This window comes from Panthera pardus, unplaced genomic scaffold (genome assembly GCF_024362965.1).
Source record: "Panthera pardus isolate Hobbes unplaced genomic scaffold, ASM2436296v1 HiC_scaffold_17, whole genome shotgun sequence".
Lineage (NCBI taxonomy): Eukaryota > Metazoa > Chordata > Mammalia > Carnivora > Felidae > Panthera > Panthera pardus.
This window is the reverse complement of record NW_026526732.1, coordinates 46,326,149-46,392,692: the sequence shown is the minus strand read 5'-3', so window position 1 is coordinate 46,392,692 and position 66,544 is coordinate 46,326,149. Positions and strand designations below refer to the sequence as shown.

The window sequence follows — 66,544 nt, the reverse complement described above, 5'->3', positions numbered from 1 at the left end:
CTCACAGGCAGCCCACTGGAGACTTACCCCAGTGACCCACCTCGTTTTCTAGCAAGTTGCACAGGCTCCCAGTAGGGGGTATCCCAGCTAGTTTCACTGGTGCCCCAGCAGGCTTGCAGGGAGCCTTGCAGGCATCCCAGTGGGCAACTTCTCAGTGAAATGAAGTAGCCCTTGGAAGCAACTTTCTAGGGAGTTCCTCCAGCACCCCTTGAGAGCAACTTACTGGTTAGTTTTGTTGGCACCTCAGTGGACAGTTTTCTGCTTGCCAGCCTCAGCCTGAGACACCCAAAGAACTTTTCTGCCATCCAGTAATGCTACATACCAATGAGGTCCAAATCTTAGCCTTGCTGGAGGGAGACCTATTCCAAATTGATTACTTCCTTGGATACTGACTTTGCCTCAGACATAGTGGCTGTTCCCTACATATCCTGTTATTTATCAGACTTCTCTTTACCAGGAGTAGCCAATGCCTCATTACTAGTCTCTTTACATTAAATTGTCCCTGTTCAGTTTTAGGTGCTGACAGCACTCTGGCAACCATGTGAACATTCCTAAAACACACAAGTGACACAGTACAAGAAAGGCAAAGATTCTCTTTGTGCCCAGGGAAAGCAGTGTTATGACGGGAAGCAGAGTGGCTATGGTAGGTAGACTAAGCCAATTTTCTGGAAAAATTATGAAACTACAAAGAAGATTGTGCTGAGGCTTGAATGTGTTTAGCCCAACTGCAGATCTAAGAGAATGCTGGCTGTTAAGAGATGCAAACATTTTGAACTGAGAGGAGATGAGAAGAGAAAGGACCGAGCGATCTAGTTCTAAGCTTCATATTTTGCTATATTATGAAGACAATAAAATCTTGATGTAATGTTCACCTAAAAATTTTTCCTGTTCAGGTATCAAGGACATGCTATTTTCTTAAAAAAAAAAAAAAGTTTTATTTGAGATCTTCACCTACATACCATACAATGTATCCACTTAGAGTATACAATTCAGTGGTTTCTATATTCATACAGATGTGTAACTATCACCATAATCAATTGTAGAACATTTTATTTTGTGACTCACTTCTTTCACTTAGCATAAATTTTTTCAGTGTTTAGTCCATGTTGTAGCATATATTGATATTTCGTTCCTTTTTTATTACTGAATAATATTCCACTGTATGGATATAACACATTTTATTTATCCATTCATTGGTTGATGGACATTTGGGTTATTTCCACATTTTGGTTATCATGAATTGTCCCCTTTATCCAATAACCCTCTATGTTTGGTAATATTCTTCACTCTTAAATCTACTTTGATGTTAATATAGCCACTCTTACTTACTTTTGTTTTAGCATAGTATATCTTTTCCATCTTTTTACTTTTAATCAATTTCCTCCTTTATAAAGTGGGTTTCTTGTACTTATCTACCAATCCAAGATAAGGATTTTGCTTTTTTATTCTGAGAATCTCTGCATTTTCATTGGAGTGTTTATAAATCATTAACAATTATCATGATTATTGATTTAATTTAGACCTAACTATTTGCTTTTTGTCCCTTTTTTTTTTTTTTTCTGGTCTGCTTTTGCTTTTTCTACACAGTTTTGGATTAGCTAGGTATTTTTTAGTTTTCCAATTCATCTCCTTTGTTGACTTATTAGCTGTAACTCTTTAATATTTATTTTTCATTTTTTATTGGTTGCTTTATAAAGGATTTAAAATAGCCATTTTTCACTCTGGCTACTTTCAAGTAATACAGAAGCATATAACATATAACACTGTACTTTTGAGCACTTGAGATGTGGTAGTACCACTGAGAAATTGAATTTTTAATGTTATTTTATTTTAATAAAGTTAAAAATAAAAACTGATTACTTGGTTATTAGAAAACCTAAGTATATTTGGCACAACTTAGGTATGGGAATTTTTGTTTTGACTATACATTTTATGAAGTGTAAATATAGACTAACTATTTCCAATCAAAATTTAGTCTTTGAACTGAGATGTAAAATCCATGTTGGGTCTCAAAGATTTAAAAAGGAAAAAGTAATATAAAATATCTTATTATTTTTATATTATGGTTACTTGCTAAAATACTATTTTGAACATACTGAGTTAAATTCCATTAAAATTCATTTTACTGATTATTTTTACTTTTTAACATGGCTATTAGAAAATTATAAATTTCCTATGTGGTGTTATTTTTCTGTTTGACAACACTGGTATAAGCAGCTTGAGTACAGTATACTTCCCTTGTCTCCTTCTCTGCCTCTGTCCTGTTGTCATACATTTTTCTTCTCTATATGTCATAAACTCCCTAATACATTTATTGTTTAGCCATAAATTTTTGCTTTAGTCAACTATTCTTAAATTTTTTTTTTAATGTTTATTTCTTTTTGAGAGAGACAGAGACAGAATGTGAGTGGGTTAGGGGCCGAGAGAGGGAGACAGAATCCGAAGCAGGCTCCAGGCTCCGAGCCATCAGCACAGAGCCCAATGCGGGGCTCGAACTCACAGAGCTGTGAGATCATGATCTAGCCGAAGTCAGACGCTGAACTGACTGAGCCACCCAGGCACCCCTTTAGTCAACTATTCTTGAGGTTTAAAAATGTATGAAGTTTTTTATATTTGCCTGCCTAGTTACCATTCCTAGTGCTCTTCAATTCTTTGTATAGATGTAGATTTCTATCTGGTATCATTTTCCTTCCACATGAAGGACTTTAACATTTTTATATTATAAGTTTGCTAGTGGTGAATACATCAGCTTTTGTATGCCTGAGTAAGTCCTTACTTCATCTTCATTTTTGAAAGATTTTTGTTGGATGTAGAATTTTAAAAACATTTTTTTCCCTTTAAGATGTTGCTCCAGTGTCTTCTGACTTGCCTTTACCTGATAAGAATTTTGCTGTCATTCTTATCTTTGTTCCTTTGTAAGTAATGTTAACTTTTTCTTTGACTGCTTTAACATTTTTTTCTTCATCACTGATTTTAAGCAATTTGATTATGATGTGTTTTGGTTTGCCTTTTTTCATGTTTCTTGTTCTTGCAGTTAGCTGAGCTTCTTGGGTTTTTGAGTTTATAGTTTGCATCAAGTTTGGAAACATTTCAACTCATTTCTTCCAATATTTTCTCAATTCCAATTCCATTTGTATTAGGCTGCTCAAAATAGTCATACCTCTAATACTGATGCTTTGTTCATGTCTCTCTCTCTCTGTGTTTCATTTTGGATAGTTTTCATTGCTTTGTCTTTGAAGCCACTAATCTTGTCTTCTGTTGTATCTAATTTGCTCTTAATTCCATTAGTGTATTTTTCATGTCAGACTTTGTATATTTCCTCTTTAACAGTTCTACTTGGGTCTGTTTCATATCTCCCATATTTCTTCTTATGCTCAAGCTTTTCTGTACTGTGTTGAACACAGCGGGTATGATTGTAGCTGATACGTTGTACTTATCTGCTAATTCTAATGTGCTCTGTTTTTGTTTTTCTTCTTTTTCTTCATTATGGTTTATATTTTCCATTTGCGTGCATTCTTTTCATGTCTGGTAATTTTGTGCTGGAAACCAGGCATTGTGAATTTTACTTTTTTGGCTATTAGATAAGGATTTCCTGCATATATTCTTAAGCTTTGTTATTGGACGCAATGAAGTTACTTGAAGACACTTTGATCCTTTAGTCTTGCTTTTAAACTTTGTAAGGCAGGCACAGAACAGCCTTTATTTTATTCCTGAGGCAATATCATTCTGAGTACTCTGCTAGTCTGCCAAATATAAGAGTTTTTAGTTGGGCCAGTGGAACTCAAACCATTCTTGGCCATGTGTAAGCTCCAAACAAAAATTGTTTCTCCTTATTCTTTCAACTCGTTCTTTTCATGACCATGGGTAGTGGTCACTCAGCTCAGGTGTCTAGAGCTCTCTGCACAGCTTTATCATTTTGGTTCCCTGCCCTGTGAAATCTAATTGTCTTATCTTCCCTGGCTTCCTGACCCTTCTCTTCAACTCTGAGAAAATTCTAGGCTCCACCTAGGTTTCCTGTCCACACCCTGCAGTCTTGAAACTCTCTAGGCAGTAAAGTGGAACAATTACAGAGCCCAACTAACTTATTTTCTCTTTTTCATGGATTACTGCCTTTCATTGCCTGATGTCCAATGTCTGGAAACTGTTGTTTCATGTTTTTGTGCAATTTTTCAGTTGTTTCAGGCAGGAGAGTATATCTTGTTCCTATTACTCCATTTTGGCCAGATCAGAAGATGGCATACCAATTCATAATGTTCTTTTTAAAATCTCTGGCTTTAATCCCTGTTATCATTTCTAAACTGTTTTCTTGTACCTTTCATCTCTTATCTTGACGACTCTGCCAAATTCAGTTACATCAACCCTCTATATTCTATGTTTTAATTTACTTCATTAGTTTCTGCTGTTTTATAATTTCCAATCTTTTATTCCCTTTGGGTGTATTCTATATTTCTGTTTCTAATTTCTTAGGGATGTTTAACACATTTGTTATAAACCTTTCATTCCTAAGAAATGCATATTGAGGCTATTAATTTATTTTGAATTACCACTTCAGCTGCATTCCACAGTTCTGATATATAGCTTTTTCTTATTATTCAATTCTAAGCATTTTTAAACTTCTACTATGATTTATTCTTTGATCTGTGAATCATTTAGAAATGTTTTAAAATCCTCAAACTTTAAAAAAAATTGTGACAATAAATGAACAAATAAGTAAACAAAAACATTATGCCATTAATTTCTAAGTTGGGATAGGATTACTCTTATAGTTTAACAGTTGATGAAATGTGCTTTATGTTTTATTATATGCTGTTTTAGTGAATGTTTCATGCATGCTAGAAAAGAATGTATATTATTAATTGATTCACATTTTTAATATATTTACGAGTCAGTGAAATTTGTCAATTTCTAAGAAAGATATGTAAATTTCCCAAGATAATGGTGGGTTTGTCCACTTTTTCCTTATAGTTCTGGTAATTTTTTATGTATTTAGATGCTGCATTACTTTGTGCATACAAATTTATAATTGGTATAATATTTTTCAAGTTCAAATGAGAATTTGTAAATTTATGTGCCAAAAGAACAGAATAGTTATTACAAAATGTTAGTTTCAGATTATGTGATAACTGAATTTGAATAAAACAAACTAGTTGAAACTTAGCTGAAAATATTTTATTTTTCAGTTGTTGTGGGAACAATGGACCTTATTGCTGAAGGCTGAAGACACAGAAGCCCTATTATGCCTAGATGAAAATGTGATCAGATTGAAGGTTCAATCACAGCTTTTCGTGGTGAAATCTATACCAGCGCACTAGAGAATGGCCACTATCCAAAAAGGCAGCCAGTAGATAGAATAAAAGAGTACAAAACCTTTGGTCTAGGATTTACTAATGTTAAAAAGAAAAATAGATGACAGTGAACAGGTTGGTTAATAAAATGATGTAACTAAAACCAAGCAGAAAACAACAGAAAAAACCCTGTTCTCAATCCCCGTTCTAGGTAACTTCACTGTAAACATCTTTGGTGAAAGCAGTTTCCCTTCAGACATTTTCACAGCACAACCAATGGGCTGTCAGCAATTTTGCCTTAAATGGTAGAATATCTGGTTGATAGTTTGGTTTCATTCTCTATTGACCAATCAACCACGTTTGGCAAAGTTAAAGTATTGAAGCTAGATGTCCATTTGTTTTCATTTCTCCACTGACAAAATCCCCATCTTTGTATTCTATATATCTTAGTCCTCATAATGGTCTATACATATTCTGTTATTTTAGTTGTGTACTTTGTATACAGTATATTACTGCTTTCAATACATTCTGCATATCTTTGTCTTCTCTTACCAGAGTTTCTTTTCTTTATTCTGACTACTGACATATCTGGATTCATTTTGACCATGTTATTTTGTTCTGTTTCCCCTTTTTTTTCTTTCCCCTTTTCTCTTTTCTCCCCCCTTTTTACCTTTTGATTAATTTCATTCATCTATTTTTTAAAAAAATCTCTACCTGTTTGAGAGTTCGTATTTTCCTGTTACCCTAGGAATCTTAACATATATATTTAACTTAACAAAAATCTAAATAGTTTTGCATTCCTCTCAATCAATGCAAGAACCCTACTCCTCTACAATTTATAAGGTAGTTTTTTTTTTTCTGAGCCATAAGTTAGATATTTTTAGGATATAGCGTCAATTTTTACTTTAAGTATTTTTACATTTTTTTCTTTTTCATCCATTCCTTCTCGAAGCTTAGACCCTCCACTGGAGACTGCTTTCCACATTCTTGTCCTTCGGACATAGCCTCTTAGCTCACTTATTCATTTTCTGATATGGCCAGATATCCCAGGATCATCTTATATATTTCCTGTACCACATCTGGGATCAGCCATTTCCCTAAGGAGGCCTCGTTTCTGTTAGTATGAAATGATATTTGGAAATCAAGATCTGTGTGCTAGGAGCATACAACTACTTGGTTGCCCATCGCTAACTAGGCCTTTTCAATGTACAGAGCTAGGAAAAAATGTATTTTTTAATTACTTATGCTTAATCAATGTATATGAAGTTTTCTTACCAATATCAATATTATTGTTAATAATATGCTAACTGAAAACAGGGGTTTGGTTTTTGGGTGAAGGAGGAGACTTCTTTTTAAAGGTCAAATATATCCTACTAGAGATTTTTAAAAAACACTTGAAATATTTACTCTCCATGTGCCAACTTGATACACAAGTTTATTCATTTGATTTTGCTTTTAAAAGTTGATTGCCTTTTTTAAAGAACGTAATGTTTTTATCATTATGTGAGACATCCATACTGTCTAAAGTAAAATATATAAAACAAGATATATTCAGAAAAGTTTAGCTTCTATCACTGTCCTCTCCAACATATTTCCTTCCTTGTCCTATAAGTCACATTAAAAATATTTTTTTCAGTTTACCTTTCCATTTTTTTAATGTTTATTCATTTTGAGAGAGAGAAAGGGAGAAAGTGCATGCAGTGGGAGAGGGGCAGAGAGAGAAGGAGAGAAAGACTCCCAAACAGGCTTCACGCTATCAGCACAGACCCTGACGTGGGGCTTGATCCCACAACCATGAGATCATGACCTGAGCTGAAATCAAGAGTTGGATGCTTAACTGACTGAGCTACCCAGGCACCCCAATCCTTCCATCTTTTAATGTAAAAATACATTTACATATTTCCTCCCTTTATTAAACAATAGCATAGCACACATGCTTTTCTCTAATGCACTTTTTTCACTCAAGTATATTCTGTAGCTCATGACATAGCAGAATACAGAGCTCTTCATGCTCTACTGTACCAGCATAGTACTCCATTGTGTGGACATACCATTATTTGTTCAATTAACCCCTTAGACATTTAAATTGTTTTCAGTCTTTGGCACTGTAAAGAGTGTGGCAATGAATAACACTGTAAATTTCTAGTTCAATAAACATATATGCAATGTTGCTAGATATTGTCGTATTTCCTTTGTGAGGACTTCCTCTCTCACTACCTTGGAAACATAGGATGTTGTTCAAGTCACTTTTCTTAAAAGCAGCTTTATTGTGGTATAATTTCTCTACCGTAAAATTCACCCATTTAAGTGTAACGTTGCGTTTTCATAAATTTACACAGTTGTGCATTACTACAATCGGTTTTAGAACACTTTTATCACCTCAAAAGCTTCTGTTGTGTGCTATTTTAGCCAAATATTTGGTATGGGTTTATTGGTGGGTGGGCATAACACAGATGGCCTAAATTCTGACCCCAAATACATATGATAAACTTTTGGTTAGGTTTTTTTTTTTTTTAAGTTTTATTTATTTTGAGAGGGGCAAAGACGGCACATGTGGGGGAGGTGCAGAGAGAGAGATAGAGAGATTGAGAGAGAGAGAGAGAGAGAGAGAGAGAGAGATTCCCAAGCAGGCTCCATGCTGCCAGCACAGAGCCCAATGCAGGGTCTGAACTCACGAAATGGAGAGATCATGACTTGAGCCAAAATCAAGAGTTGGACACTTAACTGCCTGAGCCACCCAGGTGCCCCTTGGTCAGATATTCTTTAAGGACTTTTTTTCCTACTTTTCATTTAGATCTAAAGATAATACATAAGTTTCTCTCCTGTCTCTCATTTTCTCTTCTCCTCTCTTGGAGGCACTGTGATAGTTGGTTTTATGTGTCAGTTTGAGTAGGTTAAAGTATCTAATTATCTAATTAAACACTCATCTAAATGTTGCCGCGAAGGTATTCTGGAGAGGGGGTTAACATCTATAGCCAGTTGACTTTAAGTAAAGAAGATATCTTCAGTAGTCTGACTGGGCCTCATCCAATCAGTTGAAAGAACCGCAGAGCATAACTGAAGTCTCCTGAGGAAGAAAAAACTACTTTTGGACTATAGCCTCAGTTCCTGCCAGAGAGCTCCCAGCCTGTTGGTCTGCTCTACAAATTTCTGCTTTGCTAGTGCCACAAACCTGTAAGCCAATCCTTTAAATAAATCTCTCTCTCTCCCTCTGTGTGTGTGTGTATGTATGTATGTAAGTACGTACACACACACACACACACACACACACACACACACAGACATAATATGCAGTAAATGAAATTATACTGTTTCAACTACCTAAGTTTATGACTAAAAATTATAGATTCCAAATGAAAATTATGTGAGGAGATATATAATTTTAAAGTTGTTTTAGAGCTTACTCAAACAACTTTGAAGGCCATTGATTGACATGCAATTTTCTTCTTTAATGTCTTTGTCTCTTTAACTTACTTATACAATTACTGTTTTGGTATTTTTGTCATTTTAGAATAGATTTTGAAATTAATAGTTCTTAGTTTATAAAACTTTTCAAACTTATTTTATCTAATTGCGAGGAATAATGTGAAAAGATTAACCAGAGGTATTATCCAATTACCAAATAGAGTGGAACTTTGGTTGAAAATTCGCTTAGATTTCCAAAGAACCCTTAGTGAGCAACATACACAGAGTGCTCAGTTTAGGCTTATCTATGATGGCCAAAGACTGGACCAAATATCCAGATAAACTATGGCATATTCATACAATGGAAAACTATAACAAAATGAAAATGAATAAACTCATGGTACACAAAATTTTTGGATTGATCTCACAACATAATGTTGAATATCAGGATCCACCTTCACAAGTGCATATTGTGTAATTCTACTTATATAAAGTTCAAAACCAAGCAAAACTAATCTATGGTGATAAAACTCACAACAATGGTTACCTTGGGAGGGTAATGACTGACAGGGGGGCAGAAAGGAGGTTTCTGGGGTACTACTTGTGTTCTGCATCCTGACCTGGGCAGTGATTATGCAGGTGTGTCCATTATGTAAATATATATCAGACTGTATACACTTTTGTGCACTTTTCTGAATATAGTTATACTTCAATACAAATTTTCCTAAAGAGTAAAAATAAAAAAGACTTTGTGCTTCTTTGCACCAAATAAAACCATGGCAATTATCTTCTTAAATATTCTGTTTTATCTATGTTTTATTGTTTTTGATAATAGCAATGATATTCTGATTAACACTTTGTTACTTCGAGTTTCATTTAGCCTTAGCCTGTTCAGCCAATGCAGCTTCTTTACGCCACTTAGCTTTCTTTGCCAGATTCCAACTTGTTAAGGACTCGTGTCGTTCTGCAGCCTAAAAAATACACAACAACAAGAAAAATTAAATAAATAAATAAATAAATAAATAAATAACAAAGCAATGTGACTCTCTGGAAAAATTTGTGTTTTAGATAGACATACACAGGAGATACTACTCTGTGAAAAGGAGAAGAGTGACTTACAACGTCTGTCACAAATAGTATCCAAGAAAAATGATCCTCTGGTATAGAAAAAAAAATTATTTAAGTTGCTGGACTTCTACTCAACAGGACAGCTGATGTCAGAAACCTGCCCTGACCCTCTCTTGGCACACAAAGACATATTTTGGGGCAAAAAATAACAAAAATACTTTCAAATGCTTACACTCAAAAATCAATAAAGGTAAATCCTCAGGTACCAGGAATGGAAAAAACTAAAAAGGCATGAACTGGTGGGAAATAAGAAGGATTGAAGCCAGGATGGGAAGGAATGGTTTCAGGAAGGGGACATTAGGGAAAAATATTGGTTTTAACAACTGTGAGCTGGAAGTTTAATCTCTACACCAACAGGTGAGTCTAGAGTTTGGATCTGGAGTTGGAAGTATCAGGTACACCAATGAAGTGACTAAAATTCCTCTCACTAGCCCAAGGAACTAGCAAGGAAACTAAGCATTTATCTGGGGCAGTGGCGGAGGTGGGGGGGGGGGGGGGGCGGGGATCACCTGTGAAAAGAAAAGCTGATCAGCATCATAATTAGGAGGCAAGAACTCTAGCTAGAAAATGGATCTGAGAAAATAATCTAAGTGCAGTACAGAGACACAGATAACAAAAAAGTAGAAAAGACGGTTAAGAGACTTGGAAAATAGAATTAGAAGTTCCAACACACATTCATGATAGGTAGAGAGAATAGACAGAATGGGTGAAGGGTCTGTATTTGAAGTTATAACAGCTTAGACTTTTTCAGAATTGAGGCCAGCTATAGGTCCTCAGCCTGAAGAGCACACGAAGTCCTTAGCAGAATAATAAAAAAAAATAATAGATATTGATGAATGCCTAATTTGCACCTTACATTTAATATACCCAAAGTACACGACTTGGTGTATTTTGCCTCTTGTGCCTACCAGTTCTTTCCCCAGCCATCACCCATCTCCAGCGGCACCATCCATCTAGTTGCTTAAGTCAAAAACCCAGGCTTTTTGACTTCTTTCTTCCCTTTCTTGTCTTTTCCCATATCAAATTTACCACAAAGTTCTATCCTTCCTATTCCCACAAATATTATTTCAAATTGCTAACCTTTTCTTCACCTCCAACTATCACAATCTCATTTAAGATATATGCATTAGTTATTTAATCAGATCAGGGTGATATCAGGATAGATGGTGAGGAGTGGTCCAATGGCAGGTATATTTTATTTTTAATTTTTTTAATGTTTATTTTTGAGAGAGAAAGAGACAGGGCATGAGCTGAAGAGGGGCAGAGAGAGAGGGAGACACAGACTCCAAAGCAGGCTCCAGTCTCTGAGCTATCAGCACACAGCCCGATGCAGAGCTGGAACTCATGAACCATGAGATCATGACCTGAGCTGAAGTTGGACGCTTAACCAACTGAGCGCCCCCGGTAGCTATATTTTAAAGTGGAGTCAATAAGATTGCTGATGTATAATGGCTTATTCATGAACAGCTAGAAAGATGACAAAATAGTGAGCACCTGGGCAAGGCCATTTTGGAGGGGGTGGTCACAGAAGGTCTCTGATGAGAATGAGAATAAGCTAGCTATGGCAAGGCCAGGGGAAGGAAGGAAAGCCTAGTGAAGAGAAAGGGCTTGGTATATTAAAAAAATAGAAACGAACTACTGTAGATGGGGCATAACAAAGAGAAGACGTTATGAAACAAGGAGGGTCCAGACAGTATCAGCCTCCAGTCTGTCATTAAGGAGCTAGAGAATCATCAACTTGGTGACAGTCATTTTATCTAGAGTAGGTTATAAAGAAGAGATGACCAAATTTCTTCATTTCCGTGTTTGAATACTTAAGAAATATTTAAGAAATTTGCCATTTGATGAGAATAATTTCAAAGCACAAGTTCTCTGCCAAGCTAATAGAAATGAAAGGGTATGTATATAACATCAGTAAGCTAACAGTCCTCAGGCCCTATGTGAATTACTGGGCTCCGATAGTCTCAAAAACCTGAAAAGTAATGATAGGCAGAATCACAGGAATAGGCACAATGGTAATTGGCTACACACTCCCAGAGAGTGAAGAAGTATAGATCCAAGCAAACTCTTCCGTGTGACGAAGTTGTCAAAATCTAGTTCCAACTCTGGCGGCACTATTAGAACATGGTTCATGATCAAAGAAGTTGCAGTCATGCTCTAGTGCATTCAGTTGCAAATGCCCAGTGAAGAGCGACTCTGATAAACTGGAGTGTGTTCAGAGAGCTCAAAATAGAGAAATTAAGACTGGAGAAGAGAAGACTCATGGGGATGTGTTAGTTGTCTCCCAGTATTGGGGGGCTGCTCTTCATGGTAAAAAGTGCCCAGCAGATGGATTTGGGGAAGCAAGAAACAAAATTAGAGAGCAGTCAGCTCTTAATTTCTCTCTAGAAACCACATACTGAAGACGGCAAAGAGAGGGCTCACATACAGGATACTGACAAGCCGGCCTTGAACACTTCCAACGTTTGCATTTCCATTTCAAGATTTTATGCGATAACTATGATTGAGTTCATGACTTAAGGAATGATCTAGTCTGGAAACTTTCATGCAGCAAACTTCTTGTGCAGATTTTAACCAGGCTATTAACTGTCCTGTTTTTGTTTTCATCTTTTAATTGGAAATTAGCTTTTGTTCCTCCTACCCATGTATTTTGCATTTGTGGACTCAAAAAATTTGTTTCCTGTAGAATAGATATATATGGGCAGCTCAAGGTGTCTAAGATGCAATCGTGCTTACATTAAAAGCACAGCAATAATCCCCAAACTGAGAACAAAGCTCATAATATTGCTTAAAATTCACTAGTCCAGCTTTATTTTAAAGAGATACTCACCCTTTTGGCTGATGCTATCACTGCAAAACAGGCGATAATTGTGAGTCCAATCATTATGTAACAAGCTTTCACCCGAGCTTTGTTTCTTGCAGCATCTATCATTTCTGGCCTAAACCAAGATGTGCATTCTGTTAATCATATTGAAATAATATTATTTTCTGACTGACATGATAGACGATCATTTGTTATGTAAATGTTCCAAAGATGTCTCTGAATGCAAACTGCAGATGTGGAAGACATCCAAATGCTAGCCCATTATGTTACCAATTTCAAATTAACAGGTACATTTTCATCTTAATTAATGTTAGTCACCATGAAACCACAGTGTAGTATATTTAGTTTCTTTTCTTTTATAATGTTTTTTTTAACGTTTATTTTTATTTATTTGGAGGGAAAGATAGAGAGTGAGCAGGGAAGGGCAGAGAGAGAGAGGGAGACAGAATCCCAAGTAGGCTCCACATTGTCAGTGCAGAGCCCGATGTAGGGCTCTAACCCATGAACCATGAGATCATGACCTGAGCCAAAATCAAGAGTCAGATGCTGAACTGACTGATCCACCCACTCTCCCCAGTGTATTTAGTTTCTAATTGCTCAAAATATAACTACTAGAGATTATGGCCTGACTTCCTTTTTTTTTTTTTTTTTTCCACAGATCAGGGTAAAGGTAAGAATTTAACCTTATACATGTCTCGAATGACTTGTGTTCATTCGGCCCCTCTGTTATTAAGCGGGCTTCACTTTTAATTTTAAACAGGTGTTTTTTAAAACTCATTTTCATCATTTTGCTTCCTCTCTAGCCTCCAGATCTCATCTTGCTCCCTCCCATCCTATCCTGATTAAAGAGACTATTACACATTTTGTGAAGATGATTATTAAAGGAAAGGTGTTTCCTTCGTGGCTTTTGCATGAAGTTTTCAAAAGAAGTGATCAAAATTACAAAGATTTGTTGAAGAAAAAGATAAACCATCTTCTTTTTCCTATTATTATTCTGAAATTTTAAATACTTACTTGAATATTAGGTCGTCTTATTAATAAAGTTATAGGCAAGTTGTTTAAGATTTTAGCAGTGCTATTTAACAAAGCAGTGTTATGAAAGTAATCATGCCTGTGGGCTTTTTATACTGAAATAAACTTTAACAATTTGGAATAATATGAAGTGGAAGTTTACAGATATACATAATTAAAGAATAATTCTTGAGAATGTGTTCAGCAGTATTCTTTATTATCTAATGTCAAGTTTAAATAGAATGTAGTTGCACTGAAAACAAAATTTAGAAAGACAGGTCGCAATTTCGCTTACAAATGAAAAAAATTTTTTTAACTTTTCTACCATTTTAAAGAGCACAGAAAACCAATATCTAACTCTTTTCCTTAGATTTTTGACAGATTAATGTACGTTTTAAGATGCTAGTTGTAAACAGGTGAACATATGAAAACATTATTAGATTATATTTGTTGCTGACTTTTGTTCCAGATGGAACCTAAAAGATATGATCTTTTTTACCCATCCATCTGGCTTTGATCTGCTATACCAAATTAGTTTAGCTCTGAAAAAAGAAGAAAAACACAGTTATTAAATATCATTAGGGTATGGTATGACGATTATAGTTCACTAATTAATTATATGCCCATTAAGAGCATGCACAGTGAAAGCTGTTTACATTGTAAGTCTAACAGTTTAGGAGGCACAGCCCTCCTAAAACAGCAGTGCCTTGAAATATATATATATATATATATATATATATATATATATATACACACACACACACATATATATATATATATATAACAGCAAAATGAAAAATATTCAAGTATTTTCATGTTTCTGACCCAAAACTACAATTCCTTTCTTAGGCATCTTATTCAAAGTTAAATTCTCCTGTTTATAACAAGTATTTTGACTATGATCCTGGGGCAATTAAATTATTTCTGTAAAATGGGTCTCTTCACACGTAGAGCTATATTAATGCAATACTGGGTCTACTGTGTTTTGACAAGTATTAGTTTACACTACTGCAAGTTCTTTACATTTTTTTTTCTTTTTTTAGTTACCAGTTTATTTGTTTCTATTTACTACTGAAGTATTGATTGCTCTGTTGTAGCACTAAAACCCAAAATTCCAAAAAATCAAGCATGGTGTTTTAGCTTCTCTGAGGATAATTTCGGCTTTGGGCTAAGTCTGTAGTTTGGAGTCTATAGATTTCAAGGAAAACAATATTTTTTTATAATATTAAGAAATGTCTCTGTGGTTGAATAAATGCTAAATACAGTTTTCAGATTCTGCGTTATTTTCAAATTCCATGTCTATTCCTCATTGAATAATTTGATCCAAGAAAGGGACAAAAATGTTTGAGAATTCATTACTGACTGAACACTTGGCATCACATGTTTTTTTTTTCCCATTTATTTGAGATGCTTTTGATAACTAGTAAATAAAAAGTAATAAAAGTGTAGACAAGTACAGCTGAAACTTACGTAACATGTGTTAACTATACTTCAATTAACAAAATGTAAATTTAAATTTAAAAAAGTGTAGTCGATATGAGCAGAACAAGATATAGGCCCAGTTTCCAATTTCCATTCTAATAGGCATTGCTTACATTATATAAACATAATATACAGGACATCTGAAATCCTTATTTGATATTACAGTTCTAGTCTCCCCATTAAAAAAAAAAATCAGCTTAAAAGGTAATAGATTGATTTTATCCTTCCTTCCTCCCCTTTTTTATCCACTCCCTTGTGAAAACGCTGGAAAGTAACTTGGGCTTGCATGCACTGAAACTGTAGAGAGACAGTTTTTACAGGTTAACTTTACCCTTGGGGTGAAACCGTCAGCTTGAGTTTTATCATTTAAGCGAACCACTATCTTGGGTTTGGGATGGTGAAGAGGCCAGCGATGCTGGTGTCCCAGAGTCCTAGCCCGAGTAAACCCGGCGCTCAGTGGGCTGCAGAGCCCCGTATAGCAGGTGTCTCCCGCCCCAAGATAGGAGGTCCTATAGATGGGGCTTCCTCCCAGAGACTCTCCAGTCCTCCCGGGAGCCATGATCCTTCCTTGGGTGGAGCAGGGATCTGCTCCGCCGGCAGAATTTCTCTCCCCCTATGGGGACCCCTCAGGTACCCGGGGACGCACTGGCGGACCATGTCTTCCGTGTGGCCTAAGTGCTTCGCTGCCTTGCGACTAGGAGCTCGCTGGGAGCGGGTATCTGGGCGACGCTGCGAGTGCCCACTGCACTTCTGGGTTTTCACTCAACTTCAGCAATCTCCCTGTAAGCTTATGTGCCCACTGTCCAGTCAAGGAACTTGACATTTAACCTCACTACGGGGAGGCTGGGGAGGCACATTCCTTAAGGGGGTAGATGTTGTGGACCACCGCGGCCTCCTCCGCACCCAGGAGAGCCCAGGTCCGGAGGTGGATGGGCCCCGCACCCCTCACAGGCGCAAGACACCAGGCGGCGCGGCACAGGCCACACTTACGGGATCCGAGGCGGGATGTCCTCCATCGTTTTGAAACGTCCGGTCCACAGCAGGATTTTCTTGTCGAATTGCGAAGGCTTGTACTCGGCGGGGACCCGGTGCACCTTCCCTGCTGCGAAAGCGACAGGGGTGGACGGAGGGACCGATAGACCGACGGCACAGTGGCTCAGTGCGCACCCACGCCTCCACCTCCCTCCCTCACCCCAGCCCCGGCTCCACGCCGGCCGCTCCGCATCCCCTCCCTCCCAGGTCGTTCCCAGTCAGGACTCCCCCCGGACCTTGGGGCCCAGAGCCGCTGGGGGCACGGCTGCTACAGTAGCGGGGCAGACCCCGAGGCCGCGGAGGCGCGAGGGCCCGCCACGCGGCTTCTCCGTGCGCTCCCGGGGCGCAACGGAAGATGCGCCCCAGGCCGAGGCGCAGGGGGCCCCCGCCAACCGCGAGCATGCTGCGCCCCTTCCCGCGCTCCCAGCCGCCGGCGGAGGACTGCTCAGCTCCCTGGCCCGGCCCGCCCCGCCCCGCGGCGCTCCCAGGGGAGACCCCGGAGCGCAGCTGCAGCCTCTGGCACGCGCACACCCGCTCCCGGTCTCCGCCCCCCGGCCGGCGACCTCGGACTGGGGTGCCACGGCCCTGGGGGGCCGATTCCCTCCCGGGCGGGGCCCCGGGGGAGGCGTGCCTCTGCTGGAAAACTCTCGAAGCAGGTTCACCACCTCCTGAGACTGCTGCCTGCAGCTCGTTTTAAAGGCATTTCTTCGTACCGAGTAGAAACGCGTTGCCATCAGGCTTTCACCCTTTGGTTCCACTGGTTGGCGCCAAGAGAATCGATCTAACCCCTCTCCTCCAGGAAGAACCAACAGTCCTTCAAGGGCAGGACACGCCAGATGGTTTCCAAGTAAGTGTGAGGACGTTCAACACACTTCTGAATTCCGTGAAGAGAGATTTTGAAGATGGCTCTTCACCCCACACTCCACTCCCAGACTTTTCCTCTTTTCTACGTGGAACAGCCTCAGTTACTAGAATTTATTTTTCTCTATCCATTTCTTCCTAAGACCACAGACTCTCCAAATGTTCTTCAAAATGAGCCTTTCTTCTACCCTCCACCATCTTCTCTCTGCAAAAAGGGGGGAGAATCTGCTGTTCTCTGGCATCTGACGGGAAACAGGGACTCAGAAAAAGGGCTTTTAGGAAAGCTGTCTACGCTGAAGGAATTTACTTATTCCGTTTACTCATCTTCCAGGGGCAACAGACCCCAGCCAGGGGAGAGTGATCTTCAGGACCCAGCACCAGGCCCAGCTCACCCTCATCCTGGTTCCACAGACAGACACTTTTAGTTGCATCTCCAGATCTTTCTTTTCTTCCTAACCAGACTGTCAGGCTCTTGCAGACAAGATCTCTGCAACTCCATGTGTCTTTCACTTAACAACGTTTAACAAAAGATTCCTACCTCTGTACAGAAGTATGCATTTAAAGGGGTGGGCTTTGCCTTCATACAAAGGTTGAAACCCCTGCTTTAAAACGAAAGAGTTGCACAATCATGAGCAAATCATTTATGTCATCAGTCTTGGTCTCCTTTGTAAAAGAACTCCTACTCCTCAAGTTCATTCATGCAATGACTAAAAAAAAAAAAAAAACCTACCAAATCCCAGCTACTTCTCAGAGCTGGGGATAGAGCACTGAACAATGTCAAGTGAGGATTAGTAGATAAAGAAACACATAGCAGGGTGGGGGGAAAAAAAAGTAAGCAGGGGTGGAGTGGGAGCTATTTGGAAAGGGTGGCTAGGGATCATACCCTTCTAATTGTACCTGGCATATAACAACATTTCAAAAGATGTCATTTCTTCCCCATTCACAGCTTTTGTCTCACCAGTCCCACAACACAAGGACATTTTAATTTGTGAAATCTCATGTAGGGAATTGTAGGAGACTATGATGTTCCAAAACGTAAGGATTTTATTTTATTCATCACTGTATCCCTAGGATGTAGCTGAAAAATTGACACTTAGTAGATGCTTAATAAATATTTGTTAAATGAATAAATGAATGCAAGTCTTCAATAATAAAATAGACTGGGCTAGTTAAGAAAAGACTAAAGCACTTGAGAATGTGCTACACAATGAACTGAATGAATTCCTGCTTGACAAAGCATGTTGTCATAGATAATATTTGATTGTTTCAGGAATATACTACTTGAAAATTCTCCCATTATTCAAATGTATTATTTTTCCTTTTAAGATTTTATTTTTCTTTGTGTTTCAGAGAAGAAATATACATAGAGCTAGAGAAAAACATTTCTGGGAAACAACAGTTCATTAACAGTTCATTGAAGAGTACTAAACTAGCCAAGTAAGTTTATTTCCCTGGAAAGAACCAAATGTCAAGCATATACACATGATTTTCTATGTCAAGCTTCTCTAGAATCGCAGAGTGACAGAGCAAGAGAATAAGAGGTTCTTTCATGAGAAAAAGAACAATTTGCATTCTATTCCCTATTCCTTATGGGATTAAAATATCAGTATTTGGCAGTGGTCATAAAATATAGCTGCATGAGATGTTTTCTTTAGTTCTCGAGTTGGATCAAATTACAAAACAAAAAACAAAAAACAAAAAACAAAACCTCAAATCAACTTCTGGTAGAAGAAAAAGTTAATCATAGCTAATTATATTCTATTCTTTTTTTCTTTTCTCTTCTTTTCTTTTCTTTCTTTTTTTTTCAACCAGGACAGTTTACATTCAACAAATATTTACTGAGTGCCTCCTATGGGCTGGGCACTGTTCTAGGATCTGAGGTGGCAGCAGGTAAGCAAATAATAATCTTTGCCCCTTACAGATTTTACTATTAATCCATGGTGGTTTTGATTTACCCATTCTCTACTATATTATTTTTCAATCTCATGATTCATCTGATTTGTATATACTATTTTTAGTTTTGTTCCTTCAAAACTGGTTAGTTTTTTTATTTAGTACGGTTTTGATTTTTGATTAGTATGGTTTATGTTTCCATTTCTTATGATTAGTTACTACTTAGGATATACTGTTAAAACTAGGAATGCATTTTTTTTTTTTTATTCTTTTCTGAGAGAGACAGAGCCTGAGGGAGGGAGGGGCAGAGAGGGAGAAGGAAACAAAGAATCTGAAACAGGCTCCAGGCTCCAAGCTGTCAGCACAGAGCCCAATGGGGCTCAAACTCACAAACCGTGAGATGATGACCTGAGCTGAAGTTAGATGCTTAACCAGGTGAGCCACCCAGGCACCCCGAGAGGCATTTTAAATAAAGTTATATAGACTAAGTGGAAAGTGTGGGTAATTTTTTTTTTTTTTTTTTTTTTTTTTTTTTTTTTTTTTTTTTTTTTTAGAGAGAGAGTGCACGCAAGCAGGGGAGGGAATCAGGGAGAGGGAGAGAGAGATCTTAAGCAGACTCCATACCCAGCATGGAGCCCAATGCGGGGCTTGATCTCACGACTGACTGTAGGATTATGACTGGAGTTTAAATCAAGAGTTGGACATTTAACCAGCTGAGCCACCCAGGTGTCCCAAGTGTGGGTAAATTTTAAATTATTTAATCACTATTATTTGTTATTAAGGACCGTGTGTTCGCTATGGGGCTAAGGCACGAGATGTCACCATTGCTGCAGAGCTGTTCCTGAGATGCTCCCATTCTGGCTAGGGTGATAGTCCCTCGTCAGTAAATGCCTTGCTCCCAAATGAAGGGTGGGATAGGACCTTAACTAATTTGTTTTCCAATCCCCTACTAATCTTTCTGTAGGGAAAGTTCTAAAGAAACAGTTTACCTGCAGACCCAACTCACATTAGTGCCCAGTGCTTCAGGCAACCTTATCTAAGTAGGTGGTCCAAGCGAGAGCCCAATGACCCTATAGGTATTAAACACAGGTTTAGTACACAAGCAGAAAGTCAAAATGAGATCTGAAAAACCATTAATGAGATGATCCTACATATGGATCTCCTTGTTGTTCCTTTTAATTCCCTTTTCCATTGCTGGAATTCAGTCTTTCATTCCCTCTCAACCATGCTGTCGGAATGACCTCCAAAGCATTTTCCCCACCTCTGGTCAGTTCTTTCTGTAATCTTTTCTCTGTCTAGTTTCCAGAGATAATTTTTCAAATCATGGGTGCAATGATGTAAAACTTTCATGGGACCAGTCTCGCCCCTATTCCCTCTCAGACCCTGCACTCCACATCCCCATCCACAGACTACAAAGAGGACCCTGAAAAAAATCATAACGAGGCAGGGAGGACTCTTTCAAAGTCTCCTGCTTTGATATTCTGCATGGTCTGACTTACATTCTTTGTCTTCTCATATCCCTAGACATTTAAAATGTCACTAATCACAGGTCGGTAGGACACATAGAATTATTGTGCTAATACTGATGCACAACCGCTATTGATTAACATTACAGTTTAGTTCTAGCTTGGAGAGCTGGGTCTGCACTGTGTGTGTAACCAGTGCTCATCAGGGCGTGGCTGGGTTCTGACTGGTTGAGTCACATGTTGTCCCACTGTCCTAAATATTACTCTGAGAAATACATTCAGAAGAAAGCAGGTTGGATTAACTGCTCCTGCACTGTTCAAAACCTTTTCTGTGTCCAATAATACATACCTTCTATTTGTTCTGGAAATAGCAGATCTGAAATGCATGCATACTTATTAAGTACTGTTTATGCAGACTGCCCCGGAATAGTCATTGAAAGGGCAGGTGCCATGGCCATGTCTCTCACATTCTTTGGCTAAAAGGTTATTTTTGTAGTCTACTTCAATGTCTCTTAAGACTGTTTCGTGTGTCAGAGTGTATGCAGTTGCCTAATCACTTTATAATGGGGGCAGCCTCTGGTCCCCAGTGATCAATTTCAAACTCCAAAATTCCTGGTAACAATCTTGTGTGACGAAGTTAGCATTTTACAATCCCAAGAACTGAATGTGATATACAGTTTTCACACTTTAAGCACAATGATTGTGTGATTCAAATCTGCATGCTTTGGTAGAGTTTTGCGATGACTTACTTGTGCTTTTCCAGCTCCCTGTCCCACACCATCTTTCTCATACACATATAGAAAGAAGTGGTCTTGCAAAATGAATCAGACCCCTTATAAATGTGTACTATAATACCTTTCCTAGATAGTTACAATTAAAGAAGGTTGTTCTTTCATAATGTGAATGATGCTGCCCCCAATTCCCTTAAGATAATTATCTCTTATCCTACATGCATTGTGCAGTTCTTCATCAGCTTCTCTCAGCTGCTTATTTCTCTCTTGACTTATACATTCATGTTATCTTGGAAATTGGGAACTGGCGGGCACCTGGATGGGTTCAGTTGGTTGAGCATCTGACTCTTGATTTTGGCTCAGGTCATAATCCCAGGGTCATGGAATTGAGCCCCAAATTGGGCTCCACACTCAACATGGAACCTATTTAAGATATTCTCTCTCTCTCTCTCTCTTTCTGTCTCCCCCTGCCCCTCTTCCCCACTTGTGTGCTCTCTTTCTGAAAAAATAAATAAATAAATAAATAAATAAATAAATAAATAAATAAAAAGAAAGTGGGAACTGGCCTGTTTGAATGTTTTGTCTTTTCAGGGATAAAAAAGTCAACATATCAAAATAATTGTTTTTTCTCTTTCAAACCTTTTTACTTGGGGTACTTATACTGACTTCTGATTTCCAGTGTGAAGTATAATAATATCTAAGCATAGCTAATTAAAAGGGCAGTGACGAACTTCTGTTGTTATTCATACTTTTCATTACACCATTATCTACAAATGGAAACAATTATTATTTATGATCATGATAATGAAGATTCACGACAGAATTTGTTGCAGATGATTAGCGCAAATGATTTAAATTATCAGAGCTCTCTAACAAGAGGTCTGGGTTGGGTTAAAAGACCAAACTCTAGGGAAGGTTTTTATGGTTGAAACTGAATAACTAACAGAATGTTAGAGGTTAAAAACCAGCTATTTTATTTGTTCATTAATTTCTTCATTCTTTCTTTCAACCAGAAAGTATAGATTAAACATCTGTTCTCCTGGTTTTGGAATTTTCATTATAACCTCTGCTGCAGTGAGGATTCTTGACGTATCTCCTTGGGGGTGTGTGTGTAATAGTTTGTCTTGGGGTGTTTACCTAGGAGCAAACTTTCTGAATCTAGGAATAGTCTCATTTTGGAAACTAAATGTCTAATTTAGTGTCATGATAAATATTCTGGGCTTTATTTAAAATGAAGCTGGCCTCCCTGTCGGAGCTCAGGTCTGTTTCAAGCTGGAAGGCTGCCATGAGGATGGGTGTGTGTGTGTGTGTGTGTGTGTGTGTGTGTGTGTGTGATCAGCTTCTTATCTATCACCTCTCTGCTTTACACTTCTCTTCAACCTCTGCTTGGCCCTACCTCTCATCTCCTTTACTAGGTCCCCCAGGGCTCCCTCAGGTCTGGAAAAGAGAAGGGACAGGAGAAGAGGAGAGGGACAAGAAAGGTCTTACTTGACAGATTTTTGTGTGTGATCTGATGTAGGCACTCTCAGTCTCTGATGCTGTCAGCAGCTGACTCTTGCTCTTGGTCAGGGTGGTGGCACTTTTTATAGGTTCCTGAGAGATACTGTCCACAACCCTCCGCCATACCAGTGGAGTTTGAGTTTGCTCCTGGTGCACGTACATCTCTTTTCTGCTGCCAGACAAACAGCTTCAGTCACAACCTTCTGCCTTTAAATTTCTTAGTCAAGGGTCAAACTGCAGAGTATGTGTGTCAAGTTCTCCAAGAGGTTCTTCCCAAACTTCTCTCACTTGGTTTGAAGTGAGAGAGAAGAATTTTTCCTCCACCACCCTCCTACCAATCCTGGAGTGGGACTGAGGGAAATTCCAAAGCAAAATCTAGACTGGTGTTTGACTATCTGGGTATCATGGGCTTGCCAAGTTGACGCATAAAATTAACTATCACGGATGTCTATTAGAACTCCAGTAGGAGGTGATATGAAATCTGATGTGAAATCGGCATATGAATATACAAGTGTAGAGTTTAGGACATGAATGGAAGATCTTTCAGCATATGAATGGTATTAAAAATCAGGGGTTGTTGGGATCACCAAGAGAGTGAGTATAGATAGCAAAGAGGACCAAGGACCGTGTCCTGGAACATTACAACATTAAGAGATCAAGGACTAGAGAAGGAACCAGCAAAGGAGAGTGAAACAAGCATCTACTTTGACTGGGAGAAGAAGGAAGAAAGAGTGCAATGTTTTCGAACCAAAGTAAAGAAACTATTAAGGAGGAAATGTGGTCAACCGTGTCCAATACTACTGAAGGTCAGGTAAAATTGAGACTAAGAAATGGTGATGTTAGTATTTAGCAACATGATACCTTACCAAGAGTGTTTTTTTGGTGCAATAGTGGGAGATAAAGCCTGACTGAAGTGGGTTTAAGAGAGAATGGGAATCCCTGAAAGTGTTGGGATGGCTGTTGTCCTGGCATAATTATTATTAGTGCTTTCTTTCATTCCCAGAATGTTCCTGTTTGCATGATAAAATATATGTTTACCCCAGAGGAGAGAAATTGGAGACAGAGAATTTAAATATTCTCTTAAAAGGAAATTTGGAATACAAGTGACAGAGCAGAAAACTCCTCAGACATTAAATAAGCAATTGTTACTTGGTTTTAATATTAAATTTTAGCACATAATGATTAATAGATGCCCAACTTAGTAGTTTTCTCCTCATCTCCGTTAGTCTGAAGTAAACACGAAGGCATATTTAGTAGCTCATGAAGAAGCCAGCTGCAAATCACTTGAGAATATATACTGCAGACATGTTTGTTCTTCAGTTTGGTTATTCCCTATGCCCCTGTCCAGCTCATCTTCAAATACTCCAGGAAGAGCAAAGTTTGCATCTGGGGAAGTGCAAATTCTCCTGTGGTCTCAGTATCATCAGCCCAGCGGTAATGGCTAAGGGTAGATACATCCCCAGTAACATATGCCATGGCCCTTGTAGCATGTTTTTGGCCTGATGTTAAAGAAGCTTGTGTTTCTCACCAGGTCTTATTTGTTTCTGATGCCCCAGCTCCTCACATAATTCCTAGAAGGAAATCATAGCTATGATCAGAACTGGGCAACGGAGGCTTTGCACCAGGAAATCCAACTTACATGATGCAAAAAATTTCTAATAAAGATTGTTAAAAATTTTTCAGTTTTAAATTTTGTCTCATTTATATGTTGACAACATAAGCACTTCTATAGCATCAAAGAAATACTTGAATTTAGTACTGAGTGAGCACAGAGTTAAGCTAGGAATACCAGATGGTGTTTAATGCTTATTATAATAATCAGTGAGCCATGGCATGAATTATGGAACATATTTGAAATATCAAAATGATTTTTCCTGCATCAAGGGTGCATATTGTAAACATTGGAAAATCTTCAATGAATGAATAAATGGTGAAAAAGTTTCCAGTTTTTCAGTGAAGATTTTGTTCGTATGCATTATAATTAGAATATTTGGGGGGGGAAAGGCAATTTCTATAACCATGTTTCACCAAAGGAGAAAAATGTGTGAAAGTTGAAACTGAGGACTATTGCTCGGCTAATATTAAAAATTGTATTTTTTCAAACAATCAATTTAAAAACAAAACAATCAATTTAAAAGTCTTTGCTAAGACTGTATCTTACCATTTATTTATTTGTTTATTTGTTTATTTATTTATGTTGGTAGACTAATAAGATATATAGTTTAATGCCTGTATTAGTCAGTATTGGGATAAATGGAACCACCAGTATTAGTGTTTATCAGGAAGTTGTTCTAAAAGTGTTCTATGAGGATCTCAATTCCTGTTATTCTGTGGTCTATAAATAAAAAGTAAAAACATAATTGCCCACCAGGTGGCAGTAGTATGTCAAATTGTTCTACAAACGCACCAGCAGTGTAGGGGCACTTTACTAAATTCTTGGGATATGAAGGAATTGAGTTCTGTCCCTGCCGTCAACTAACTCAGTCTCTTCTGCAGCTGAAATATATGTGCTTTGTGTCTTTTTTTTCTTTTTCTTTTGGTAGTAAAAATTGTAAGTATAGACTATTCTCTTGAGTTAGAAGAAAGTCAGGCTACCATAGTTATTTTGCCAGTGTGGAATCTGAGCTACCAAGTGGTTTTGTGATGTTCCTGGAATCAAATTATGAGCATAGTGTCATTCCCCCTCTGAGCCAAAAGTAAACCTAATAGAAATTCTGTGATGGTATTTCCGCTAAAAAAAATATGTGGTTTTAGGCATTGTGGTTTTTTCATATTTCTCAGCCTCCAGACAATTAAAACTGGTATTTATTGATTAGAAAGGAATTCTACTTTTAAGGTCACATCCTAACCAGTGTCAACAGAGCTGCAAGTTGGTGGGAACAATCTTACTCTCATCATCTGTACATTTCAATATACTCCATTAGGATATTTGAATATATTGTATATTGTTATAATCATATTAAAGGTAACGCAAAATTATCCCATTCCCATATCCTCAACACAAATATTTTCTATCTCTCCATGCTTCTTTAGAATCTTTATCTACATTTATACACAGTACTAATTAAAGTACTCATAACATTTAAATTTTTTCACTTAGTTCATAAACCATATTTTATCTTTTAACTTCATCTTTACATTTATCTTTTTATGTGGCATCTTAATATTTAGTTACAAAGAAATGTTCTAATTTATTTTATTTTTGTGGTGAATACAGGTTGTATGTAATTTTATATGTTGTAGTTTATAGAATGTGTGATGTTCTGGGTGGCCTGAGTTCAGATATTTAATTCTGTCTGTAAACATTCTCATATTTGTCAAAACATGTTCTGAATTTGATTCCCAACACCTGTCACAAACCATGTAAATGTGTGTGTGTGCATGTGTGTGTATGTGTGTGTGTGTGTGTGTGTGTGTGTGTGTGTGTGTGTGTGTGTGCTTGCCAAGAGTTTTATTCTGGGAAACTGACTTAAGGAAATAGTTCAAACAAACTAGAAAGTCTGAGTAATACAATGTTAAGATGTTTCTTCATACTTTATTTAAATTCTAGGCATGTTAGCATAACTTTATTTTTTGTAACTAATGCTTTTCTTTTCTCTTTTTTCTTTCTGCATTTCTATAGCCAAATGACTGCCATGAAGTTCACTTGGGTGTAAGGTTGAGATCTAAATCAGTTTTCTCGATATTTCACTACAATTATCTTTCTCTATTTATTAAGTAATGTTCACCTTCCTGGAATTATGTGATTCCTATTTCACTGAACATTTAAACACAATATGTAAATTGGTTTATTTGAGTTTTAAAATTTTTATTTATGTTTGTTTTTGTTTTAGTATTGCATCATTTAATTATTGTTACTTTATCTGGAAGGGCTTATGATGCTTGGCCACTTCTGTCACCTTTATCATTATTCTTCTCTAGAATATTCTTTACCATTTATTTTTCTATTTTTATTACATAAAACATATTTTTATGATTTTCACTGGGATAACACCAAATCAACAAATGGACTGGTTAAGAAATTATTTTTATTTAAATTTTATTCTGAAACAAAACATGATCATTGTAATGAAAATTCAGACCATAGTAAAACATAGAAAGTGAAAGTCTCAATCACACACTATTTAGGGAAAACTCATATTATCAGTTAGATACCTGTCTTTCCAATCTTTATATATATTATCTATGCAAAAACTACACTATTCTGAAACTGGTTTTCATTACTCACAATGGATGGCAGTCTTTTAATATCTGTTCATATAAACTTGTCTCACTTTTTAAAATGGCTGAACAGTCTTTTATTGAACAAATATATTATAATTTATTTAGCAAATTCTTTATGGACCTTTAATTTTTCAACTTTCTAAAATTTTTTTTATTATTACAAGGATTGTTACGAGTAACATCCTCTAAATAAATACATCTCCCTGTAGTTGAGAATGTATTCCTGAGGTCTAAAATTGTAGCAGAAGGATTGCTAAGTCAGAGACTTCCTTTAATTGTGATAGATAATTCAGAAATTGGCCCCTAAAAAGTTGCTCTGAGGGGCGCCTGAGTGGCTCAGTCAGTTAAGCGTCTGACTTCTGCTCAGGTCATGATCTCCAGGCTCATGAGTTCGAGCCTTACATCCAGCTCTGTGCTAATAGCTTGGAGACTGGAACCTGCTTTGGATTCTGTGTCTCCCTCTCTATCTGCCCCTCCTCCACTCACACTGTCTCTCTCTCTCTCTTTCAAAAATAAATAAACATTTAAAAAATAAAAAATAAATAAAAAGTTGCTCTGAATTATCCTTCCATCTTCAACATCTAATATTTCCTATTTCCAAACTCAACATGTCAATTTAACATATTTTGAAGGTCTGAGAATACCTGTCTTTTTATTGTTGGGTAAACATTCTGTGGAACACCTCCTTTCCTCTTGTTCCATATGTGGTTTTGATTGATTCACTGGAGAAACAGGTTTTTATGATTTTAACCTGGTATTTTGACTTAGATGTCTGTAAAATTATTTAATGTATCTCTTCAAAAGTTTAAGCATTTTAGGTCAAAGCATGAAAATACTTATACAACTCTGGAAATCTTTTCCCTTCTTGATGTTTAGTGCACACAAATTTGTATGGTCAAGTAGCAAGTTACAGAGTGTGGATTCATATCATCTTGAATTCGTTTCCCAAATAGCTGTGGGACTTTAGGCAAGACACTTACTCGTACTGTTCCTTAATTTCCTCCTTGGTTATAGTCACCGACCTCACAGGTTGTTGTGAAAACAAATAATAACAGTGATGAGGATAGTAATAATATTTTGAATAGTGATTTATAGCTTTCAAAGCACTTTGGCGCACGTTATCTCTTTTGATCTTTATAATAACCTTATATGGTAGATAAGACAAGCATTTTATCAGTTTTTCACATAAGAAAACTAAGGCACAGTTAAGATTTGGTAAAATTATCAACAAATGTTTCTTTGAGAAGTCAAAGTTATTACACAAAGCTAATACCAAGGGCAGGGAAATACATACGTGTTCCTAGCAAGGAGCACTAGGGAATACTGTCTGTGTATGGCATTTCTTTTTCCAACATTCCAAGGATGTTTGTTGTGAGAAAAGACTGTTCTGTGACAAGCTTTTTTTTTCCCTTCACATTTTACACCAAAACTCTTTGTATATAGTTATACAAGAAAGTTTAATTACTAGAAAATAGAAATGTATGTGTGATTTATAAGTGCTTACGTTGTATAGAAACTGAGAATTATCAGACAGGCATTGCTTTTACATGGCACTTCATCTCCCCCATGCCCAATGAAGATAAGATAGCCAAGTGTTCTTCCCTCCATCACCACTGGAAGCCTTGGCTATGCATCTAACTGTAGCTTCTGTTTTCTCTTTCACTAGAAATTTATTACCAACACTGATGTGTACACATGCATATATTTTTGGTTTCTGGAGAGGAAGAGCATACACCTGAAAGAGAAGAAAGCCTTGGGGTTCCTTGGTGGCTCAGTCATTTAAGTGTCTGACTTTGGCTCAGGTCATGATTTCGTGGTTCATGAGTTCAAGTCCTTCAGGCCCTGTGCTGACAGCCTGGAGTCCGCTTCAGATTCTGTGTCTCCCTCTCCCTCTGTCCCTCTCCTCTCACACTCTGTGTCTCTCTCTCTCTCTCAAAAATAAATAAACATTAAAAAATTAAAATAAAAAAGGAAAGAAAGAAAAGAAACCTTGACATTAACAGAAGCATAGCTAAAGTTCCAAAACTTGGATTATACTTTTTAAATCTATTGTTCCGGTAAATACTTTCAAATGTTCCCTGTTTTCCACAAACAGAGTGCAAAAAATATCAAATCATAAAGTTCTTTATCAGTGGAATGATTAATAATTTTTCTCTGTAGCTTGGTCTATGTCAATAGTAAATAACTCTTTGGGGCACCTGGGTGGCTCAGTTGGTTAAGTGTCCAACTTTGCCTCAAGTCATGAGTTCGAGCCCCGTATCAGGCTCTCTGCTGTCTGCACAGAGCTTGCTTCAGATCCTCTGTTCCCCTCTCTCTCTGCTCCTCCTCTGCTCTCTTTCTCCAAAATAAATAAACATTTAAAAAATAACTCCTTTGGAGTATTATATTTCCCATAGAATCAGATTTGCAGTACAATGTGTATTTCTCACTTGCGATTAAATATTTCAGTAATTTAATTACATTATTTAGCTCCCTTCCCAGGAAACTGAAATCTGGAAACATGTATCTGACACTGCTTTATTGGGGATACAGATGGGAAATTAGTAAGGAAAAATTTTTGTCATAAAATGATAGGTTTAAAGAGTGGGCAGCCTGTTCTTTTCAATTACAACAAGAAATAGTTATTGAGAGCTTACAAAGTACTGGAAATTTTGGATACCAAAGTAGGTGAAATAATATCCTTGTCCTGAAGGAGTTCACATATTAGTCTAGTTAGAACTATAGAATTTTAGGCTCAAAGGAGGTTTGAAATAAATTCATCCCTTTGCCTTTCATTTTACAGATAGAAAAATGTAACCATTGATACGAAGTGCAAGTGTTTTAGTCATTGTTCTTTAGTTTAAAATAATAGAAATCCAAGAAAAATAAACTGAAGAAAAAAGGAACATTTTCTGTCTTTTATAGCCAATAGTTTAAGTATAGTTCAGCTTTTGGCACAGCGAGATGAAGGTGCTCAAGTGATTCTCTCCCCCATCTCCCACCTCCACCCCCTCCCCTCCCCCTCCCCTTCACCTCCCTCCTCTTGCCTTTGGCCCTCCATTCCTCCCCTCTTATCACTTGACTCTGCTTCACTTTAATTTTGACCTCATTATCTCCTGTGTCAAACTGGTCTCGTTCATGGGATAGGAAAGATGATGATTGGAAGCCCTATCACAAACCAGTATCAGGGAGTCTTTCTGTCTCCCTCTAAGGGCAGAAAGGACACAGAAGGACTCTTATGGCTCAGTTATGAGCCACCCTTTGCCACCGTGGTGCTCCAAGATTGACAGTCCTTCCAGAGGCACATAGAGTGGACAATTCTTCAAATAATTCTGAAAAGGAATGGGGTCTGGTAAGGTAACATAGCAAATCCAGAAGGAGCTGAGACCAGAAAACAAACCTCATAGGCTATGAAGTTTCCAACATTACTGCAGATTATGCCTGTCGAGGGCTCTGGTGTCCACTTCTCTTGTCTGCCATGAAGCCCAGAATGAATGGTACAAGAGCAACCACTATTCCTAGCCTTGATATCAGTTATTATCTGTCTTGTTCCATTCTATGTTTGATTTTTTAAAAAAATACTTATTTTTTTATATGCCATTTATTATTTATTTATTTATATATAAAGATTTTATTTTATTTTTTTAATATATGAAATTTATTGTCAAATTGGTTTCCATACAACACCCAGTGCTCATCCCAAAAGGTGCCCTCCTCAATACCCATCACCCACCCTCCCCTCCCTCCCACCCCCCATCAACCCTCAGTTTGTTCTCAGTTTTTAACAGTCTCTTATGCTTTGGCTCTCTCCCACTCTAACCTCTTTTTTTTTTTTCCTTCCCCTCCCCCATGGGTTTCTGTTACGTTTCTCAGGATCCACATAAGAGTGAAACCATATGGTATCTGTCTTTCTCTGTATGGCTTATTTCACTTAGCATCACACTCTCCAGTTCCATCCACATTGCTACAAAAGGCCATATTTCATTCTTTCTCATTGCCACGTAGTATTCCATTGTGTATATAAACCACAATTTCTTTATCCATTCATCAGTTGATGGACATTTAAGCTCTTTCCATAATTTGGCTATTGTTGAGAGTGCTGCTATAAACATTGGGGTACAAGTGCCCCTATGCATCAGTACTCCTGTATCCCTTGGATAAATTCCTAGCAATGCTATTGCTGGGTCATAGGGTAGGTCTATTTTTAATTTTCTGAGGAACCTCCACACTGCTTTCCAGAGCGGCTGCGCCAATTTGCATTCCCACCAACAGTGCAAGAAGGTTCCCGTTTCTCCACATCCTCTCCAGCATCTATAGTCTCCTGATTTGTTCATTTTGGCCACTCTGACTGGCGTGAGGTGATATCTGAGTGTGGTTTTGATTTGTATTTCCCTGATAAGGAGCGACGTTGAACATCTTTTCATGTGCCTTTTGGCCATCCAGATGTCTTCTTTAGAGAAGTGTCTATTCATGTTTTCTGCCCATTTCTTCACTGGGTTATTTGTTTTTCGGGTGTGGAGTTTGGTGAGCTCTTTATAGATTTTGGATACTAGCCCTTTGTCCGATATGTCATTTGCAAATATCTTTTCCCATTCCGTTGGGTGCCTTTTAGTTTTGTTGGTTGTTTCCTTTGCTGTGCAGAAGCTTTTTATCTTCATAAGGTCCCAGTAATTCACTTTTGCTTTTCATTCCCTTGCCTTTGGGGATGTGTTGAGTAAGAGATTGCTACGGCTGAGGTCAGAGAGGTCTTTTCCTGCTTTCTCCTCTAAGGTTTTGATGGTTTCCTGTCTCACATTCAGGTCCTTTATCCATTTTGAGTTTATTTTTGGGAATGGTGTGAGAAAGTGGTCTAGTTTCAACCTTCTGCATGTTGCTGTCCAGTTCTCCCAGCACCATTTGTTAAAGAGAAAAAATACTTATTTTAAGAATTTTATTAAATATGTTTTCCTTTTATAAAATTCACTTCAGATCTTGGAAATAGGTGGTTGCAAACATAATAAATAAACTGTACCCATCAATACTTTTCCTGTGCTTTTGACTGACATGGTGGTCTCTTACTTACTAGATGTTCTCACTTCTATTCAGTCTCATAAAAGGACAAAGCAGTTTTTCTGATATTCTGGATTCCATTAGTTTTATGTGGTAACTCCCAAAACCTGGCTTCAGGTTTTCTGTTTTATCTGAGTATTTACAATGGATAACCCTTAAGATGAGAAATACTTTTAACACAGGCTCACTAGTTAATTTCACACTGGATTTTTTGCTTTTGGCTTGTACATTTTTTTTGTCATGCCTTCTGTGTCTAACAAGCAAGAAACATCACATTAACATATTTATAGGTATTATAGGATGGCTATTTGTAAAAATGAGAAAATATTTGGTTCGTTTGTTTTTAGGTAGGTCTGGAATTTTCAAAATTTCATTTTCTCATAATCTGATTTTGGCTGGAGATGTAATGCCAGGTACCAGAAGAATTATGTAAGAGTACGAGTTGTAAAATGGAAAAAATTTCAGTCACCTGAGATTTTCCTATAAGGGGCTTTTGGATGTGAATATATCTACTTGCTGTGTTCAGTCTCCCAAGCTTCACAGTCTTTGTGGCTTGGCCAATCATTAAAGTAGACAACAGGCAGCCCACACATGAGTTCATCAGGCTATTTGCTTCTATTACATATTCTCTAAGCCTAAGAAATCCAGGGCTGAAAAGTAGCTTCATAGTGTTGGCCACCAACACTTCTTCTGTCTTGTTGCTCCGCCCTCCTCAGCATGCAGGTCCCATCTCATGGTCCAAGATGGCTGCTCCACTTCTGCATAGGAGTCAGCAAGAAGAGGAAAGGAGCAGCGGGAGGGCATACTCCTGTCTTTTTAGTAAGTTCCACTTACCACTTCCATGTTCAGTTGTTCATGTGTTTATACTTCACCTTCTTTTAACCCAAGTTTTGAGGATTCTGCAATTAACTTTTCTACTTTAACTTTTTGGAAGTCTTACGTTGCTGATAATGGCAGTAAGGGCCTATGTAAAGGTTTGGCTGAAAGGCAGCTTGCGATTCTAGTATCAGAGGGGAAGATTGGAAAAAAAATATCATTGAGTTGCTATGCTGATCAAGATATTAAAGACATTTGTGAGAACATTAAAGTTACTTATGCAATACATATCGAATACTAATTTGGGGGTGGCCTTGTATAAAACGCAGAATGCACAGACCATAATTACACTTGTACCTTGCTCTTGGGATCTTCAGAGCCTGGGCTAACCAGCTTCAGATTTCATCCTGCCAGTAAAGGCTATGGTGTAATGTGTACTCTTCCCTCATCCCTGAATTTTAGCAATAAGATATTTTACTATGTGTGTCTCTGTGAGCAGAGTAAGAGGATAACTATATAGGCGAGTTTGTCGCTTGAACTCTAAATGTTCCCCCACCCCCAGATCAGTTTGTCTTGATCAATGGGAAAGTTTCTGTCTGAATAATGATTTGGACTTGATTAAAACAACCTGTACATAAAAATAGAAAATATATTAGGGGCACTTAGATGGTTCAGTCGGTTAAGTGTCCGATTTTGGCTCAGGTCATGATCTTGCAATCTGTGAGTTTGAGCCCCATGTCGGGCTCTGTGCTGACAGCTCAGAGACTGGAGCCTGCTTCGGATTCTGTGTCTCCCTCTCTCTGCCCCTTGTCTGCTCACACTCTTTCTCTCTCTCTCTCAAAATAATAAATAAACATTAAAAAATTTTTAAAAATAGAAAATACATTTAATTGGAATATATGTATACACACATGCATGAATATATATAAAATCACGAGTGTATGTATATATTTAATCACTCTCTTTTTTAATATACACATATATTCCATGTATGTATACATGATTTATTTAGAATTAAACTATACTTCTAAAATAAAAAATACAGAGTATTTAGCTACGAATCACACACAAAAATTAAAAATAAAACAACCTGTAAAATGTTGACTACTTACATAATGGTGAGTTGTTGGTTGGTCATAGAGTTATAAGTTCTTTTTTGTGTGTGTTCTTTTTGCTTAATTTTATTTTCTTATTTTTAAATAATATTTAGATATCGCCTTTATAATAAAAAAGAAACACTTGATTCCAAAAGAAGTAAGCAAACTTAACTTATACCAGTTGAATCTATGAGCCTCAAAAGTTAACAGAGAAATGAAAAGTACAATAGTCATTTTCTTAGTTGTTTGTTTTACATGATGACAAAGATATAGTTTGGGCATCAAGAAGTTCAGAACTTAATTTCTTATGTTAAATAGCATTTTTCTAAAATTCTGGGATAATTGTTGAAAGTTATGTAACTGTAATAAAAGTCACAACTCTTATGAAACAATATTCCTTTCATTGTTGTATTGGCACAACAGTGCTGAGATTTCTGTTTTGTGTGATCACACTCAAGAATCTGGAAGCTCTCCTATAGCTTTGCTGTCATGTCAAAACTATTTTCATATCAACAGAGCAATGAGTCAGTGAAATCACAAACAGAATACTCTTTTCTTAACACTTTCATGTACATCAGGATATTTTTTACCCTTAACAATTTTATGAGTCGTTTTCACAATGTTATATATGAATACATTTAGGATAAGCAGTAAACTAGGATTAATGTCTTGTGTGTGTGCGTGCGTGTGTGTGTGTGTGTGTGTGTGTGTGTGTGTTTAACATTCAATCCATGTTGGGGTAAGACTGTGGAAGATCCTTCTTAGGAAGGTAGGGGAATTTAACTTAACTCTGAAAATGATAGGAGATTATTAAATTTTTCTGAATAGGAGAATAACTTTGGAACTAACTTGAAAAAGATTGATCTGTGATGATGTATTCTATATATTAGAAGAGGAATCTTGGGGTAGAAACTAGTTTGGACTGTTTCAGCAACAGAGGTGTGGAGTCATGAGGGCCTAAACTGTGATGATGATAGCCGTGGTAGTAGAGAGGAAAGGACAGCTGAGAGCATTGCTCCAAAAGAACTGATTGCTCACTGTAAAATGGCGAAAACACCAGAATATAAACTCCTCGAGAGGAGACAACATGTCTGGATTTTATCATTGTATATTCCCCATGCATAGAATCATGCCTGTTACATGGTAGGCCCTTGGTAAATGTTAGCTGTGTAAATTAAAATAAAAACAAGTAAATGCAATAGAATGTAACAGGTGCAGTGATGGAGGCAGAAAATAAGGCCTGGTAGAAGGAGAGATGCTAGAATTGTGTCTGGTGGATTAGCTAGAGTGTTCCAGGAGGACAGGGCAGAAAGGACACCAAGGCCAAGAGGAGAGGCAGTTTCTGAGGCATGGAGCAGCATGGTGTGTGTACAATCACCAGAAAGTGGCCATTTCTCAAGGGTAACATACAAGGTAGGAAGGGGCAGCAGTTGATACTGGACTTGGAGAGCCTGGGCGTCAGGATAAGGAGTTTTGACTTACTGCAGGTTTTAAGACAACCAAGTAACATAAAGAGGTTTTTATTCTAGAAATACATCAAGTGGAAGCGAGCAGAAGGCTTAGGGAGACCTTCTCTACGTTTGAAATAAAATGAGAGACCAGGGTCAAATTAGGAAGCTATCGTAACCATCTATGAAAGAGATGGTAAGGGGCCTAGATTAAGAAAATAATAACAGGAATAGAGATCTTGGCAAAGTTCTGAAAAAATTCAGGAGTTAGAAGATAACAGGTAATGAATTAAAGGTGTAGAAGGGTGAAGCAGATGGTAGAGTCGAAGATGAATAGGATGAACCTCAGGGTTCCAGTGAGTCCACATGTGGGACGACATGCTGAGAAATGGAAAAAAGGAGGAGGAGCCAGGAGAAGGAAATGATGCATTGTCCTTGATAAGCCAAAATACAAGGGACAGTAGGGGGGCTGGTTAGAGTGACCTGGACCAGAGATGTGGTTTGGGGAGTTATCTAGGGCAAAGTTAATATATGAAGATGGATGATATTGTAGTGAGGGAGTATGATTTAGACTGAGGGTGGAACTCTGGTGAATACCCACATTCAAGGGCCACGTGGAGGAAGACACATGGTCAGGATGCCAGAATAGAACCAAAAGAGTCTTTGCATCAGATTGAAGAGTCTTGCATAATTGAAAGCTTTAGAAAATCATGTAGGGAATGAAGAAGGAGAATTTCAAGGAGGAGGAATTATACCACAAATGCCAATCAGATTCAAGGGAGGTGAAAGCTTAAAAATGACCATTGAATCTGACAGATAAAAATTCACAGGCAACTTTCTCTGAACTATTTTGGCAGAGTGGTGAAACTAGAAGCCAGATATCAGTAGGTTCAGTGGGTCAAAAGTCAATAAGGACACTGTTCCTTAACATTCAGTTGTGAAGAGGAGGGGGAAATAGGGTCGTAGTTAAAGAGAATGTCAAGATTGGAGACAATGCTATTTTGTATGTTGATCTGTTTTACAAGGATGGGCAGCATCGTGAACATGGCATTCAAATCCTCATCACCGGCCCTGACCTATCCCCTGAGCTCAGAGTCTTAGATCCATATGAATGCTTGATATATCTTGAAATTACTCTAAACCAGTCTTTTTCCTGCACTGCACATTTCCTTCAATAAACCAAACTAGAAGCTTATACTTCATCCCTCACCAACTATTTCAGGTAAATTACCACTTCTTATATAGCAGAATACATATTCATATTCTTTATTCCCTGATGTAGATCTTAATCCTATCCCAATTAGACTCCATCCTCTACCCTATATTAAAGTGATCTTCCTAAAATGGGACTTTGAACCTGTCATCTTTCTGCCAGATGCTTTTATGACTTTCTTACCACAAAATAAAGACCTAAGTTCCTTATAAAAGAACTCCACAGATGCCTGGATGGCTCAGTCGGTTAAGTATCTGACTCTTGATTTCGGTTCAGGTCATGAACTCATGGTTCATGACATCAAGCCCCTCATTGGGCTCCACACGGACAGTGTGGAGCCTGCTTCAGATTCTGTCTCTCTTCTCTTTCTCTGTCCCTCTTCTCTCTCTCTCTCTCTTTAAAAATAAATAAATAAACTTAAAAAAATAACTCCAGTCTATGGTATTCATTCATGATGTAATCTCTACATGCAAAAGAAGACTCCTCTCTAGTAATACCAAATGACTGTACTCCCCCTAGCATACCTTCCTGACACACTTCCTGCTGCTGCTCCTTGCTTTCCCCCTTTTTCTAGAACAGCTTTCTGACTTTCTTTGATTAGCTCTTACTCATCTTTCAAGGCTCCCTCTAAACATCATATCCCACATTTAGCTTTCTTCGAAGCTCTCTCATCGTCCCCCAGGGTGGCTAAGTACCCCCTTCACTATCCTGTCACAGTGCCATCTGCACAGGACAATCATAGAAATCCCCACACTCAAATGATGATATCTGTATGTGACTGTCTTCCTGGATTTTGAACTCCTTGAGGTCAGAAATGATGCTTTGATCCTCCTTGTACTTTTGTATTTAGCATGTCACCTGGCTCATGGTAACTGCTCAAATGCTTGTTCAACTGAACTGAGCCCTGGAGGTGGGAAGATAAAGATACTTAGGGCAGAAGGAGGACCCATATGAAAAGGTCTGAGACGAGGAGATAGAGGACACAATGAGCATGATATATGATGGGCTAATTTCAAATAGAAAAGAGACCTTTAACTATGTGTCTAAGAAGAAGGAGATAAAGATGGAGACAGATGGAGGTGATAAGGAATGAAGGCATTTCCAGGCAGAGGGTACTATTTTCTTTGTTAAAGAAGTGGTTGGACAGAGGGAGTGTTCAACCAAAAATTGGTGAACACGGTGGCAGTGAAGAAACACATAGAATATATTTGTTGGGAAACAAATGCACATTTTAAACACAGAGACCCTGGAGACATTTTATTCCAGAACATGCCATTTCTTAAGGACTCCTTCATATACTTGAAATTCTTTTTCGAGGCAAAGTTTTAGACATACTTGCAGCGTTTTCTCTGCGTATGTGTGCAAATGCCTGTGCCTGAATATCCCTGCTTTCATGCCAGGCTGCAGGCCTGCCACCGGAGCTGGGATTGGTCGCTGTGATGTTGCTGCTAGAGGAGTCCAGGGAAACATGACTCATGGCAAGGCTGCTTGCGCTGTGGGAAGAGTAACTGTAAATCATCTTGAGAAAGGCAGATTTTGTGTTAGTCTCCTGCTTATAAAGAATAACATAGCATTTGGGGAAGAATGTGCAACACAGGATCCCATAGTTCGATATTAAAATAACGATAATCTCCACAGCTGGTAAATATTTACCAAATGTGGTAGCATAGACGGGGACGAATGTGATCCAAGCTATGAAATAAATGAGCATGCCAAATGTTATGAATTTGGCCTCATTGTAATTCTCAGGTAGTTTCCTGCCTTTGAAGGCAAATACGAAGCAAATGAAGGCCAGGATGGCAATATAGCCCAGCATGATGCCAAATGCAAGGATGGATCCCTCCTCACATTCCAGGATAATGACTCTGGGCAAGGAGACATTCTCTTCCACAGCAGGTGCTGCAAAGATCAGCCAGATTGTGCAAATGGCAACCTGGATACCTGTGCAAGTGAAGATGATGGGGATCGGTTTATAGAGGCACTTCAGGAAGTTCTGCAACTTGGGGTCGAAGCTGAAGGCTAGCAGAATTTTCAGGGACTTCACCAAAATGCAGGAGATGCAGAGAGTGAAGCTCACACCAAAAAACGTCTGCCTGGTTTTACATGTGAAGTCTTGTGGTTCTCCAATGAAAAAGCCCGTGCTGGCAAAGTTGAGGAAATGACAGAGAAGGATCACATAGCAGACCAGCAATCCCCCGGACGATTTCACAACAGGCGTGTTCAGGTTTCTTGTAAATATTATGCCAATGGCCAGAACAAACATGATTCCTAGTAGGGAGAGGGCCAGGAGCAGTATGGCCAAGGAGTCATTCCAACTGAGATACTCCACTTCCTTTTCAAAGCATGCTGTGCTCCTTACCGGGGCCCACTGAGTTTTGTTGTTACATAAAAGGCAGTGATCCATATCTAAAAGACAGAGATTCAGTTACATTGCAAACATTTAAGCCAGGTGATTGATTGTCCACAATGATGCTACAAATGAGACTCCTTCTTAGTAATAGTGAGGACGAGAAAAGGATATAGATAATTGTCACATTGGTTACTTATTAAAATAAAGCATGCACAGAACCCAAAAGAAGTTGAGAGAAAGTGTGAGGGTGAGGGAAGAGAAAGCAAAAAGCCCAGCTGGGCTGTGAGTCTTAAGGGAATCCATATACTCAAGATAGATGCCAGCCTCTTATGAACTTGCTATTATAGGTGGCAGTTCAGGGACTCTGTTAAGAAGGGCTTTGAAATATGGGTGCCTGGGTGGCTCGGTTGGTTAAGCATCCAACTTTGGTTTCAGCTCAGATAATGATCTCAGGGTTCATGAGATTCAAGCCCCACGCCAGTCTCTGAGCTGACAGCACATAGCCTGCTTGGGATTCTCTCTCCCTCTGCCCCTCCCCCTCTCAAAAATAAATTAATAAACTTAAAAAAAAAGAAGGGCTTTGGAATCAAATGTATCTCAAGTCCCTTTCTCTATCACTTATAATTCCCTTAATCTTGACTAAGTGAATTGAACTTTCTGAGTCTATTTTCAAATCTTTAAAAAAGCAAAAAAAAAAAAAAAAAAAAAAAAAAAAAGGGCTCTGCCTCACTGGGGTGCTGCATTCAATGCCCAGAATAAATGTAAACTTCTTTGTGTGGAGTGTTACACATAGTAGACACTAAATGTAGTGAGAAATGCTATTATAAATAAGGCTGCAGTTCTTTTAAAAGCAGAGAAAATATGGCTGAGTCACCCTAAAAGCTCTCTAAAAGTGAGATAACAGGATTGTAACCACTTCAGTTGATGAAAAATTAAAGTTTATTTTTTTTCTCTAGGAAGTCAGTAAACTTGTCAGTAAACATGTCAGTAAACTCACATGTGCAGTGATAAGCTTAAAACTGATTTTGGCTTATTCTGATGGCAGAGAAGGAAGAGTTGATATCAGAGTGGAGTCCCTGGGAGTGTGATTGCATTTGCTCTCCATTTTCACCCCTTAAAGGTGGGGTCCCCCGTATTGCCAAAAGGCACTCCCTGGGCATCCATCTGAGAACACTCCACAGTGCCCATTCATTTTTATATAGGGCCTGCGTTCCCTTCTTCATTAACCTCAAAGTCAGGTTGTGTTTCTGTTTATGAACTTCATTACCTCTCCAGCCTCTTCCTCTTTCCAAACCCTGTTTCCCTACAAGAGCGGTTCTTCTCTGTCCTCCCCTAACTGCCACTGCTACCATGTGCCATTTTCTTCGCTTGTTTGGCAAACGTTTAATGGCCTTGTCTACGTACGAGAGCTGTGTGCTGGAGACAGAGAGAAAGACAGGAGATGATGTCTTTTCATATCACCCTAAATCCTTGCTTTTCCTCCAAAGGAAAAGCAGTCTTCAACACTTATTCTTGCCTTGGTTATCAAAAGAGAGCCCAAATTGTATTTTGAAAACTCTTGTGTGTCTTTATGGGAAATAAATGCGACACACTCTTCCAGCGTTTTTATTTATCCCACTCGGCAGACAGTTGGTAGACATTGCCTGGAAAATCTCTCTCCCCCACAATTACCTAATTGTTTACACAGCAGAGCCCATCTCAGGTTAGGAGAAGCGGCATTTTTGTGAGATAGCCACAGAACAAGACTATTGGAACGTTTATATTGCGATACTTCTCCCCTCGGAGGCAGTGAGAAAAAAGAGTAAGCATCTGAGAGCTGCTCCAGTTCTCAGGTTCACAACTTTTATAGATGAGTAGGGATGCAACAATAAACAAGGGAATACGATGCTTTTAAAGTATGGATTTTGAAGTCAAAATTTGACTCCAGGGAAACTGCTGATTGCTCCTTTTAAGACCCTGAGGCTGCTGACCTTGTTCTTTACTTTGTATATTTTGCACTGATCTTGTGAAATTGTTAAAGACAGGTTAGGCAAATAATCAGTTAGTAGCAGCTCATCTTTGTTAATAGTTTATCCCCTTGTCTCACAGAAGGCTTTTTTTTTTTTTTTTTTAGGCTTTACTGTTTGCTGCGTTTTGGTAGGAATAATGAGATCTCCAGGGTATGCACACCTCTGGGTTTTTATCATGCTCAGTTTAGCTAATTCAACACTTATTTAATTATAGTTATTGTGCCCCAGTTACAAGACCAGCATGTCCATGTGGGGGATACACGGACAAAGATTGGTGGAGAAATCACGTTGTTTTGAAAGATGCAGGAGAGGAAGTCTACTTGAGCAGATGACATCTTCCCTTGGAAGTGAAGTTACTTTTATGTCTCTATTAGGTATTGGTTGTGCATCTGCTGATGTAATAGAGCAAATTCCAAGATAAAATGAAATTTTACTGGAATTTAATCTAGCAAGAGCATGAGATGCTTTTTTTTTTAAAATGAAAATGTAAGCCAAAATAGGATTCATGTAAAAAAAATAGTCAGCCTAGGAGAAATGTTTCTGGTGATTCACTGTACATGGTGTAGTGACTATAATTACCTGTCTGGTTACTGTAGTGATTTTCAGGACAGTTCACACATTCATAGCAGCAGATATGTTGACTTCTTGTAGTTTTCTTCATTTGCCCAGGACTGCACTCCTTGGAGCATTTAGACTGAATTTTCTGCAAAGTGAAAGAAGTTTCAAATATATTTTTAAAAGATTTATTTTCCTAACTAACCTTGATTGATTTAAAGATACATTTACTAACTAGTATTTTGGTCTCTCCCTCTCTTGTTTTTAAAAAGCACAATAGAATTGTTTTGTCACCTGGAGGCATGTGAACAAGTTTAAAAAGCAGAAGATACTTCAGATAGTGAAGCTGCCTTAGGAAGAAGTACTTTTGTCACATTAATAACTTCTGAAAGCAAATAAGGGAAATTAGCTCTTTCAGAAAGTCCCTAGCAGAGGAACAAATGTGTAATGATGGAACTAAAGAAGGAAGTCATGGCCTGGAAATTTCCAGTCTTGTGTTGTATAAAGAGTTCAACTATATATGAAAAATAGTAACTTAATGGACACTTTTATATTCTTTAGAGGAAGGTTATTAATCATGCTGTCCAAGGACTTTGTCCAGTCTAAGCTTAAAAACAAAAGAGTGGAAATTTTGAACTTAAAGCTATTAAAGTATTAGTGAAAAAGGTAACCCTAGATATATAAATAATATTTTAGGTTATAATTAGGCATGTCACAATGTAAATCATATGTAGCATTCTAATTTTACGGAGCGCTCAGTTTCCAATTTAACTAATAATTCTTTGTACTTCAGCTATGCTTTTTTTTTTCCATTCACAGTCCCTTCCTCACGCATAACTTGTGAAGTAAATCTGTTACTGTCTTACCTTTTGAGATACCAAAGCATAATGGGTAAATGAAGCTTTCTCTAGATTCTCTTAATAGCTATTCCTGAGCCAGGAACACAATCCAATGACTAAGCTAACTGGTCTTTTCTCTGGGAGATGAAAATGATCTGGCTGGGAAAGAAAAAGTAACCAAGATTCAGTACCCCTGAGTCCACAATGGTGGTTTTCTTCTTCTCAACAGTTATTCCTGATCTGGGTTGTCAGTAGGCAGGACATCATTGGGGGGTAAAAGAGAAATACTTTCTTCCCTTATCATAAGATACAACAAAGACATTCTAAAGTCTGGTATTAATAACTTTGGGATAGCAAAAGATTTGGGATTATCTGATGTTTTGGACTTGAGCTAGGAGAAAGGAAGGTACATATGGAAGAGCAATAAATCTTGTGGGGTTGGAAGAAGAGGCAAGGGGGAGGGGAAGGTAGTAGGAGATGAGGTCAGGTAGGTCCTGGTGGCAGGTCATGTAAGGTTTTTAAAGACATTGGCTTTTACCCTAAAAGAAACAGGATGTATGGGAGTGTTTTGAGTAGAGTATTATAGTTTATAGGATTACTCTGTCTGCTGCTTTAAGAATAGACCACAGTGAGTAAGAGTGGAAACAGAGAGCAGTTAGAAGACTACTGTCTTATTCTGGGTGACAGGTGATTGTAGCTTGGACTGGAGTAGTAGCAGTGGAGTAGAGAACAAAAGGTGGTAAGATTCTAGGCCCATTTTGAAAGTGAAACTTAGATTGGATATGAAGCATGACAAGGATTCCACCAGGTTTTTCCACGAACAACTAAAAGGAAATTGCCATTTATTGAGATGAGGGTAGGTTTGGAAGCTCAGTTTTGGAGGTAATCAGTCAAGATGACTATTAGACTCCAAGGTAGAGATGTCAGTTGCACAGTTGTATATTTATGAGGATTGAACTTCAGAAGATAAAAAGCTGGGAGTCATCTGCCTTCTCTATTAATGAATGACATTATTTAAATCATGAGCCTGGATGAGATCACTAAGGCAAAGTGTAGACCCAGGAAAGGAGCAGTTCTGAGCTCTGGGTAAGCCAATATTTATAGGCAGCTGGAATGATAAGGAGCCAGCAAAGGAGACTAAGAAATAGTGGCCAGAGACAGAGGAAGAAAATCAAGGGACTGTGGTGTTGTGGGAACAATAAAGAGCATTTTACAGAGAGGAGAATAATTAATTACTAATAATTAGTGAGATGATTTTTGGATTTGTTAACATTGGTGAACTAGATAGAAAGAATTTTGATGGATTGGAAAGAGTTCAAAAGAATTATGGGAAGAGAGAAATTGGGGCCAGTGAATGTATTTAAATTTCTCAAGGAGTTTTGATGTCAAGAGAAATAGAGGAATGGGCAGTACATAAAAGGAGAAGTGGAGGATCAATGGAGTTTCGTTCTTTTTTTGGAACATGGAAGGAATAACAGCATATTTATATCACTATGTAGATAATGGAGAAGAGAAAATACTTGAGGATGTGGGAGAGAGTGGAGAATTGCCAGAGCAGTATCACAGAGTAAGTGGTAAAGAGTTGGGATCCAGAGATCAAGGGAGGAGCTGACCTTGGCCAGGAGCAGACAGCCCATCCATAGTGCTGGATAGAAGACAGATGTGGTGGCAGGGGAACACTGCTGTTCTCTTTTGAGTGTTTCACTTTTGTTAGTGACATAGAAAGAAAAGTCACCTAAAAGTGAAGATGGGGAAGATGTGTTGGATCAGAAAAGGGAATAAAAATTATGAAATAGCTATCTAGGAAGGTAGGTGAGGTAATGGACTAAGTAAGGTAATAGTCTGATTGCCCAACAGCGCTAAGGGCCCACTGGAAGTTAGAGATCATGACTTTGAAGTGAGAACAGTCAACAAGGTGCTTTTGGCTTTGTTTTTGTTTTGCCAAGTTCAAGTTCAGCTACATGGGGGCTCTACTGATTAGGCAAAGAGTTGAGTTTAACCAGGATTATGTTCTAGTCAAATGAGTATGATAAAGAGAGCATGTACAAGGGGTGACACACAAGTTGACCATAGCATTTAAGGAGGGAAGATGGGGACAGTAAACAGGCAGTAGGATCACTGGAGGTCCTGGTGGGGTCAAGGACTTTTGCAATTGAGGTACTAATTTGATTTGAATGCTATAAGCAGCCTACCGCAAAATTACCTTAAGATTTCTGAACTCATTTTTTGTTTCTTGGTCTGTGATGACGAAGACATCATTCTTCAGATCATATTGTGCTATCTTGGTGATAGTCAGGTGACCATCAATCTCCTTCCAGAGCACAACATCATATCCAGTATTCATATCCCCATGAGCATCAAAATGAAATGAATTTCCTTCATCAGTGAATGTCACATTTTTTAGTGCATCAAGTAACTATAAAATAGAAAATAGAAACAAACATGAATAGAAATATGCATCCATTATATCCCAATTATAACACTGCCTTATATGGAATATCACTTAAAAGTAGAAAAAGGACATTCTGGATCAGTGAGTATGGTAACTAGTTGAGAAGGTTCTTAACTATCTGGCAACAATTTGACAATTCTAGCCTTATTTCTGCCAAAGTCTTGTTCTGTGAATCTGAGAAAGCAAGTTAATGTTTATGGAGAGTAGCTTCTCTAGCTTATAAAATTGGAATATGAGGATCTTCATTTTTTCACATTGCACAATTTCAGGATAGGTCCTCTGGGGCAGTTGCCTGGGCTCTAATACAGGTTCTATATCTCATTAGTGATGTGGTCTTGACACTTCAATTTCTCTCTAGGTCCAGGTTCCCCATCTGTATACCTTATAGGGTTATTGTAAGGATTATATGTAATTAAGCATATAAGGAGTTTATCCCAGTATTAGGGACAGATTAAGATTAGTAAAGGGTATATTAATATCTGTTAACACTATTAGCTAATAAGGACATTGTGCAAATAAATAAAAATATTTTGAGTCTATTAATTATGTCACCTGACGTTCATATATTACTTGATAATTCTCAGAAGTGTGATATCCTTCTTCTCCATAACAACTCAATGAAACAACTGAACAGAGATCATCTTGCTCCTTTCTTAGGTGAGCACCATCAGAAAAGGGGTAAGTGGACTTAATCTGAGGACACACATTTTGACTTTCAGGTCTTTCCATTGCACCTAACAATATTTTAATTCAAGTCCTCCATATTGTATTTTCCATCTGACTCAAAAACAGTTATCGATATGTCATCTGGAGCTACCGGAGGCAGGAAAATTCATTCTTTCCTTCTAGTCACAGTTGGATCCTTGGCCAAGCCTGAGTGGGTAATCCAAACCAGTAGGTGTTATGCTCACCATCCGCAAAATGAAGGCTAAGGGGACAGACATACAAACATGGGACAGTCCAGTGACAACAGCACCCTGTTCTCAGGACATCTCCCACCAGAGAGGTTTAGCTCGGGGTTATAAGGTACTGCCAGTACCTGCCTTCTAAATACATCCTTTGTTACTCATTTGGTTGGAGGTACGGATATTATTATCTTCAGAGGTTTTCAAATCTGTTTCAGTGATTGAGTATAAAGTGACCTTTCCAATGTAATTCACAAAATGATTTTTTTTTTTAATTTCAGAGGAAAGAAATGCAATGAAAAATTACTTGTCTTGTTACCGAGTTCGTACATGAGAACTTGTATGTAAAACAGCTAGGACAGGAAATGTTTTACTGACAAATGAGGCAGCTGTATTGAGATTGTGCTGCAGAGGAAGATCGCTCTTCTGGGAGAGAGAAAAACACTGCTCCGCCATTAACTTGATATATAATCACGGCTAAGTAAATACCCTTTCTGGACACACTGGGCCTACTCATCTAAGTCTATGATGTTATGTGGCTCTTGTTGAGTGCAAAATCTGGAATGAGGCAGAAATTATTCTATTCGAATAGAATTATTCTTCTATTCCTTATCAGTTCATCTTTTATGAATGTTTCTTTCCTTCAATTTTTGTTTTGGTCAATAGACTATAAGAAAATCAAGCTATATTTTAAGGTAAATATATTAGTCACGATAGGCAGGTCAGTGACCAAATGTCACGTTAGTAAAATATCTGAGTATGTGTATTAATTTTATTATATGTTTCCACAGATTTCTTAGTTCTCTTAATGAATGTAAAATAGTATTACTTTAAAGAAACAGGATATCAGGGGCACCTGGGTGGCTCAGTCAACTAAGCATCTGCCTCTTGGTTTCGGCTCAGGTCATGATCTCACAGTTCGTGAGTTCCAGCCCCGTACTGGGCTCTGAGCTGACAGTGCAGAGCCTGCTTAGGATTCTCTCTCTTCCTCTCTCTCTGCCCCTCCTCCACTCTCTCTGTGTCTCAAAATAAATAGACTTAAAGGAGCAGGATATCAGATTTAACATGGTGGAATTAACCAACAAAAGCTTTTTCTAGCAATTGCCTGGAAGAAAAAATATGAAGGGAACAAAAATAAAAGAGGAAGTAAGGACCCACTGTCAGTGTTTCCACCTCCACCTGTGTGTTGATTTTTTTTTTCTGTTCTCTCCTTAAGCAATACACACATAAACCCCAGTAACTCGGTTCTTTAGGAAGCATATCCTTTTCCTCTTTTGAGTTTGAACTATAATTTCTACTTGTTTTTTCCTGCACTTAATTAGGTTTTCTGGCACATATACATTCTGTAAATAGCGATAACGGTGTATGAAGTACCTAAGCCAACATAACTATGCTTGTTCTCACAAGAGAGAGGGTGGAGGCAAACAAAACAGTGCATTTGTTACCTGTTAATTAAAACACAACGTTTGCTCTGGATTAAGGTAAGTTTTGAACATTAGTGCTCTGGTTACTAAGCTCTTAAAGGCTTTTTCCAGCACTTATTTATTTTCCATGGAGACTCTGAAAGTCACTATAAATTGACACCATTAAACAGTAAGATTTGTGTTTCCATGATTATATAACTCACCCTGTGTATGGCAATGACCTGTTTTTGAGAACACAAAGCCAGGGGGCCACACCAACTAAGCTGTTGTTGGTAATGCTGTTTTCCATTTCCCTGACTGGTGCAGTGTCCACATCTTCCTAAGAAAGCTGTGCTTGTGGCTGAATTAGACAGAGCAGAGGAAGCAGCCTTGCATTTCTGTCTGGTGCCCAACCCATGTCTTTTTCTTCTGTGAAATTTTCTGTACCGTAGTGGAAAGCACCCTGGACTAAGGCTGGGATAGTCTCACTGCTAACCGTGTGGGGGACCGTGGGCCAGACCCTCATTGTGGAGGCCCCGTCCGTCTCTAAACTGCCACAAGTCTCCATCACTGGTAACATTTCCTCTTGCCACTTTAAGATGGAGTGTAAGAGGGGCGCCTGGGTGGCTCAGTCGGTTGAGCGTCCGACTTCGGCTCAGGTCATGATCTCGCGGTCCGTGAGTTCGAGCCCCGTGTCGGGCTCTGTGCTGACACTCAGAGCCTGGAGCCTGCTTCAGATTCTGAGTCTCCCTCTCTCTCTGACCTTCCCCCATTCATGCTCTGTCTCTTTCTGTCTCAAAAATGAATAAACGTTAAAAAAAATTTTTAAAAAAAGATGGAGTGTAAGAAACACAAACCTGTGGACCTACCAGAATATTATAGAGGTTAGAGATCATATATGTCAATGCCTGGTATAGTCGCCCTCAAAAATTGTTAGTTATTGTTTTCCTTATCACTTCAAAATCACTCTCTTCTCAGCACACATTTCTTCCGTTGCTACACTTGAATGTCTCATAAGTTCTTCGAATTCAACATCTCCAAAACAGAATGCTTAATACTTCTCCTCCCCACCAAACCTCTACTTTTTTATGTTTCCTTCTCAACAAAGTCATCAAATGTCCAAATGTGGAATCACTTGCAGCATCTTTGCTTCTCTTTGCATCTTTTACACCCAGTCTATCTACAGATGCTCTTCATTCTTCCTCTTACACAACCATGTATGCATCTCCATCCTCACTGTCACACACAGTGCTTGTAGTACTTATACCTGGAGTATAAGCCATCCTTATTTCGTGACTGGATTACCAAATTGATCCTTCTGCCTCTAGGCTTGTGTCCCTCTGAGCAGTGCACACCACAGTGGAAATGAAATGCTACTTCTGCAGTGAAAAGCAGATCAGAACACTGTCCTGTCTCAAAATAGATTTAATTGGCTCGCTTTGCTCTATCAAGTCCAAACCTTTAAACATAGTTTGCGGCCTTTCTATTGAAACGATGGTCCCTGGACTAGCAGTATCAACATCACCTGAGAGACTGTTAGAAGTGCAGACTCTCAGGTATCCCCCCACAGAATTAGCAGATACATGATATGAGATTCCCAGGCCATTCAACTGCAAATCAAAATTTGAGATGCTCTGATTCATTAGACCCTGATGTTGGATCCTTCCTCTACTTTCATTCACCTGTAGTTTCCACAAGAAACTCCAATTCTGTGACACTATTTACTTACCCCTGAAGATGCCATACTTACCCTCCCTTCTCAGATCTTGCTGGAGTATTTGTGTCCTAACTCCTACCCTTCCATCATATTCTCCAGAGATGTATGGTCTTTGGAGAATGTTTTTTGAATTGCTAATACTGGATTGGTTGCCTCAGTTAAGTGCTTCGCTGCCATTTTGTGCCCCTATGAAACATAGTAATGCATCATTCTGCATTGTAATCAACTCCTTAATTGGTTGGTTGTACACACCAGTGGACAGATGACTCCTTCAGGAAGAGAATTGTCTTGTTTTCCCTAATATTTTCAACACTCAACGTTGGACTGGAGCATTGAGATGTCCAATAAATGTTTGCTAAATATATGTACACATGGGAAGTTTGACTATAAGTCTGTCATCTCACATGCATCACTTACTACTTTCTATATCATCATAAGTAAAGGAAAACAAACAAACAAAAAACCAAAATCACTGTTTACAACAAGGAGGTGGTATCCTCATGCACATCTGAGAAACATCAAAACTGTATTGAAGTAAAACAATCCTGGCTGTGCTTTTCCCGAATACTTCTCATAGGTGTCTCCAAATGTGGAGCCAAAGTAAGAACTATCCCCAAATATTGGGAAAAACTCCTTTAAAGTTATTTGAATATAAAATTATCTAGAAAGTAATATTTAGATATTAGTGAATCTTACCAAGGGACAAAATAATCTTTAGGAATGTGTCTTTGATTAGTGACCCTAGATATTGCTGATCTTTTAAATTTGAAGTCTATGGAGATTTCTTCATAAAAATTATTTGCATTGTTTGTCCTACTGAATCTGGCACAGATGTGGTTCACTCACGTTGTGATCAAAAGAGCAAGTCACTCACATGTTCTTCCTTTCCAGTCTATTTCCTGTTTGGTTTCTAGGTAACCAGGCTCCCAGAGGGAATAAAGAATAACCCCAGGCTCCTACTGTTTAAACAAAACATTTTAGAAGACTCTGCTTAGATTATACTTTCCCAAGTCTTTTCCTCAGAATGTTTGAGATTCATTCCTGATTTAAAATACTTTCCCAGATCTTTAGTGGATAAATAGTCCTTGCTATTTTTATCTATCCTTCCTTAGAGGCTCCTTATGTCTCCTCCCCTTTATCCTGCCTCTAGGATTGTCTAATTTCTATTACTCTTTCTCAACCTCTCATTCTTAAAATTTCATGTAGTGGTTTCATTATTGTGGTCAACTTCATTTGTAGTTTTTATCAATCCCTGATTTAAGTTTTATATTACAAAGAGTATGCTTTCAAACAGACATCTTAAAATAGCTAGACATATATATATATATATATATATATATATAATTTTTATTTTTTAGATAGTTTTAACTTAAAAAATCGTAATCTCGGGGCGCCTGGGTGGCTCAGTCGGTTAAGCGTCTGACTTCGGCTCAGGTTGTGATCTCGCGGTCCGTGACTTCGAGCCCCGCGTCAGGCTCTGTGCTGACAGCTCAGAACCTGGAGCCTGCTTCTGATTCTGTGTCTCCCTCGCTCTCTGACCCTCCCCCCATTCATGCTCTGTCTCTCTCTGTCTCAAAAATAAACGTTAAAAAAAATTAAAAACAAAAAGGCCAAAACAAAACAAAAATCCTAATCTCTAGTCTTACCTCCTTATTAGTTTTTTTGCCTTGCATTTACAAGATCAAAACTAGTTTTAAAATGAGAAATTTAAAATACCCTATACCATCACATGATCCACCTAAATGTAAGCGGATGACCTTAGACCTTGGAGCTTGTGTTTGGGACTGTTAAAAGTAAAAATGACAAAAGTAGAAATAGTCTGCCCTGCATACTCACGTATATGGTAACACTTGAGTCTTACTTCCTTTCACCTTCTTTTCCCTTACACATTTATAATAAATATATTTTCGGGACATGATTCTGCACCAAAACAGACAAGTTTGGCTTTGAGTACACAGTATTGAGAAATCTGTTTTTAATGAGTAAAATTTATCATCATATAAGGCAACAATTGCTTTCAAATGTCTTGTTTATCAGCATTTAAAAAGCACAATGGAAAATTTTTACTAAAAAGAGCCACATTAAGCTTTAATTTGAGTTTCTACAAACTAATCAAAGAGAAGAAATGAAAAGACGCCTTTTACCGACAATTAGTGGTTCATTTCAACCGGAGATATCATAGGAATTGTTATGATTTATCTAACAATGTTCATTTGAAAAGACTGGAGTCCTAAGGAGGCTGTTCTAAGTAAAAGTCATAACTGGAGGCTTTAAACCAACAAAAACCAACTATAAACCAACAAAATCCTATGGAAAACAGAGGGCATGGAGGCAGAAGATCCAGACAAGAGTAATATTTCTAGTGCTTCTAGCTTTAGTTTTTCGACTGATAATTTTTAGTGATAATAAAAATGACCGTTAAACATGCCTGGTCTTGTGTTTGTCAAGAACACTAAAAGAGAGAATTCATATGAAGCACTGAAAAACTACAAGATCAGATACAAATCCATATACTCACAAAAAATAATACTACCAACTGGATCTTCTTGGAAAATAAAAGAGCACTACTTTAGTGGGTCAGAGTAGTAAAGGTAAAATAACAACTCTATTATCCTCAAGAACAAAGAGCTAATGAGAGAAATGCATGTTATTTGAACACTTAATGTATCTACCTTCAAAAGGAATACGATTAAGACAGTTAATATAAATACTTGAAAATTAAAGCAAGGAAAGGAAGGATGGTAGGGGAATTTTCTTGAATGTATGAGTTAGTACCTCCCATGGTTGAAAGGCGTTGGGGTTCTGACAGTCGCGAGCTTGGCAGAGATCCCGAATGGCATAACCAAGAGAAAGTACTGCAAGCTGGATACTGTGAACAAGGCCTGGCTCAGTATAATCCCACAGGAAATCATTTCTCAGGGAGAAGTTCCTTTCTAAATCCTTGTCAACCTTGTAGGCCAAAGTCCCCTGAGAATGGTTGGAAATGCACTGACTCAAATCACTGTCCTTGACATATGCACAAGCAGACAAGAGTGTGGCATATTCATTTAAGACCTTGTTATTATCACTGGGAAATATATGCAGATTTTGAAGAAAGGAATGGAAGGAAGACATATTCCCTCTTCTAAAGGTAAACCCTACAACTTTGCCAATCCTTTTAACATTAGGAATGGTTGTAATCTTGGTGGCCGTTGACCAGTTGTCACTGGCAATCCATATCTTATTTATATTCCTTTCTAGAGCTTTACTGAAGAGATTGAAAACATGGAATTGCCTCAGGAATACCACAATGACATTAACCTGGGCTTCTGCTATGATTTTCTCAAGTGTCTCATTGATCCTGACTTCGATGGTATTATCTGAGAGGAAGGCTGGGAGAACTTCTTTGAAAGCTATGCACACATTATTTGCTGTGGTCTGAACTGCAAAAGTGTTGAGGGCCATTTGTCCATAGTCATCATCTGTGGCTATGATGCCAATCCAGTTCCATCCAGACTTCTCAATCAGGTGGGCCATTGCTTTAGTTTGATAGAAGTCACTGGGCACAGTCCGTAAAAATGAAGGAAAGCGAATTTTGTCACTTAGGATTTCTGCAGTTGATTCATAACTCACCTGGAAATTGACAGAATCTTTTAGTTATGGTGCTGATGAACTCCAGCTGGATGTTCATACTGGGTGTTCCCCTCTCATTTCTGTGAATTTCTGTAATCTTTTCCTAAATTCTCTGGTCTTTTATATTCTTCCCCTTCAATGAACTTCTGCTTTAGAAACAGTGTAAATCATGACATTTAGTAATTGTGTGCCAACTCTTTAGAGTCATCGCTCTTCAGTCATTTCTATTGTGTATAGTACAAGCTCTCTGAAGGTTCAGGCTCTATCTTATGCTTCCATCTACACTTCTATATCCATCTATATCTATCTTATATCTCGGGCCAAGGCCAATAGTGGATATTATTTAAATACTTAGAGATAAATATAGGAAAAATGCAGCTAGTCAAATAAACAGAATGCATTTTTAGGACACCCGGTATGTTCAACATTTTGTCTAATTGACAACTTCGGTGATTTTTATTCTAGGTGAAATAAGTCAACCAGCCAAATAATCATCTAGTCTAAGGGCCAGCACACTTTTTTCTGCAAAGGACCAGGTATAAAGTATTTTAAGCTTCGTTGATCACATATGGTCTCTGTCATATCTTTTTTTGTTACAACCTTTCAAAAAATTGTAAACACCCTTCTTGATAGCTCAAGAGCCACATTTGATCTACATGCTATAGTTTTCTGACCTCTGGTCTACTCAAATAGCATTTTGAGATACCTACCTAATGTGTACAGAGTTTTGCTTGATTTACAGTTCTGGTGATTTTATTCTAGGGAGAATTACTACCTTCCACAGCTGCAAATGCACTGTGTCACTTGCTGAGTCTTTTTTTTTTCCTATTACTTATAGCAGCCACCTGGTATGGTGGAAAGTCAGTAGGCTTTAGAGTCAGACAAACTGTCAGAATTCTGACTTCAATAAATTTGGGGAAGTTAGTTAATATTTCTTTACATGTGAAATGATAGGATTCTTGTGAAGATTAAAGGAGAAAATTGAAATGGTTATTAGCACACAGTGGACAGTAACTAAACTTTAGTTCCCTGACATTGCTATGCTGGCCTCCATTTTGTACCTGGCATTGCTGTGCTCATCTGTATTTTGAGACCTGGGTTTCTGTAAAATCAGTGTCCCCTGCAGTGAACCCCGTTTCCTTTTGTGTTGTCTGTCATGGAAATTACCTTTTTATATGAAATAATCATTGTTAAAAATAATGTACTTTTCTCATAGCATTATACATAGTCTAGACAATTTGAGCCAAAGCCTTATCTCTGAGATATTTAGGGGAATAATTCTGGTTTTTTTTTTCATTATGGATATAAATTTTTTTTTATCAACTTTACTAGGCTATATAATGGAACTCTCAGAGTCTTTCATGGATACAAGATCTTATTTACTCTAACTCCAGAAAGTTATATATTTTAAATTCTTATACACATTTAATATATGATTTATATTTTTCTATCTGTTCACTTCTATCAGATGGCCATTTCCTGATAATCTGATTGTAATTATTTTTGCTTTCTAACTGTTGGCTTCTAATCTTCCTTGAGCCTAGAAAGCAGTGACCTAGTGAGTTACAGAGCAATGTATTGAGAGTGAAAGCCAAGGCGACTTGCTTGACTCTGAGTAATATGCAGGACCTTGGTGAAGGGCTTTCAGAGGGCTTTTTGCTTACTTCTTGATTATTTATTGGCTTGCATTACAAGGAGATATATAGTTCCATAGTCTCTGCTAAAAGCTTCCCACCATACTCAGAAGAAAATGTAAATCCTACTACAGCTTACAAGGTGCTGAATGACCAGCCCTTGCTTATCTCTGCAAATGCACTTCTTACTGCACTCCTTTCTATACAACTGATCTAGCTATACTGATCTTTTGTTATTCTTTGGACATTTCAACGTTGGACTTACTGCTTTCCCAGCATAGATATTGTCCTGCCCTCCTTGTCTTCCCTTGGCTGTCCTTTCTCATTCAAGTTTCAGGAAGTCTTCCCTGACCTCCATGTCCGTTTACTTCTCAGTCTCCTCATAGCACCCAACTGGTGTTATTTCAGAAACAAGGCAGCTGAGGCCCTCAGAGATTTCCATCTTATCCGAATCTCACTGTAAACTATCAGAAACTACACTTGGCAGATGGAGGGGCGACTATAGTCCCTTAGTGCTCTATCCACTATACTCTCCATAATAGGGCACATACCTTTCTTTATCTGAAGAAAGAGAAGGTTAAAGTAAGATCAACTCCCCAGCTAGTTTCCTGGGTTACCCTGATCCCCTCATAATAAGGAATATGATCAAAACCAACCAAGGATAAAACAAAACCCACCTGTGGCATAAGCTGTAAATTCAACATCCTGGAGACAGCCATGGTTATTTCTGAGTAGCCAGCACCTATGACAGCCTTAACCCTTGGCATGTAGCTGGAATAGTCACATTTAAACTCCATGATTTCTCCGGAGCTGTTGAACTTAGAAAGAAACCTCAGAGCAGCTGCCATTGCCACTGTGACTTCTGTACAAGTGTCATAGATTTCATACCCCAGTTTGATTCCAGATAATAGTGTTGAATTATTGATCATCTCAATGCTGTGAATCATGGCAAGAGTTTGAAGAAAAATTGATATTTCAAACCTGTTGAGAAACAAACTTTTTAAAGCAATCAGAATAGAATTCTTCTCTAGACATGATGGTAACTCATTTGATTCACATCTCTGCCTTATAATAGACAATTTCTGGATCAGCGAGGCTCAATTCTTAAAGGGCCTAAATTTTATTTTAAAAGAGTTCTTGATGGAAACTTTTCTAAATGGTATATAGTTTCTCAAATGGAGTCTGTGGAATAGAATAACTTGTTTCTGATTAATTTGGGGATCATTTCAATACTCAGTTTAGTATTCTGCAGTATGGAGATATGTCTGATTTTTGCTCCTTTTTGTAGTTAGATGTCACCATTTTATCACCGTCCAAGTATCTGCTCTTTAGACTCACTAGCCCACTGTCTTTTTTTTAATATAATCTGTTGTGATTGGAAACCAGTTTAATAAGACCTTCAGAATTATATATAAAATAGACTGTATAAGCTGAATAGCTTTCTCCTAGATAAATGCACTATTTAAGTTCTGAAATATAGCTGTTTACTCTTTCAGTGGATTTTCCCAGTTGACTTCTTGATTTGTGATTACTTCAGAGGACTGAGTTGCTTGATTACTGCTTTGCTGTTAAGTTTATGTCATCCACCACTATATACAAAAGGTTACAAACAGTATCTAATATATAGTAAAGATTCAATTTTTTAATAAAGGAGAATATTATTATTATTATTTTATTTTAATCCCAGTATAGTTAACATACAGTGTTATATTAATTTCAGGTATACAATGTAGTGATTCAACAATTCTATACATTAGTCAGCTCATCAAAATAAATGTACTCTTGGGGCACTTGCGTGGCTCAGTTTGTTAAGAGTCAGACTCTTGATCTCATCTCAGGTCATGATCTCACGGTTCATGGGATCAAGCCCCATGTAGGACTCTGCACTGACCGTGTGGAGCCTGCTTGGGATTCTCTCTCTCCCTCTCTCTCTGCCCCTCCCCTACTCTTACACACACTTTCTCTCTCTCTCTCTCTCCCTGTCTCTCTCAAAAAAAGATAAGTGTACACTTAATTCTTTCAACTTATTCAACTGTCTCCCAACCCACCTTCCCTCTGATAGCCATTAGTTTGTTCTCTACAGTTGAGTCTATATTTTGGTCTGTCTCTATTTTTCTTTTGTTCATTTGTTTTGTTTCCTTTTTTTAAAGTTTATTTATTTATTTTGAGAGAGAGAATGTGCTCTCACATGAGCAGGGGAGGGGCAGAGAGCGAAGGAGAAAGAGAATCCCAAGCAGGTTCCACCCTCAGCATGGAGCTGGACAGGGGGCTCAATTTCACCACTAGAAAGAAGATCATGACTTGAGCCATTACCAAGAGTCAAATGCTTAACCGACTGAGACACACAGGCATCCCTTGTTTGTTTTGTTTCTTAAATGAATGAAATCCTACAGTATTTGTCTTTCTCTGACTGATATACTTCGCTTAGCATTACAGTCCCTAGACTCATCCATGCTGTTGCAAATGGCAAGATTTTATTCCTTTTTTATAGATGAAAAATATTCCACATGTTTATATACCATGTCTTCTTTATCCATTCATAGAGGACAATATTATTGTTCAGGGTTTTGATATTTTTAACTTTTCTTTTAATTCACTGAGTTACGATAAAGTATTTGAATGATACTATTTGTCATTGTAGACTATCTAAAAGCAAAGTGTGGCAAATCAGCATTAAGTTTTTAATTTGAAAAAAGAAGCAAAAAAGAGAGAAAAGGTAAAATAATGAATTGTAACAAAAATAATGAATTGTATGACAATATGTATAAGATTGCAGGGTCCCCACATGCTAGCTCCATGAAAGTCTAAACTTCTTTGGTGTATTCACTTCAGTATCCCAACACCTAGAATAGGGCCTCATTAATGTGGGCACTTAATATATAGCTGTTTGGGGCACCTAGGTGGCTCAGTTGGTTAAACGTCTAACTACTGATTTCAACTCTGGTCATGATCTCACAGTTCATGAGATCGAGCCCTTGTCAGTCTCTGCTCTGACAGTGTGGAGCCTGCTTGGGATTCTCTGTCTCCCTCTCTCTCTGCTCCCCACAACCCCCCTCCCCCCCCAAAATGAATAAATAAATAAATAAATATTTAAAAATATATATATGTATAGAGCTGTTTCATGCTAAATGAATACTGTTTCTTTCAGGGATTGTCAATAAGGTGAAAAGATATTCGATTCAGTAATTTTTTTCAGAATATATTTTCTTATTAGATCAATGATTTTTTTAGTATTTTTTATCCTTAATTGTTAGCCTATAATTGCAGGTCTGCAGTCATTTTTTGAGTACTGATTTAGTGCTCTGAGAATCTTCATTAATTATTTTGAGGTGTTCACTGGTATTCCTGATAATCAACATTTAAGAAAACAGTAGCTCAAAGTGCCCAACTTCTAGGGAGAATGCCAGGAAGGAATCTTAGTGTGATGTGGGATCACATTTTATCTGACAGCATTCTTAGAGCACTTGGTAAATATGTTCTGATAAAGAAAGAAAAAAGGGGGGGGAGTGGGAAAGGAGGTTAAATTTACATACAAGAACATCAAGATAGAAGTAAGATTTCAGAGTTGGAAAAAAGCATGTTGATCAGATTGCCATAGCAACAGAAGCTGATGCTGCCCATGTCCCTAGAAGTTATCCGGGAACTTATTTTACAAAAGAGAAAATTGGAAACTGTGACTCAAAGAATTTAAGTCATTTGCCCAAGTCTACAAAATGAGTTTGTCCCCAGACTGAAGTTAGAATTCAAATATCCTGCTGCCCTTAAAGAAAATCCATTTGTAACATCCTCTGCCCAGCTTTACTTTTCCCTAGTACACGGTGCCACATGTCTTTTTTATAGCCAAGCTTTCAGCCGATAGTGTTCATCAAAGAAGAAGGAACACTAAGTTGAAGTAGGATCCTAATTTATCATAAGAGAATTAGATTATTTCAAGAATGAAATGAATGCAGCACTGACAAAAATGCTGGTGTAGAGAGATTTTAAATGTCGCCTATTTTAAACAAAGAACTAAATAAACAATAGATCTATGTTTAAAACAAAATGCATATTGTAGATGATATAAACATAGGTAATACATAATAGAAATAATGTAATGTAAAAATATATATTAATTTTAATATATTTTATATTATATAATTATATAATATAATGTTAATATACAATTATATTACATTATAATATTAATATTATATAATCATATAATATAATACTAATATAATATAATACTAATATATAATAAACATACATATATTTATAGTATGTTTATAATATGCTTATAAACATTATTTATAATAATATAAATATAAATGTGCTCTGTATGCTTGCAGTGGACAGGCTACAGTGTCTCCAGATGGTTTTCTCAAGTGACTTCAGGGAGTTTTTTAAGGCAAAATCCAAATAGATACATTAGTGGAAAGCATTCATTGCCTCTGCACTTGGAGGTCGACTATACATATAGTGCTGATATATTTCTCTTTTAAGGAAGGATCGCATGACTATATGTAACTTAAAAATATATTAGTGTACATTTTATTAAAATAATTTAAATGTTAATACAAGTAAATGTTTACATGCCTTAATCTCATAGTGTAATCTTGAAATTTAAATGTGTTCTCTGAGGCTTTACTCACCCAACACACTTCTGGATTTCTGGTCGTCTGGGATAGTCTTCTGAGGACAGCATTTTTTCATGAATGGCAAATAAACCTCCAATTATGACATGCCCTGGAGAAGTGGCAGCCACGAAGTCGTCAGGGGTCTGGCAAGTCTGGGAAGTAGCAAGAGGAATCACAAAACAGGTAATCGGTATAATCAACAGTGCCATGCTTCTCTCTCATTTGTTCAGTTCATGTGAGTTCTTAGGAATCATTAAGCTCACAGAGTGCCAACAACATGGTTCCTATTTCACCTGTAAACATCATGTAAGGTATAGGGCAGTGTCAAAGGCTGGAAACATTCAGTTTTCAGATGCTTGATGATAGTCAAAACAATTCTTCACCAAGAAGAACATATCGGACTCTAACACTCCATTGTTGGAGATGTATGCTAGCAGCAACGCTAGGAAAAACATTACAGAATTAGAAACACAGGTCCTTGCTGGGATAGCACTCTTGCTTCACTGATATGTCAAGGGCTTTGGATCATGTTGGCATTTCTTTTGAAGTAGAATATAGAATCTTCAAGAGGCAGCAGTAAGGGAAAGTGTTCCCCCTTCAGGAATGGACAGTTTTACATTTCCAAAGGTATCACATTCAAGGCACAAAAGCTTCAGTGTAGTTTATAAACTGTTTATTTTTCCAGAAAATCTCTATTTTTAAAAAATGAAATTCAGTTAGTTTTAGGTATTTAGCACTTCCAGTTTACATGTGTTGGAAATAGTTTTGGTGGTAATGGTCAAAACTAAAATTGGGGTGCCTAGGTGGCTCAGTCGGTTAAGTGTCCCAACTTCCTCTCAGGCCATGATCTCATGGCTCGTGAGTTCAAGCCCCGCCCAGGCTCTGTGCTGACATATCAGAGCCTGGAGCCTGCTTCGGATCCTGTGTCTCCCTCTCTTTCTGCCCCTCCTTAGCTCACACTGTCTCTCTCTCTCTCAAAAATAAATAAACATTAAAAAATTTAAAAAAACCCTAAAATTGAGATATAACTTACCTGATACAGTGTTCGGCTTTGAACAAGAGAGGTCTGTTATAGATCATTGACATTGCCACAGTGTGTGGATTTTATTTTTATAAATTTGGAACAAATTTTAGTCTACATGTTCTTAAATGCTTAGGAATATGAACTAACATGATTTACTGGATATCTTTTGGAACTTAACAGAGGATAGACAAACCTCAGCAACTTAGGCACCATTAAGAAAAAGTTAAAAATTTTTAACTTTACTTTTTAAAATCAATCTTTTTCAAACATTGGATTAAGAAGGGGTATACCATGGGCAAATAGTTCCCAACCCAATACATCCAGATGGTTGATGGGTAGTGGACATGTTTAAAGGAATTTCAGAAGATAAAGAGTATAATAGCTACTATGGTATTTTTCATCATCCAAATTAGCTCTAGGCTCCACTGACATGGGGTTGTGCCAACTGAAGAGTGGAGAAGTCACAGCTCTTCACATTTTTACATTTTTCCCAATGGCAGAATTTCTTTTTAGGATCCAAATCAGTTAACTTCAGTTGTTCAGAAAGTTTAATATACATGAGTTTGAAGTCTCTTCAAATGTACAGTATTTGCATTTTTCCCATCTTAATCTTATTATTCATTTGTGTATATATATGGGTGCAATTAAATATATTTGTTTTTATGAGTTTAGTCATTTTGTTCAGATAACCTCCAAGGTCTACTGTAGTTACAAGTTCAAAGATGATTTTGGTAAAGATAAAAATAATAATAAATTCAGGTAATTGCCCAGCAAAAGTATATAATAGGTAGTAAACAACTCAGAGTGATTCTGAAGGTATGAATGACCCTCATGTGACCATATTATTCAGAACTGACATTTATTTGAAAAATCGGTGACAAAGTTATACTAATGATTCCTTTTAGGTTGCAATTTTAGCAATATTTAGGGACTTTGTTATCTTACAAAAATTAAAGATATATCAAATTTTTTAATTTTATTATCATTATTTAAAAAATTTTTTTTTAATTTTGAGAAACAGAGTGTGAACGGGGGAGGGGCAGAGAGAGAAGGAAGGAGAGAATCCCAGTAGGCTCCATGCTATCAGAGCAGAGCCCCACGTGGGGCTTGATCTCACAAACCATGAGATCATGACCCAAGCCGAGATCAAGAGTTAGATGCTTAACTGACTGACCCACCCAGGCACCCTGACGTTTTCTTATTTTATTTTTTTTTTACATTTATTTATTTTTGAGAGACAGAGAGAGACAGAGCACAAACCAGGGAGGGGCAGAGAGAGGGAGACACAAAATCCAAAGCGGCTCTAGGCTCCGGCCTATCAGCACAGAGCCTGATGCGGGGCTTGAACTCACGAACCATGAGATCATGACCTGAGCCGAAGTTGAACGCCCAACCAACTGAGCCCCTCAGGCACCCCTGACATTTTCTTATTTTAATAAATATAATCTAAGTTGGGAAATCTACTTCTATAAGGGAGCCTTCCGAAGGTGGGAGAAAAAAGCTTTTGAAAGCCCTTGTCCTATTAAATGCAGTGTCATGTGGCAGAAAGGGCTGAAACTTTGGACAGACTGGTTGGCTCTGCCCACCACTTGACCACGAATGAGTTACTAAACTTTTCTGAACAATAATTTTCTCATTTATAAAATAGGTAAGCTATTCGTTATCAAAGGGACATTTTGAGACTTGAACTGAATCAGTTTGTACAGCTCCTATATTCTAGTAGGCATTCAGTAATTAGCTCCTGTCTCAGTCCATTAGGACTGCTATAACAAAAATACTGTAAACTGAGTGGCCTATAATCAACAAACATTTATTTCACAGTTCTGAGGCTGGAAAGTCCAAGATCATGGCACCAGCAGATTCAATATCTGGTGAGAGCCTGCTCTAATTCTCACTTGGTGGGAGAGGCCAGGGAGCTTTCTTGAGGATGCTTTTATAAAGATACTAATCCCATTCATGAGGGCTCTGCCCTCATAATCTAATCATTTCCCAAAGTCTCCACGTCCCAATACAGCAACCTTTGGGGTTCCATTTCATTATCTAAATTTCGTGAAGACACAAAATATTCAGCACATAGTAGCTCCCACATTTCCCTTCCTAAAACCAAATTGAAAGTTATTAATTCTTAAATTTGGAGTGTTTTCTACAGTTGGCATTGGTCAGCGCTCTTACTCAAACATCGTATATGCATGCCTGGTAGAAGTGATGATGTTTATATAGTACCACTAGTTGGTTATTGTCTCCCTAGAAGGTAAATCGTTATCGAGTTAAGCTTGAAAGAAGACACAGAGTGTATTAATTACTTCAGAATTCCACTGGACATATTATCTTCACGGTTGTAGTTTCTGTCATCATCAAGATTTAATTTTGGACTAGGGACAGCACTTATAGCCATAATTTTCACTCTACAGTTACTACATATTTCTGCTATTTAAAAACACTTACATATACTTGACATGTAATGACAACAATAACTGTTACAATTCCAAAGGTTTTTTTTTAAAAACAATAGTTTCTGAAGGATAAAAACTCTTGAAATTTTGAAAGATAAACTAACGATGGCAGTGGTCATCTCCTCCTTTTGAGCTCAAGGTTCTTTGTAACTATCTTTATGTGAAGATATATCTGGTTAATATTATTTAAAGGGAGAAGTGTGGAAGTGATAGCATTACCCACATAATTCTCGTAGAGACACTACCATCCTGCTTGGACAAGTACAGAAGGGACATGTACTCAGTGAGTAAGGATGCTCTGTTCTATCATCATTTGTTTATAGCACTGATGAAGGAATGACTCCCCCACCCTAGCCCCATGACAAAAGGCTGCAGTGAAGACTAGGTCAGGCTGGAAATGGCCCTCCAGGACCAGAGTCTCACAGTATGGCATCAGCTCTCTAGGAAACTTTTCAGCCAGTGAGCTTGACACTTGTCAGCTTTTAGCATGTTAGTTTTCTGTTCTGTTATCATAGTTTCCCATCCACCCTCCCCAACTCCACACCCCTCTTTCATACTTCATTAAATTTCATACTAATAATGACACCACAAAGTTGTTTTCAGTGTTATTTGCATCTGCAGTGGGATTTTTAAAACGGAACCATCCTCAGAATTGAAGGAATCTATTTAAACAATGGATTTCAGTTATCTGCAAGAGAAATTGCAGGGAGGCCCATCACGGCATGGGGAACTTCTGGACCACACTAGCACACGAAGCCAGCCAACAGAACAGCTCAGAGCGCTGAGTCTGAAATGAAAGAAGCCAACACCAGTGTTATGAGAGTAGAAGCCAGTATCTACAGCCTGGTGGCGGGGGTGGGGGGGGGTGGGGTGGGGGGAGATAAACAGATCTTAAGAATTATTTCTGACCCATCAGTCCACATTGTCAATTACCTTTAGTTTCTTTTTTTTCAGGGCTGCACAAGCAAAAATATATTTAGCTAAAACAGCAGGTATTCAAAGCACAATATCAAAACTATATTTTATTTGATTAACATTAAATTTGAGGGCATGTTTATGTCTGTAGTGTGCTCCCATTTCACAAGAACCTCTTATCAAGTAGTTGTAACAGGAGATTGCAGCCTAAAGAACACAACTCTAAGGACTGAGTCAGGAATCCTATGATTAGGGACTTTCAACTGGCATCTATTGTGCTAATGTCTTACATGTTTACTTACTCTTCTTACTGTTTCGTAATTTTTTGTGTGCGAAGGTATTACCTCTTCAACTAGATGGACACTTTTTATAGGGCTGAGATAGGGTTTGATAAGTCTTTGTATATCTCATAATTTACAGTCTTTCTAAAAAAGTATAGTTTTGTGATGTGTTTAACAACATTAACATTGCAAATGTGTTGTTCAGTTTGATATTTTTAACAAGTCTTTAGTAAGCTCCTAGTAGAGGAACCCCACCCAGTAAACTAATTTGAGCTACAATATATACTTGATATGATCTGCATTTTTATAGTCTATTACTATTATCATTCACTTGCAAAAATCAAAATATCAATTCATCTTGCATAAGCAGCAGTGAGTGCTAGAAGAATATCATTGTACTACCAATCACAAAGTTCAGTAAAACTCCATGGTAAAGGGAAATTACATGGCAAAGGCCTACATGCCCAATGAACCCAGTTGACTGCATAGCTAAGTAATTTTTTTCATTTAGTTGGATTTCAAATATATCAGTAAGATCAGAGATGGTGCTTAACAAGGTTATAAAATAGCAGTCAAGTTTTGATACTCTTGCAATCTTTCCCCTATCAGGTACCCTGTTCTCCTGTATTTACCATTTTTTCCCCAGTATTTCATCCCTATGCTATTCTATATTGTCATTTATCGCTGCAACACTTCTGTTCCATCATACATCATCTTTTTTGATATATTGGTGTCTATAATTAAAATTTCTCTCCTAGCAATTTTTATTTAATATATAGTTTTAACATTAGGTAATTAATTTCCTTTAATATGCAGCATAAGGGATATTATCCTATTTAGGGTTCTGCACCCCTGTAAGTCTATGAATGGAGCTCTTAGAAGTCTATGAATCCCTTAAAATTGTGTAAAAATTTTGAGTGAACATGCATATGTGGATTGTTTTAGGGAGAACATTCAGTGATTTTATCGGATTATCAAATGGGTGTGTTACCCCCAGAAAAGTTAAAAACACTGTCTATTCCGTTTAAGCCTTGCTTCCCAGGAAACACAGGAATGTTTTCTGAGATAACAATCCTGCCTTTGTTGCTACCCATTTGTAACTCAGATCATCCTCGCTAATCTTCCACCAACAACTTCATCATTTGTTTGATACACATCATCATTTGGTACTACCAGTCAAAAGATTATGTGAGCAAAGCGCTATTACCCACAAGTCATTGCTCATGCATCGCAAAGAGAACACAACTAGATCATACCCTAAGAACACCAGACCTACTTCCCCTACTTACCACAAAATGAAATGAAGGATGGTTACTTCTTGGTGAAACTAAGCAGCAGAAGCAGTCTGTAGTGTTTTATTTGCTCAGGATAGAACAGGCCAATTGTTCGTTTTTCAAAGCTAGCTTCATTTTATTTTTTTCACAAATCCTATAAAAGATACCATTATTAAAATAATTGTTCTGTTGTAACTTGGTGTGTGTGTGTGTGTGTGTGTGTGTGTGTGTGTGTGTGTCCGTCCCCTATTTCTGAAGGGAAGGACTTGAATATTTTAGGTTACCATTTAGGTCTATGTTTTATAGTCCCACATGGAACTGTAATGCATCTTATTACATGTAAACATAACATGTACATGTTTACATAACATGTAAAGCGTCTCATCATCTTTTCCCTTCTGATATTATTATTCTACTTTCAAAAGTACTTCTTTTGCCCATCTCATCACTAATTAGAAAATAGGCAAGGAAATAAAAATCCTAACAGATCTACTTCAGTGTCCAATCTTTGCCTCAACCTTTTTTTTATGTATTGAGTAACTCATATTGCAAACCATATTTTTAGCAGAGTTATTAAAAAATAAAAGCTTTTAGTAATTTGCACAAGTTGCATATGCTTGAAAGCCATTTTAAAGCACTTTAATTCTGTTGATACAATTTGCTGATTGAGTGAATGTCTTTTCAATTAGTTTTTTGATGTGTTTAGACATAGTGCAAGTCAACCACTTAGCTCTCTTTTCTCTATGGTAAATAAACAATGCATAACTTGTAAAAAAAATTTTCAGAAATTTACAAAGTGTATCCCCATATCCCCATACTCCCTAGTAAACATTCTGCACCCAACAGATGATTACACTGGCAAGAAACCTGTTCCTTCTTACGCAGTTTGCTGTGTTGGACTCAACGTTGAGAAGGTATGAAGAAATTCTTTTACCCTGTAGATGTTGATACTAGAGTATTTCCAACCTTCTTGTGTTTGATTTTGGCTTCAATGTCACTTCCTTAGTGAATGTATCTGTTTTGTTCACAGCATTCATTACTAGCTGTTGCTCTTGAATGTTTATCTGTTTATGCTCCATCTCTTCTGTTATATTTTAAAGCTCTATAAGGACAGAAATTATGTCCATATTTTTACTTGATCACACCCAGTATCTTATACAGTGCCTGGCCACATGGTAGACACTCACTCACTAGTTGTTGAACAAATGAAGGAGTAGATCGGAACAGCATAGAAATGGGTGATTACAGCGCAGACTGCCCTTCTTAGCTGGATGGATGTCACTTTGAGAACCGCAGCACCTGGAGGAACTCTGAAAGCTGAACATTGGTGGAGACCACTCACAAGACAAAAGCAGGAACTCCAAGTTCACGTTGGTTTTCTCCAGTTTGTAATGTCAGAATGATGACTTGTTTTGGGAATCAGTGACACCTGCTTCCCTATCTATTCATTCTCTGCTCTCCACTCCGCAAGAGGCAGCATAGTAAGCACCTGGCTGATTGTAGGCCCAACAGACTGTTCACTACCAACTTGTTATTTGTTTTCAACCTACTCCACGAGGTTCACAGTTCATATTGTGAGTGTCGCATGTTCGTGTTTTAAGGATAAATAGCTTTTTATATGTGCCATACGTGCAGTTCTTAGTTGCAGTTCAGTAGCAAGAAACAGGCCAAGGTACATGATAGGCAATTAGACAACAAATTCGGCAACTCTGTCATATGAACAGGTTACCAGGGCAAAAGCTGCAAAATTTCTCAGGAAAAAAATATTTGCCTCTGTAAGTTTCACATCAATCTAAACAAAAATAAGAGGTTGGTGATTTGGAGAGAGAACTAGGACATTGTGTAAGAGACAAGCTCAGGTCTTCTCCCTTGAGATTCCAGACAATCAACACGTTTAATCCCTCAAACAAAGGCAGACAACTTTGGTTAGACTAGGTTGGTGAATTATTGCAGATCTGGCTGCTGCGGTTGGTAAGCACTCAGTGAAGTTTTTTACAAAGCTTCTTGTACAAAGAGATAATAAAACTCTTGAAAACAAATGGGTAGAAACCTCTCTATTAT

At 37.8% G+C, this 66,544-nt stretch overlaps 2 protein-coding genes and 1 long non-coding RNA gene across 3 annotated transcripts in view; 1 reads left to right on the top strand and 2 right to left on the bottom strand.

Annotated features, from left to right (window-relative positions):
- The window catches only part of LOC109248457 (uncharacterized), a 7,996-nt gene extending 640 nt beyond the window's left edge, over nucleotides 1–7,356 (top strand). Inside the window, exons 2-3 of the long non-coding RNA XR_002072065.2 lie at nucleotides 511–643; nucleotides 5,181–7,356. This is a non-coding gene — a long non-coding RNA (uncharacterized LOC109248457). The remainder of the gene's footprint in view (nucleotides 1–510; nucleotides 644–5,180) is intronic.
- Nucleotides 7,357–9,488: 2,132 nt separating this feature from the next.
- On the bottom strand, nucleotides 9,489–16,859 carry FAM162B (family with sequence similarity 162 member B). The gene is made up of 4 exons (XM_019418176.2): nucleotides 16,404–16,859; nucleotides 16,126–16,234; nucleotides 12,649–12,757; nucleotides 9,489–9,661 (listed from the first exon to the last, which is right to left on the bottom strand). Exons 1-4 carry the CDS (start codon nucleotides 16,567–16,569, stop codon nucleotides 9,563–9,565), a joined length of 483 nt encoding a protein of 160 aa, XP_019273721.1. The 5' UTR covers nucleotides 16,570–16,859; the 3' UTR covers nucleotides 9,489–9,562.
- A 20,479-nt stretch (nucleotides 16,860–37,338) lies between these two features.
- GPRC6A (G protein-coupled receptor class C group 6 member A) lies at nucleotides 37,339–58,763 on the bottom strand. The gene is made up of 6 exons (XM_019418177.2): nucleotides 58,552–58,763; nucleotides 54,598–54,901; nucleotides 51,450–52,286; nucleotides 44,401–44,613; nucleotides 41,383–41,506; nucleotides 37,339–38,850 (listed from the first exon to the last, which is right to left on the bottom strand). Exons 1-6 carry the CDS (start codon nucleotides 58,743–58,745, stop codon nucleotides 37,736–37,738), a joined length of 2,787 nt encoding a protein of 928 aa, XP_019273722.2. The 5' UTR covers nucleotides 58,746–58,763; the 3' UTR covers nucleotides 37,339–37,735.
- Nucleotides 58,764–66,544: the final 7,781 nt, after the last annotated feature.

Excerpts from the sequence above, each read along its gene's own strand:
- GPRC6A (XM_019418177.2), bottom strand. The coding sequence starts at position 58,745 with ATGGCACTGTTGATTATACCGATTACCTGTTTTGTGATTCCTCTTGCT. Across the intron at positions 52,287-54,597 it reads ATTTACAGCTTATGCCACAG|GTGAGTTATGAATCAACTGC; the intron begins GTGGGTTTTGTT and ends GTCAATTTCCAG. Across the intron at positions 41,507-44,400 it reads ATGAGTTCAGAAATCTTAAG|AAAATTCAGTCTAAATGCTC; the intron begins GTAATTTTGCGG and ends TTCACTTTGCAG.
- FAM162B (XM_019418176.2), bottom strand. The coding sequence starts at position 16,569 with ATGCTCGCGGTTGGCGGGGGCCCCCTGCGCCTCGGCCTGGGGCGCATC. Across the intron at positions 16,235-16,403 it reads CAGCGGCTCTGGGCCCCAAG|GGAAGGTGCACCGGGTCCCC; the intron begins GTCCGGGGGGAG and ends CTTTCGCAGCAG. Across the intron at positions 9,662-12,648 it reads TGATAGCATCAGCCAAAAGG|GCTGCAGAACGACACGAGTC; the intron begins GTGAGTATCTCT and ends TGTATTTTTTAG.